The sequence below is a fragment of the Salvia miltiorrhiza genome, chromosome 2, assembly GCF_028751815.1.
Source record: "Salvia miltiorrhiza cultivar Shanhuang (shh) chromosome 2, IMPLAD_Smil_shh, whole genome shotgun sequence".
In the NCBI taxonomy this organism is placed as follows: Eukaryota; Viridiplantae; Streptophyta; class Magnoliopsida; order Lamiales; family Lamiaceae; genus Salvia; species Salvia miltiorrhiza.
This window is the reverse complement of record NC_080388.1, coordinates 14536694-14608782: the sequence shown is the minus strand read 5'-3', so window position 1 is coordinate 14608782 and position 72089 is coordinate 14536694. Positions and strand designations below refer to the sequence as shown.

The window sequence follows — 72089 nt, the reverse complement described above, 5'->3', positions numbered from 1 at the left end:
TTTTTTCTCTTTCTTTTTTTTTTCTTTCTTTTTTCTTTCTTTTTATTTATGGACTTTTTTCTATAGTGGGATAAAATTTCCCATTTTTGCAATTTGTATTAGTCCTGCCCATAAGGTCCACCACACTATCTTCCCTTCTTTTGCCCTTAAGTTCAGTCTGACCGGGATGGCTCAATTCTGGGCAAATTATAAGTGAATTCGAATGAATTATTAAGCTCAAAGGGGCTGCAAGTGATAGATGTAGGGTCGGTTGATTTGGCTCTATGGACTAAAGAAAGAAATGCCTAAATCATTTAACACACCTAGACTATGTACACAGGGTTCGACTAAGAATCAAGGCAAGTTCTAGCATTACCCTAAATCAAGATGTCAATATTCACACAATGAAAGAAAGAACTGTTATGGGCATACAACAGCAATTATAAAAGCTCAAATCCTCACATGGTATGCCCAAATCCCGATCCATTGTCCTCAACTACATACGACATAAAGTTCGTAGATTCCTACTTACAAAATTGAACTCTTAAATCATCAAAACTGGAGTAACCTTGATCATACAACATGCTTGACACAAGACTCTAAAACATCAAAAAGAGATTGGGTCTTCCCTCCCACTCACACACTTTGCCTTAAGGTGTGAGAACAAAGATTACCCAGTGCAACAACAACAAAGGCCTTGGCCCCCCCCACACACACACTTTGCTTTGAGCAAAGTAGGTGTGTGGAGGGGGTCAAGGAAAACAACAAATACAAACAAAGCAAAACGAGAAAAGGTAAACAAAAAAAAACACAGAAAATGGCCTTTGCTTTGGGTTCCTGCACCAAGTGTGTTACCTTTTGGGCAAAACACCGGTGCAGGCAGAAGGTTACCCTTCCCGCAGCTTTGGCCAGACGGATTCAACAAACAAACAGAACAAACACACAAAAACACAACAAAAACAAAACAAAACAAAAAACTAACAACCTAGGGAGGGTGAAATTCAAGGGGCAGGTGCAGGCGGGTACCTGAACCCTTGGTGCTTGAAGAAGGCCAGAAGGGCCTTTTGGGTTGCTGCCAGTGCAACCTGGGTCTCCACGATCATGGACTCAATCCTGTCCAGCTGACTTCCCTCTTCCTCTGACTCTGACTCGTCCACCTTCTCTTTTCCTTTGCCCACAGCAGGGCTTTGGCCTTCGGCCGCTGAAACTTCCCTCTCGTCTGGGTTGGTATATTTGGGCACACCACGGTCCATCCTGACATCCTTCATGCGGAACAGGGCTTCGATGTTCAGCTTCTCCGCCTCAATCTTAGTGTTCCCCTCCTCGATCTCAATCTCATTCACCTGGGCAAATACGGTGGTGAACTGGATGCAGGAGAGCCTCTAATTAGGCTTGCTGATGATAGAGTCGATGTGCTCGATCATAAAAGCTCCAAAATTGAGCTTCACCCCGCTATGCATTGCCCAAAGGATGTAGAGATCCTTTTTGGACATAGCATTCCCGCTGTCAATTTTGCCAAAGAGGGAGTACGAGAGGATGCGGTGGCAAACCCTCAGGGCTGAGTCGCGAATCCTATGCCCTTTGACCTTTTGGGTCCTGAACTGTCCTCCATCGCCGATCTCTGCCCACATGACATCCCACTCCTGTGCAGTGAAGGTGGGAATTCCTCTATTTGCGTCCTTGTACTCCTTCTTCTGCAGGTCCTTCAGCTTCACCATTCCCAGATTGAGGTTGAGCTCATTCACGGACATATCCCTGGTTTCTCCCTTCATGGAGAAGCTCATGCCCAGAGGCCCGCAGGTTGGGTTGATGTCCACTTGCATCGAGTCAAACACTTCCCTGACCACCTCCTCATATGCGTGCCCCGGTCACTTTAGAAATGCCTTCCAGCCAATATTTTTGAAGTATTCCTTCACTTTGTCCATTATGCCCAAAGGCTCCAGTGCGTCCATATCCGGGATCTTGGGCACAGCGATTCCTTTCGCTGTCTTCTTCCTGCTCCTCGGTGCTGATGTCGGCTCTCCCTTGATCATTCGGATCGGGGTCGGGGCCATCACTTTCTTTCTTCTTTTCGCCGGAGTTTCCTCTTGCTCTTCGCTGGACTCCCCCTGCTCCTCCTGCATCACTGAACCCGAGGGTTCATTTATCTCATTGGATGATCCTTCGGCCGACGTGGCCGATTTCTCGGCCGCCGGCTTCTTCCTCTTTGGAGCGGTGGGGGTCTGCTTCTTCTTAGATAGCTCTTCCTCGCCTTTCTTCGCCACTTTCGGTGTGGCCTTGCCTTCTCCTTCGGCTGCATGCTGGTCGCCGGTGCCGAGTGTGGGGACGTCTATCTCCGCCGTGAGTTGCTCGATGACATTTTCATCCACCGGCGAGGGGCTCTCGGCTTGCGGCAGAGTTTTAGATGAAGGGGTTGGTGTGGTTTCCATCGGGAATGGTTTCCGACGTGGGGTTTTCTTCGAAGCTTTGGATTTCGACAGTGTGGGGCTTTCTCTGGTGAGATCGATCTCCGTGCCTTGGGGTATGCCTCGGAGTTTATTTTTGGGTCTGGTGGAGACCATGTTGGTTGGGTGGTGGTTTTGTATGCTAAGGGCCGAGAAAGGGGGTGGTGATTATGGGAAGTTGGATGGTTAGGGTAGTGACGTCGTGGGTAGAGGTTTTAGGGTTTTGGGGGATAGGGCTGACAACTGTCACTTGATGTAACGTGCATCAGGCGGTTTCAGCCGCATTTTGCTTGAGACCCCCCTTCTGCCCTGGGATTAATACTCCTCCATTTGACTGCTTGTGCCCATAACTGCCTTTCCTATCTCTGCAAAGACAAATTCAAATCCCCGCGAAGGCGGGAAACTCAAACTCGCCCATTGCTGTGGGCATAACCTCGTTCCTAGGCAAGCAAAAAAAAAGAAAAACGAAACAAACTAAAAGAAATAAACAAAATGGAAACACCAGGTTACCTCCTGGCCAGTGCTCTATTTATCGTCCCGAGCATGACGTGATACCTTTCAATCAACCCAGGATGTTTGTGGCTGGGTCGAGATCCAATTCTTTTCTAGCGTCGGGTTTATGCCCATAATAGGCTTTCAACCTTTGTCCATTCACCTTGAACACTCCTCTAGACTTTGGATTCTTGATCTCGACGGCCCTATTCGGGAATTGGGTTTGCACTTCAAATGGGCTGGTCCATTTGGTACTCAGCTTGCCTTGTGCAAATTTGAACCGTGTTTGGTACAGGAGAACCTTTTGCCCAAAGCTGAATTGCTTGTTTGTGATCAAGGCATCGTGGCTTTTCTTCATCCTTTCCTTGTAGAGAACAGCATTGTCGTATGCCTCCCTTCTGATTTCTTCGAGCTCTTGGATCTCTAGTTTCCTTGTTTGCCCTGCCTTATCCCAGTAATAATTCACTTTATTCACTGCCCAGAAGGCCTTGTGCTCCAATTCCACCGGTAGATCACCTCTTGCCATACACCATTCGATATGGTGACATCCCGAATGGAGTTTTGTATGCAGTTCGATATGCCCATAAGTCATCTTCCAACTTAAGACTCCAGTCCTTCCCTGTAGGGCCAACGGTCTTTCGCAAAATCATTTTGATGATGCGATTTGAGAGTTCGGCCTGTCCATTGGCTTGTGGGTGGTAGGCTGTTGAGACCCGATGTTGGACACCATATTTTTTTAACAGGTTCTCGACCGAAAAATTGCAGAAGTGAGATCCTTGGTCGCTGATGATTGCTCTGGGCACACCAAACCTGTAAAAAATGTTAGTCTTCAAAAAATTCACCACTACCTTTGAGTCATTTGTTGGGGATGCTTTTGCCTCCACCCACTTGGAGACATAATCCACCAAAAGTAGGATGTACAAGTTTCATCTCGAACTGGGAAGGGGTCCCATGAAGTCCATCCCCCAACTGTCAAATATCTCCACGGGCATAATGGGCATCATGGGCATTTCATTCATCCTGGTTATGTTCCCTTCTCGTTGGCATTGTGGGCAGTTCTTGCAGATCGTGTAGCTGTCCTTAAAAATTGTCGGCCAATAAAATCCACATTCTAAAACTTTGGCTGCAGTCCTCTTATGCCCAAAATGTCCCCCACACTCCTTTGAATGACAGAATTGTAGGATGCTTCCTTGCTCTTCTTGTGGGATACATCTCCGTAACACTTGGTCCCCGCATTGTTTCCACATATACGGTTCGTCCCAAATGTATTCCCTGCTGTCCTTGGCCAACTTCTTCTTCTGGGCATAAGTGTATCCAGGTGGCACATATCCAGAACATAGGTAATTGCATAAGTCTGCATACCATGGGTCTTCCCTTCTTCCTTGGGCATAGAACAGTTGTTCATCCGGGAACATCTCCTTGATTGGTTCCCCCTCTTCCTTCCTTACGATCCTGCTTAGATGATCGGCCACTTGGTTCTGTGCTCCAGCCTTGTCCTTTATTTCTACATCGAATTCTCATAGAAGTAGGACCCATCGGATCAACCTGGGCTTGGACTCCTTTTTGGCTAAAAGGTACTTCAGGGCCTCATGATCGGTGTAGACTGTGGTCTTCCCCCCGAGCAGGTAAGACCTGAATTTTTCAAAGGCGAACACCACCGCCAACATCTCCTTTTCAGTTGTGGAATAATTGATTTGGGCTCCATTCAGTATCTTTGAGGCATAGTAGATGATGTGACTTTCCTTTCCCCGCTTTTGCCCAAGAACTGCCCCTATGGCATATCCACTGGCGTCGCACATTACCTCAAAAGGCATTCCCCAGTCAGGGGGTTGTATTATGGGTGTGGAGATAAGATTGTTCTTCAAAATCCGGAAAGCCTCCTTGCAATCCTCATCAAAATTCCACTCCACTTCATTCTGTAGCAATCTTGTCATGGGTTGAGCGATTTTTGCAAAGTCCTTTACAAACCTCCTGTAGAATCCAGCATGCCCAAGGAATCCTCGTAACTGCTTGATGTTCGTTGGGTATGGTAGCTTGGCTATGATTTCAATCTTTGCTTTGTCCACTTCTATTCATCTGCCTGAGATCACATGTCCGAGCACAATCCCTTCTTTGACCATAAAGTGGCATTTCTCATAGTTCAACACCAAACTCTTGTCAACGCACCTTTTGAGTATCTTCTCCAGATTGGCTAGGCATGAGTCAAAGGTTTGCCCATAAACCGTGAAATCATCCATGAATACCTCGATGCAGTTCTCAAGGAGGTCTGAGAATATGCTCATCATGCATCTTTGGAATGTGCCCGGGGCATTGCATAGCCCAAATGGCATCCTCCGATAGGCAAACGTTCCGAAGGGACAAGTGAATGTCGTTTTGCCCTGGTCCTCCTCTGCAACCCAAATCTGCATATACCCCGAGTATCCATCCAGAAATCAAAAATATTAATTTCCCGCAAGTCTTTCCAGCATCTCATCGATGAAAGGCAAAGGGAAGTGATCCTTCCTTGTCTTCTGGTTGAGTTTGCGGTAATCAATACACACCCTCCAGCCGGTTTGTAATCTTGTAGCAATCAACTCCCGGAATTCATTTTCCACCACTTATATGCCCGACTTCTTGGGCACAACGTGTACTGGACTTACCCACCTGCTATCGGACACGGGGTATATTATGCCCAAATCCAATAGTTTGAGTATGTCTTTCATCACAACTTCCTTCATGGCTGGATTTAGCTTCCTCTGGGGGTCCCGGACTGGAACTGCGTCTTCTTCCAGTAATATGTGGTGCATGCATACTGTAGGGCTTATGCCCTTAATATCGGCCAGGGTCCATCCAATTGCTTCCTTGTACTTCCCCAAAGTCTCCTTGACTTTGTTCTCGTCCTCGAGTGTTAACTCTGAATTGATGATTACGGGCACAAGTCGGTCTTCCTCCTTCAGGGTAGGGATTTTCAGAGCCTCAGTGTGGTTGACCCCTTCGCTCCATGCATTTAGTATCTTCACCGCCTCTTGCAATGATTCCTCTGGCAGGTCCTCCTCGGTTATGCCATTCTGGATTATTGCATCATATAGCTCATTGAATGCTGTTCTGGGCAAAACCTCCTCAACAACCTTCTCGATCATGTCGACACTTTTCACCATCTCTGTGTCAACTAGATGTTTCATGGCATTGTATATGTCGAAAGTCACTGTCTCCCCTTCGAACTGACATGTTAGCTTGCCCGTATCACAATCAATGCGAGTCCTGGCAGTCTTTAGAAATGGTCTGCCCAAAAGCATAACCGGATCCCGTGCTTTTGACTTCCCCATGTCGAGAATGTAGAAGTCTGCTGAAAAGATGAGTTCCTCTACTTTGACCAAAACGTCTTCCAATATTCTCTCTGGGTAGACATTTGACCGATCTGCCAATTGGATTACCACTCGGGTAGGTTTCAGTGGTCCTATCTCCAGTTCCTGGTACACGGATAAGGGCATAACGTTGATGGATGCTCCTAAGTCGAGCATTGCCTTCTCCACCTTCATGGTTCCTATTACACATGGGATGTAGAACATGCCAGGATCCCCACATTTTATGGGCATATCTCTTTGTAAGACCGCAGATACGGACTCGCCCACTTGAAATTTTGCATCATCAGTGTATTTGACCTTCCGAGTGCAGAGTTCCTTGAGAAATTTCGCGCATCTGGGCATAGAGCGTAGCGCGACCAAAAGGGGCATATTGACCTCCACCTTTTTGAAGATTTTCACCAGTTCGGTTAGTTCTTCCTTCTCTTGTTCCTTGGCCATTCTGCCTGGGAAAGGGATTATGGGCTCAGTCTGGCTTGATTTCTCTTTTCCCTTCCCTGTTGACTTTCGCTTGACCTCTCTTTCTTGGGCAAGTTCTTCCTCATCCGCCGATCCCATTCCGACTTCCTCGTTGATCTCTAGCTCTTCTTGGCTTTTCTTGTTTACAACCTCGGGTAACTCTTTTCCTCCTCTGAGTGTCATAGCATTCACCTTCTTCACCTCCACTTAGGAAGGGAGTTCCCCTTGTTTGCTTTCAAGTCTGGCGACTGCTTGGGCAAGATGTGATAGTTGAGAGTTCACATTCTGCATTCCTCCTCGCGTCTCCATTATGAACTTCTCGGTCTCTTGTTGGAATTTCACTTGTTGTTGGGCCATTTGATGCACAAGCCCTGATAGGGAGGATCCTCTTGCCTGTTGAGGCTGTTGCGAGTATTGTGGTGGATTACTCGTTTGCCCTTGGTTTGGCCCCAAAAAGTTATTGTTGCCGTACCTAAGGTTCTCGTGTTGTCTCCACCCCTGATTGTTATACTGCTGCCTGTAAGGCTCAAAGGGTTTCTGGTGTTGCCCACCGCTATTTCCTCCTGGCTGTTGCCCGATAGCATTAAGCTCTTGCTCTTCGAAAAGTTGTGGACATTCATCGGTTGCATGCGAATTTGCCATGCAAAGTTGGCATGTCTTCACAGGCTTCCTAATGTTGGGAATCCCTTGGTTGGGTGTTCCTTGGTTCGTTATGAATTTCTCGTACATGTTGCACAGCTTGTCCAACTTGTCATCTTGGGCAGAAGGAGTTTGCACCGGAGTAGTTCTAACTATAGTCCCTTCCTCATCTCTCGATTCCTCGACCATATCGGCTATGAGTTTGAAAGCCTCCGCTGCGGGCTTGTTTAGGATTGATCATCCGCATGCAGCGTGTGACCATTGTCGATCTTGCCTTCGGAGTCCTCCCACGAAATACCGAATAAGGTCATGATCCGGTATTTGGTGTTGTGGGCATTTGGCCAACATTTGCTTGAACCTTCCCCAATACTCATAGAGGATTTCTCCTGATCCCATCTTTATGTTATTTATCTGAGTCCTCAAGTTCTGGATTCGGGCGGCCGAAAAGTATTTTTCCAAAAACTTGCTTTGCAACTCCTGCCAGGTCTGAATGCTTCATTCGGGCAAATCATACAATCACTCCCTCACTCCTTCTAACAGTAAGAACGGAAAAGTGAAGAGTCGGATGTACTCGCCAAGGGCTTGACTGGCGGTGCGCACTGTTCCACATGCTATCTCAAAGTCTTGGAGATGCCTTTGAGGGTCCTCTCCGGGCATATCACTGTACTTGGGCAAAATTTGGATGAGAGTATGCTTCAGCTCCCAATTTCCAGTGATCTCCGGTAGTACTATGGCTGATGGCTGGAGGTTCAAGTTGTTCGGAAACATCATGTCTCGGAGGGTCTTGTTGGCGTTTTCATTCTGTGGTTCCGGAATTTCTGCCATCTCTCTCTCTGCTTCTAACTGCCTCTCTCTTGCCTGTGCTTCTTGTTCTGCCCTGCGTCTGTTGCTGTTGTTCAGTCGGACAAGTCGCTCAATCTCCGCGTTGAACAAAAGACCTTCGTTACCTGCACTCCTGGTACGACGAAGCAACATACATTAAGGCAAAACTCACACTAAAATTACAAAAGAAATTACTAGCGCTCTCAGTTCCCCGACAACGGCACCAATTTGACGAAGCTGTCATTTGAGCTTTGTGCAAATAAAATATCTTGTGCCCACAACTAGACTAGCTAGTGGTAAGTCCAGAGTCGAATCCACAGGGAACTGAGCAGTAACTTCTTTCGCAAGGGTGTCACTAAAAAGGTTTTGTCTCCTGCAGTGTTCTGACCACAACGTGTTTATGGGCAGAACGGGGTTTCCAACTAAAACTGAAATAACAAGGTAGATAAATCAAATAACAAAACAATTCTGACTTGGGTTCGAATCACTAAATATGAACTGGACACTCGATCATTGGTGCAAAGATAATTACTATACTCACATACCAGTGGTTATAGGCATAAGAATTGTTGCGCCCCTATTGTCACTCGTCACGCACGCAAAAACCCCTTGCCCAATCTATCATTTCAGTGTATGATCCCTTAGAAGGGTCAGCTAATGGAAATCAACTACCCCGGACAACATCCACGCTCTCTGCGATGGCCTATCGCTAGTTGTGCTTTGCCCAGAATGCTTTAAGAACTAGATAGACCCACTTGACTCTTACGCCGATATTTCACAGCAGTCTCGGCTTCAACACTCGTTGTACTATTTTGGAGGTCGATGACGTTTCGCCTTATGCCCAAATTATTACTTGTGACCAAAACTCCCTAGTTAACTAGTGATCAATTAATTAACCAAGTTGTTACAGCCTTATTGGAATCAAACCTAGTGTATCAGGAATATGCTTGTATAGTTGTTATGCCCAAATTAGACCTCTCGAGTTAAGTGTTCATGCTTAGATCATCTTGCCCAAATCAGAATATAAAACTTAGCCGAACATAAACTAAATAACACAAGCAAAAGATATAAAGGAAGACATAATTGAAATTGAAAGTGCTTAAAGGAAAATATAAGTACCTACGGCCAAAAGTGTCGTGCAAAACATGTACGAAAAAGTACTAGATTATGCCCACAGCCCAGGCTAGCTTCCACTTCACAAATACTTGCTCAACAGGTCGGTTTTTCAGCACCCTTGGCTTTAGAAGCTCTTCGGGTATTTATAGGAGTGATTAGGGCAACGTAAGGCCCAGCCCATGATATTGCGGCCGGATCCATGCAAGCATGGAGATGCTTATCCCTTTCAGACCTAATCTTCATGAAGATTTGTTTCCTTTTGGATAAGGCGGTGGTTTGGCCTCATCGGTCTCTTTTGGATAGCTGCCGCCTTCGGCCCATATCGAACTCCCACTTGCAGTCCTCCCTCGCCCGCCTGTTGTGCCTCCGTCTTCTTCCCTTGCCTTCCTCCTCTTACCTGCCAGCTCTCGTGCGGTACTTATGGGCATAAGGGACGATTTTGCCTCCATTCCCCTTGCTTCCGGCGCATACCTCTTTCACGAGAGGTGACAGCACTTTCGACCCCTGGAGCACCTCTTGCCCACAAGCTGGTCCTGCCACAGAACTACGCCCTCCCAGGCGACCAAACAACACAAACAAAAGGAAAAAAGACTCGATATAGACCTAAAACAGACACAAAAACAGAGCACAAACTTGGGCTCATCAGTGTTCATCAACCAATTTCTCTTATCATGAAGCCCGGCTACATGAGTGAGAGCCGGGTTCGGCAGGGGAAAGTGATCGCCTTCGTCTTGCCAGAACTTGAAAGGCGGCTGGGCTCGCTTGATAAATCGGCTAGACACCATGCGGTGGCCATGAAGTAAGATGTCACCCGATAGTCGCTCCCAAGTATCAACTGCTAGGCAAACGTACAAGGCGAGAGGTGTAAGCATCCCTCCAATGACTATCGTCCTTGCATGACTGTTTGCTGCTCTCTGAATCTGCTTGAGGAGAGTCTCAGTGATATCAACCTGTGTGCTCATCAACATCGCCCAAATAATGAAGTGCTCCAAATCTCTCAGATGGCTATTCTCCTTTCTAGCCAATACCGTGTGGGCAATAATGCGATGTGTCATTCTTATCACTGGATTTCAAATGTCCACCGCACTGGAGGATCCTGACTCAAAAGCTTTAGTACCTGGCAACACTAACTCTCGCCAGAATCTACCGGCATGGAACTCTGCTCCCACATACTTGATGGTGTAGCCCCTGGTGGACAACCAAGTGCTCTCCTGTAAGTGGAGATTGGAATGTCGACCTCCCACACATTATTGAGCTGGAAATACAACTTGTCGTCCTCAAACTTGAGGGTGCTCATCATCTCGAGCGTCACCCTATCATATGTAGGCCAGCCACCGATGAAGATCCGGGTCCATCCAATGTTGCTAAACATCTGCCGCACATCATCATATATATGCCCATCTCCCTGAGAAGATCATGGTCGGCATATTGAGTGGGCTCAAGCGGGCATGACCCGAGCACATTGAAGCTAGGGCTATCCACCTCATCTATCAAAACAACCCCATGGAACTCGGGGTCCTTATGTGTGAGCTCGGCCGGGGTGTGGGAGCTCGAGGCGTCGACACGTTGTCTTTTGGGCGGCATTGTACTTGTGATTAATTCAAATTAGCGGCGCCAAAAAGTTGATGTCCTATTTTTCTAGCAACCAAACTGCAACTAACACGGTGCAATTGTAATACTAAATAGCAAGTAAGAATATCGTCTCCTCGGGGATTGAAATATCAAAATCACTCTAGCTATCTCCTAAACAAACTAAAATAGTAGACATGCAACAGAAAATAGAGGTTGAATTACTCAACCTAAAATGCAAACAAAAGAATAGACAATGTAAATATCTAAATCAAATAAAGAAAGACAACTGATCCTAGGGGTAGTAAGTTCATTAACTAAATCTACACAATTAATCTATTAATCCTATGTACCAGTGTAATCCAGTTATGATGAGAGATCACTTAATTAATCAATTACTCTCGCTAGCGCAGCAACGATCGGAGATTAGTATATTTTCTATCTCCGCTAGGTCTCAAGAAAATCTACTAACTCCAAAAAGCGCATAAGAATAGCTCTATATGATCCACCTATCTCCGCTAGGTCTCAAGGTTAAGATCATATCATACATTCCTGAATCCGCTAAACAGTTATCTCCGCTAGGTCTCAAACCGAATAGCTATACATGCAAACTATTGATCAGATAATTCAAGCACCAGGAATATGAATCATAAACTGGAAGGCACATAAGTATTAACAAATTAACTACATAAATTTAATCAACTATTTACAAACCCTAGAATCAGCTAAACGAAACTAGCCAGACATAATGAAAGATAACATAAACTAGTACTAGAGATAATGTGTGGAACCCTAGATAGGTCAAAAGAATGCCTATTTATAGTCTTAGGGTAAAAACAAAGTTTGAAAATGAAAATAACTCAAAAACCCAAAAAAATCCATTAAAACATCTCGGATCGGCGGTCAACACGGCGCCCGCCGAGTTGACCGCGGAGTTTTTTCTTCATTTGTCACCAAACTCGGCGACCGCCGAGTTCCAGAAATCATGTGTAAAATATGTCCATGAAGTTCAGCGACCGGAATGGCACCCGCCGATTTGGTCGCCGAAATTGGCCTTCAAAACCACAAACTCGGCGGTCAACGGCTGTTTGATCGCTGATTCTTCCTCTTTTCGTCTCTAGCTCAGAATCTTCGTCTTTTCTTGATTTTCGGGCTTGATTCTCTCATATCTCTTCACTTAGACATATTCCTTACTAACCATGCCCCAAGGAACACTCATTCCTGCATCAAAACAGCCAAAACTACACCCGATCGTGAAATCATGAATTAATATGCAATGAACTCCAAACGACAATGAAACGGGCATAAAATCGATTTGAAACGCAGAAAATAAACCATATGAACTATGCAAAATGAGTGTTTATCAGAAATCATCCCTGGTTGAATGAATCAGGGTAAATACTCTCGATCGAAAATCATAGGAAAAATACTCCCAGCTGAAAATCTAAGGGTAAATCATCCTTGTATAACGGCTGAAATGGGCGCCCAAGACTCAAAGCAAGGACTACTCAGAAGGAAAGTACAAGCGATTCTAATCCCGGTCCAAATAGCCCTGACATATTCGCAACAACACTACGCGAATGCGCCCAATAAGCTCGAACGAGCCCTGCCCTGCGCGAACGCGCCCAACAAGCTCAAATGAACCCTAGACTGACCGAAGCCTACAAAGTTTTGTTCCAATCGAAACCAACGAGGGTCACCGAAAGCCGAATGGGTCCTAATGCATATTTTTCCAGGAGCAAAAGCCAAGAACCGGAAATCTGCGAACACGATAAGTTCCTACAGGCATCGCCACTACTAGAATAACGCTCATAGATAACGGATTTTTTCCGTTATCTATGAGCTAAAAAACCGTTGTGTATAGTGATGTTGTCTATGATACGTATCATAGACAACGGTTTAAAATCGTTATGTATAGTAGCATAGATAACGGTACGATGCGTCATACATAACAGTACGCATCCGTTATCTATAAAGGTTATACATAACGGTTTTTCACCGTTATGTATTAACATTTTTCCGTTATGTATTATAATTTTTTTTAATCATAGTTAACAATTTTTTGCACTTTTTATAATGGTTTTAACCGTTATCTTTGATAGAATACATAACGGTTTTTTGCACTTTTTATAACGATTTTTTGCACTTTTTATAACGATTTTTACAATTTTTATAACGATTTTAACCGTTATCTTTGATTAGAATACATAACGATTTTTTACACCTTTTATAACAGTTTTTTGCACTTTTTATAATTGTAGTATATTTTTAAATTTTGCAATTTTTATAAAACGACAAAATGATAAAATCAACAATAACAATATTATATATCATCCAAAATATTCATACATTATTATACAAATGAACCAAATATCAAGTATACATCATCATTGCATACTCCGATTCAAAATTGAAAATACCAACTACCTTATAGCTAAAACAAAAATCTATCATACAATGTTTCTAGCACCAAGTCCTCAAGAACTAGTTAATCAACCTGCTATGATTCTCTGGTTGTCTTTTGTCCTCAAGCCATCCCAAGCTACCATAAATTCATTACGCATTCTTCTAGTTACCTCATGCTCAAAAGCATCGCCACTGGCGCCAAGTATGCTGTCAACCTACACTCGGCACATGGCGAAAGTTGATGAGACTATAGTTGACAGTTGACAGTAGAGACAAGTTAGAAAAGTTGATCGAATATAAAAGTTAAGCTGAAACTTAAGCAACCACAACATGAGCATAAACCAAACTTTATCTCACAAATAATACAGAAATCATATTCATGGGACAGCCACAATAACACCAAAATCATCAAGTAGAAAACTCAAACCAGAGGTGCTTATTCCACAAAGAACCTCCCAAGGTTCATTGAAGATAAGAGATACAACTAGCACTCACACATTCAACAAACTTCAAATCATTTACAATTGATCTAGTATCACTCTCTCACAAAGGGGAAAGAAATTAAGAAAAGCATGTAGCATATTAATATATTAAAATCATACTTTCTACAAATTATTTATTTACTAGTCGATTGAAAATTCAGTAAAGCACATATCAACCATTCAGTAACTACTTGTTTGTAGCAGCTCAAACATATAGGAAGAAGCTCTTTGGGACTAATTGTTGCTCAACATATTGTTAATGATCAAGAGTTGGCAGTACATGATGTTCAGAATGTAACATCAAGCCGACTTCAAATCCAACTTAACAGAAAGCAGAATATTATCAATTGAAAAGAGACCAAAATAGCAGATTAATGAAAAAGACTATTACCTCAAGAATCCAGAAGGACCTGGGAGGCATCTACAACAAGTAAGAGGTCCTTTACAGGCAGTAAGAGAGCTCCTTTACAGGCGGTAAACTCCACACTTACCTCCATTCGCTCACAACTACAACATCGAGGAGTGCCATCGTGCTCATGCTTAGGGCAGTACTTCTGGGACCAGAAAGGATGCGCCCTATATTTAATAAGACCAGCTGCATTTGTTGGAATATGTGTATATGAAAGCGATAAACATTATATATATCGTAAAGAATTATACAACCTTTCCAATTTGAAAAAATAAATAAATAGAAAATGATCTACAGTTTTTGAAGATACAGAGGCATTAGTAAAAACAGTCTAAATATACAGAATATTTCAATATAAAAAATGAACCATTCAAAATATCCCTCTCTCACGGGTCCAGCTGTTCTCATATGCCTGGAATTGTCTATATGATATTAGGAATAATTAAAAACAATCTAACTATTCTTCGCTGGCCAAGGAAGAATTTCCTCATGCACCAACAAATTTTCAGATGGATAATTTCTTATTATTCCTAAAAGCTAGAGCATCTTTTTAATGGTGCCATCTAAAAGGGATTCTAAAATTAGGACTTAATAACCAAAAAACAGTATAACCATTACTTATGCATTTAGTCATCTTTCTCGTGCCTACAAGTCCCAACCACCACACCCTATCACCTTCATTACACAAGCAAGATGAAAGATATTTCAGAATTTTTTTTGTCTGATAATTATTCATGAATTCAAATATATACAAGAGAATGTCATTGCCAACCATTCAACAGGCACAAGTAATGATAGACAGACATCATTACATTCAGTAGAAAAAATCTAGGCCAATGCTAGAACCACAGGATGCCAAGAAACCATCAATGAATCCTAAAATTGAGCACACTGGCAATATTTCTTCACATATTACACACAGTACAGCAGCATCAAGAAAAATTGGAACAAAAAAGAAAGAAATAGGAAGCGGTAAAATCAGAATTCACAAGAGAACACCTGGTAAGGCAATCGCCAAGCTTCAGATTTAGAAAAACACATGTCATCCAGAGCATCGCTCCGGCATCACCTGACTTGGTGTTCTGGCTGCATTCGGATCTGGACTCCATTTCACCGTAGTCACGTTTTGGGTCGACCCGATTAGGGTTCCTACTTATGGCGTCGGAGGCTCTGCTGTTCAACCAGGGACAGGAGGTCCCGGCGAAGGCGGCGTCGCTGCCAGAAATTGAAGCTAGGGCGCGGTGGCGGCAAGGAGCCGCTGTTGTCGGCGGAGTGTGGAAAGAAGAGGGGGCTTTGGGCTGGGCTCGGCGGCGGCGGCCTTCCCGCCGTGCGGTCGACAGGAATCGACGGGGAGATGGCTGTAGATTATAGATCTAGGATTTTCAGGCGCGGTGTGGTGTGCGTGCGTGCTCTATGGTTGAGTCAGAGAGAGAGGGGATTGAGAGGGAGACGAGGGAAATGCGACGAGCTTGGTGGCTATCGTTGCTGCGGCCGCAGAGGACAGAGGGAAGGCGTGCTTCTATGGCCGGAGTTGAGAGAGAGAGAAAGCTGGGGAGATGAAGGACGAGAGAGAGAGAATAGGGGGTAAAGGGAGGAATTTAGGGTTTTATTTTTATAATATTATTAAATTTAAAAATAAATATAATACATAACAGTTTTGAGATGTTCATATATAACGGTTAAAACAACTGTTATAAAAAGACGCTCATACATAATGGTTGGCTTAACGGTTTGGTAATACCGTTATGTATGCAACTAATAGATAACGCTCATACATAATGGATTACCTCATACCGTTGCCTATCTCTATGTATAACACTACATAGATAACGGACTTTTGCAAAACCGTTATCTTTTCTGAAAAATGCGCTCATACATAACGGTTTTTTAAAAAAACCGTTATGTATGGAGTGTTATGTATGTGTAATTTTGTAGTAGTGCGCTAAAACTCGAATGAGTTCCATCAACTCGAATGAGCCTTTTCAGACTCCAACAAGTCTGTCAAGGAGTTCCCTACATCTCTGACCGTGCCAACGCGAGTCTTATTACAACCTAACATGTTTGTCTATGCTCTCTACAACTTGAAATGTCATTCATGATTAAAGGTGAAGTCTTGCATCTTGAAAACAAAGTCAGCCTTAAAAATACCCGATCATGCTTGCACAAGCTCAATTTTACAGGTTCGATTTCGCCTTCATTGGCTCACCTAAACCTTAACAGGTTCGATTTCACCTCCATTGGCTCACGTAAACCTTAACAGGTTCGATTTCGCCTTCATTGGCTCGCCTAAACCTTAACAGGTATGATTTTGCCTTCATCGGCCCGCCAAAACCCTTATTGGTTTACGCAGGCATTCACAGGTTTGATTACGTATTTGCAGGCTCGATTACGCCCCTACAGGTTTGCTTTCATCTTTGTTGGCACATCTAAACCTTAAGTAGGTTTATTTATGACTCTACAGGTTTGACTCTGTCTTGCCAAGATTGTCCAGACCTTTACAAATTCACCAATGATTTTCCCTCAACAGGCCTGCCTATGCTTAATTTCCAAGCATATCGGTGACTCTAACAGCCCTGTCAGTACATTCAGAACACATTTACATCTTTCACAGGTTTGTTCAAGATGTCACAGGCTTGATCACACATTCGCAAGCTTGCTTACGCCTTCTCACGGCATTAATAGAAAGTCAAAAACAAGCCAACACCTGGACTAAGTTGCGACAGAGTTGTGCAGCCCTGACAACGTAGCATTAGCAGCTCAGTTACAACGATGCGGCTTAGCCATACAATCCCAATGCTTCAGCCCAAAAACGTGATGCGACTTTGTCGAGAAGACCATTTTGAGGAACAAGGTCGCAACCCTACAAAATTATTCTAGACGAAGATTAAAGCTTTCCAGAAGTATTTAACCCTGCAATTTCGACAATACACCTTATTGGAGTACCTTCCATCCGGGAAAAATGTAGACATCAAGAAAAAGAGGCAACAATGCTGCTATGTTGAATTCAGCTCTACCACTTGAAGTTCTTTAGTCTAACCAAAACACCATTTGCCTCGTTTTGACCAGACTAGGGGGGAGAAGCTGATGAGGAAAATAATATGCATCCGTTGAAGACCGGGAGATTAAGGCTTGAATTCAACGAGAACAACCCTATTTCTACCCTACAGCCGAATAACCCTGTTTAAGCCATGTAGCTGAACAACCCTAATTTTTTGGGATTTGGAGCTATCTTGAAGACTATCAAATTCTAGATAAAGAAGGAGATTATCATGGAAATGAGGATAAATACGAAGAATTATTGTCCTATTATAAGTCTGAATAGAGTCATTTTCTTACTAGGTTTCTTAGTATTTTACTTATAAATAGAGGCATATATTCTCATTATTGATTCATTCGGGCATGACCGAAACTGATCGATCGAGCTATGTACGATGTAATCTCTCCCCGAAAGTCAGTGAAAAATACCCTGAAACCCCGTGGACGTAGATCTTTGTGATCAAACCACGTAAATCTCGTGTTTTTTACTGTTTTCCGTTATAGCTGTTATTTTTTGACGCAACACTAAGATATAGAAGAAAAGAGAAAAGGTGTTATGTTTTGTATTGCGTAACCTTACAATGGGAGGGGAGACTACTACTTATAGAGAGATACAAGAGGGGTAAAGAAGTCATTTCAAATTCTCGTACGATCTCTAGGTTAGTTAGAGAAAAGACTTTGTTTAGGTAGCCGTCGGATATGTCAGTAGTTTGTCGACTTGTGTCTGTTATGCAGCGCTGACATGCTCCAGTGCAGTCATTTCGGCAGGGCTGACCGCTCACTTAGTAGAAAAACCATTGAAAGCTCGCAGAAGCCTTCCCTGGATTACAGCTCTTCGGGGAATGCTGTTTAAGGTGATTATCCTCTGATCGGGTTCAGCTTTGACCATGGCTATTTGCTACGCTTTAGACACACGCGTACTTTACTCCTCATCAACTACTCTCCCCCAGTCTGATTGAGTATTCTCCGTTTATACTCAATCAATGTCTTGTTACTGCATTGCTTGGCAGCGCCGATATCATCCCGAACTCAGGGCATTAAATGCTCATCAGTTTTATGGGCCCCATAGGTCCAATAGTCAACCTTTCCAGTAGGAGGCGCCCTTTCGCCTTCAACCGCCTTTGAATTCTCCACGTGTCAGCCTCAGAAAACCTCGACCATCGCACCACCTCTACGTATATAAATACTCTTCATTTGAATCTTCCACTTCCTGCCTCCACCATCGCCCGATATTCTCTGTAAATTTTATGCTCCCGCCGTTTGTCCAACGAATCATCGGAGTTTACCAGAATTTGTTTACTTCTTCCTCGTCTTTGCGATCCGACCTAGGTACTTTCTCTGTCCCCTATCCCTTTGATTTCTAGGTGTAAGAATCGATCATCATTCTTTGTTAGATTTTAGCTTGTTAGAGGATGTCTTTGCATTCGGTACCCATGTCGATTATGAGGTAAAATAAATAAATAAATTAGAGAAAAGATTAAAAGGACCCATCCCTGGTCTAATGTTCAGACTTCCTGATCTAAAGTCCTTGGAAGGCCCCTCGAACCTCCGGGAGAACGGTATCACCCTATGGCCTCAATAGGTGGTAGCGGGTCTACGTCTCCCTCATCCTCCTTTCTTGGTCGAGGTCTGTAACTATTTCCACATTCCATTTTACCAGTTAGCCCCTTTAGCCCTGAGGAGAGCTTTTTCCTTTCACATCCTACTTAGATATCACGGCTGCTCTAATACAGGTCTGCTTTTTTGCCAGACCCAGATCCTTAAGAAGACCAATACCCATTACAGTTTTTCCACCCATACTAAGTATAAGACTATTTTTTTTGACCAACCTACCTTCTTGTGATAAGAATTGTATAAATAAATATTATTTTGTGAACACCGTGAAAGGAACTTGGCGTGCTTACGCTGGTGTCACTGAGGTGATATGGCACCCGGAAAGGCACAACAAGACCTTCGAGCCGCTCGGTCCCCTCTCTAGTGATGACCAAACCATTTTGGATAAGTTAAATTCTGCCCACCTTGCTAGGAAATTTGAGTGCAAGAAATTGATAGAGGGTCATTCAGCCTTGGCTGCTACTTCTGTTGTCCAGGGAATATACTACATGTATTGAATCTTGAGTGTCATTTATGAAGATATGAACTGGATGGACGACTGCGACATACTCCTCCCTGCACCGGAGGGAGATGACGGTGTTGGGGCTTATGACAGAGTTGTTGGTGATGACAACGAGGAAGAAAACCTCTCCTCTGCCTATGCTGACACCTCCAAAACTGTCAGCGACAGTCAAGATTTTGGGGGATCTACAGAGATTCCTCATTCCATTAATGTCCCAGTAGGCGAAAACGTCTCGTATGCTGGAATCACAGATACTCTCTTCTCTCCCGGTCCACATCGGGCCGCACCTGTTCTAGAGAGTGTTCCCGAGAGGACAGTGGTCCCTGCTGGCCTTATCGATGAAGATGAATAAGATGTAGACGAAGAGATAGAGGTGATCGATGTGGTGCCTATCTCCACCATCCGTCCTACTAACCTTGATGTAGAGGAGGGCCGTAAGTGGAAGAGGAGTACCACGACCCAGAAGAAGGTGGAAGAGCTGGCCCGCAGAAGAACATTAACAAAGCTCGGCAAATCCATTACTGAGGGTTCAGCTTTACCAGAGAGCAACCCTGATATACAAGAAGGGCGCGCGGAGAGGACTACCCTGATCATCTGCCCTGTTAGGAGCTTGGAGGGTCGTGAGTTTTATGAGCAGCTGAAAGCTCGGGTCCATCCTAACGACCTGGCTGCGGCTCGACAAGCCTCTGGGGAGAGCTTAGTCATATCTCTTGGCAAGCTATATATGACGGTACGTTTTACTAGACCTTATTTTACTCCTATTAACTATCATTGTCTGATTGTTCCTAACTGTTTCTCAGGATAAAGCTCAGAGGATAGAAACCATGCGTCGGGTCGAGGAGTTCGACAAGTTGGCCCATGACTTGAACGAGTCCCGCGCTGCATTGGTGACTAATGAGCAAGAGACAGCCAAGGCAGCGGCTCGTCTCAATGCGATAGAGATGAACTGGCTCGTGCCAAGGCTCGCTTGGCAGAGCTGGAGATAGAAAAGAATTCCCTCGAATTGGCCTAGAAAGAAACCAAGAGGGAAAACCATGAACAATAGTACCGATTCAAGGTTCGTTATTCCGGGGAGTATCAGGAATCTAAGAAGAGGTAGATGGAAGTACGTATCGGGGCCCATAGGGAGGGATATATCTTCGGGGCCCGGGATCAGAGATTGGAGTTCTTCTTGTCCCCCCATGGTCATCAATTTTTCAAAATTCTGTTTGAGGGGACTCTGGAAGCTCACCCGACTTTATGCGCAGATTCACTCATGCAATAGCCTATCTGATTCGCTGAGATTGGGAGGAAAGGGGCAGAGATGGTGGGTGCTACCCCAGAACAAGTGGCAAAGCTGGACCTGCGGGCACTAATGCGGTCAATTGACAACAATACACTATACAACAAACCGGGCATTGATGCCAAGGCCCCGGGCAGCCCTGACTGGTGGTACCCGGCTCTGGATCTAGCGATCCAGTAGTTCATTGTTGGATTCTGTGCTGAGCCTGTTCCTGAGCAGGCCCTCTACAGCAACCCTTTCCTCAAAGTTCTACAGGAGTTTGTGCAGGAGCTAACCAAAAGTGATACCCCCTCGTTCTTTTGCAGAGTTCGGGCTATACCCTCCTCAACCTCTATCTCTCGAGCTTGCCAACCCTCCATCTTCTCGAGAAGGCATTCTCGAGCGTCTGGTAGCGTTGTACAAGGACGAAGTCTACTTCGCGCGCTCAATGGTTGGGGATATATCTAAGGATCCAGATTCCTTCCCTGATGTTGATGCTGCCGAGAGCCTGCCCATGTTCAATGAAGTTCCTTCTTCTGACATACCCTCCTCATCTGCAGCCAAGGCCGTCCAGGAAGTTCCTCAGAATGTGGAAATGAAGGATTAAGTTGTTTGATTTTATGTTAAGCCATTCTCCTTCTAGTTTTACGATGTAATTTCTCATACTTTGGTACTGAAAATTTCCGTGATTTGCACATCCCTTTTTCTGATTTGTTATTCTCTTATGCTTCATATTTCAGCTTTGATTTAGTTTACAAACTATGTTGGCATTCATAATTTACTAGAGTCTTCCCTGATTTTTGAGCTATGCTCTAAGAAGCTTAAGCTTAATCTATGTCAATTCTTCTCAAACGTAATGCTCGCGGCTAAAGCAGCTCTGGGAGCTCGCAACTTAGGCAGCTTTAAAACATAGTGCTCGTGGCTAAGGCAGCTCTGGGAGCTCGCGACTTAGGCATCTTTAAAACTTAATGCTCGCAACTAAGGCAGCTTTGGGAGCTCGCGACTTAGGCAGCTTTAAAACATAGTGCTCGCGACTAAGGTAGCTTTGGGAGCTCGCGACTTAGGCAGCTCTAAAACTTAATGCTCGCGACTAAGGCAGCTCTGGGAGCTCGCGACTTAGGTAGCTCTAAAACTTAATGCTCGTGACTAAGGCAGCTCTAAAACTTAATGCTCGTGACTAAGGCAGCTCTGGGAGCTCGCGACTTAGGCAGCTCTAAAACTTAATGCTCGTGACTAAGGCAGCTCTAAAATTTTAAATTTTTTATCCCTAAAAAATAGGATATAGAAAGTGGCGGGGGTATACACCCCCTACTCCCCCTCCCCCTAGTGTCGTGCGCGTACTTTAGAAGTCAAGCACGATTGTACCCAGCTCTGTACAATTCTCTGATTATAGGTTCTTGAGAAACCCTTGTTGACATGCTGCGAAATACCTAAATAAACTGATGATAGAAGACCCAATAAACGAATTATAATGTAGCCTTATCACTTTTCTCATGAAGTCTGTTAGAGATAAAAAAAAAAAATATGTTGCATAAAATAAAAGTAGAGACGGGTAATTACCCTAAAACCAAGAATTCCATTTTATTAAAGAAATCTTGGTCCCAAACCTCATTAAAACCTCTGTGGGAAAAAAGAGTATTTGGTCTACATGGATATGTCTGAAGAAAATCTCAAGCATAAAACTTTTTCAAGGTGTTGATGTTCCAAGGCCGAGTGAGTGGCCTCCCTTCGCTGTCAAACAAATGATATGCTCCCCCTCCCAGCACCTCTGTCACCACGAAGGGGTCTTTCCAGGTAGGATCAAACTTCTTTGCTGGATGCAACGCGTCTGCCCGTTTTAGTACTAGATCTCCCTTGACAAATTTTCATACTGTTACTTTCTTATCAAACCCTGCCTTGATCAGGTTTTTATACTTCGCAGCTTTGAGTACCGCCATGTCCCTATGTAGTTCAATAAGGTCCAAATCTGAACGGCGAAGCTCGTCATTTCTGATAGGATCATAGTGTAATATCCTATGTGAGGCCAAGCGCACCTCTGCCGGTATGGCAGAGTTGGACCCATACACTAATGTAAATGGTGCTTTTCCCTTGGCCGTCTTTGGACTGGTGCGATGGGCCTAAAGGACGCCATCCAGCTCTTCTGCCCATCTGCCCTTACTCTTTTCCAGTCGCTTTTTTCAGCCATTCACAAATGATACGATTGGTAAGCTCCACCTGTCCATTTGTTGGTGGGTAGGCCACAAATACAAATCTGTGGACAATGTCCATTCGGTGACAAAACTCCTCTATCATTTTCCCTGTTAACTGTGACCCGTTATCAGAGACAAGCACCATTGGCGATCCATATCTGCAATATATGTTTCGCCACAAAAACCTCTTGATAGTACACTCATCAATTTTGAATACGACTTCGCTTCCACCCATTTGGAAAAGTAATCTACCGCCACAATGAGAAAGCACTCCCCCCAGGAGTAGTAGGGAGCTTTCCTACGATGTCGATTCCCCACTTGTCAAAGGGGCAGGTAGCATACATAGTTCCCATGGTTTCCCCCGGCGTATTAATGCGAGCATCATACATCTGACATACCATACATTTTTTAACGAAGTCTTTGGCGTCCTCTCCCATTGTCGGCTAGTAAAACCCAGCCCTGACAATCTTCCTCTTCAAGTCTTTATAACCAGCATGGTTCCCACAACAGCCCTGATGAATTTTACTGATAGCAAATTGTGCCCCCTTTGGAGATAAACATTTCAATAATGGGCGAGTGAGGGATCTTTTGTTCAATTGCTCATTGATCAAGCGAAATCTGCCATAAAGGCAGCGCTGTGAGACCACGGGGTCTAATCGTTCCCCTGTCTTAAGAAAGTGTATGATTAGGGTCCGCCAGTCCTCTCTGATCTCCACACTGAGTACCTGTTGTTTTCCTTCTTGGTTAGGCTTGAAGAGAAAAGTTACAGCGTCATTTCAGTTATGTTCAACAGCACTGGCCATGCGTGCCAATAGATCAGTTCTGGAATTGTGCTCCCGTGGGACCTGCTCAATATGGCAGTCCTGAAATTTCGTCATCAGCTCAAGGGCGTGGACATGATACGCGGCTATTCCTTCTTCCCGGACATCATATTCCCCCAATAGTTGTTGGACCACCAGCTGAGAATCAGATTTCACGTGAACAGATTCAGCTCCCAGTTCTGCTAAGATGGTTAGTGCCTTGATCACAGCTTCATATTCCACTTCGTTATTAGATAGTCGTTGCTCGTACTTGATAGCAAATTGCAAGCTGTCATCCATTGATGTTTGAATGTGAATGCCAACACCACATCCTTCCTTGGTTACTGACCCGTCTACCGCTGCCAACCAAGGTTTTTGTTTTTTAGACCCAGTGGTTTCTTGTACAAAATCTGCTAAGGCCTGCGCCTTGATCGTTGTCCTTGATTCGAAGTCCACATCATACTCACTTAATTTGATTGCCCATTTCACCATCCGTCCTGACAAATCTGGGCATCCCAAGGTCTATTTGAAGGGCAGAGACGTTCGTACCATGACTTTGCGTGTTAAGAAATAAGGCCGTAATTTCCAGGCTGTGACTAGGATTATCAATGTTGCAGCTCGATCTCGGTATAATTCAGTTCTGCCCCTTGCATAATTTTGCTCACAAAGTAAATTGGTTGTTTTTGTCCCCTCTCTTCCCTGATTAAGATTGATCCCAAAGATTCTGTACCCACAACAATATATAGATACAAGATTTCTCCCGCGTTTGGCTTGGTAAGTATATGCAACTCTGCCAAGTATTTCTTTAGTTGCTCAAAAGCATGCTGACAAACGTTGGTCTATTCAAACTTTTTTCATTGCCGTAAAATTTTGAAGAAAGGGAGACTCTTGTCTGCAGAACGGGAGACGAATCTTCCCAGCGATGTGATTCTCCCGTTGAGGGCCTGCATTTCTTTGATGTTGCACGGAGGTGTCATATCCAGTATTGCTTGCACTTTGTCTTTATTCACCTCTAAACCGTGAGGAGTTACTTGATATCCCAAGAATTTTTCAGTCCTGACCCCGAAAGTGCACTTCTTAGGATTCAGCATTAGTCAGTGCTGGCGAATAACAATGAATACTTGATCTAGATCACCGGGGTGAGAGGTGGCAGCTCTGCTCTGAACCATCATGTCGTCCACGTAAACATACATGATTCGCCCGATCTAATTTTTGAAAATGGTGTCCATCATGCTCTGATACGTAGCTCCCGCATTTTTTAGCCCAAAAGGCATCCTAGCCCAACCAAAAACACCACAACAAACGGCGAAGGTAGTTTTTGCGATGTCCCCCGGGTGCATGCTAATCTAGTGGTAGCCTTGGAAGGCATCCATCATGGAAAGTAACTCACACCCAGTGGTGGAATCGACCAGTTGTCTATCCAGGGTAACAGGTAACAGTCCTTAGGACAAGCTGAGTTTAAATCCTGGTAATCCACACACATCCGCCATGTCTTCTCTTTCTTCTCTACCATCACTGCGTTGGACAACCATATAGGGTACTTGACTTCTACTAGATGTCCTGCCTCTAGGAGAGCTTGCACTTGCTCCCTAATAGTTGCATCATTCTCTGGCCCGAAGTGTCTGGTCCTCTATATAACCAATTTGATTGTAGGATCCACATTCAAGCGATGCTCAACTAATGTCTTGTCTATCCCTTTCAGGTCTGCCGTGGAGAAACCAGACACATCCACATTCCGACGTAGGCACTCTATCATTTCTTTTTCTAGAGCTAGATCCATCTCGGTGCCAATTCGAGTAGTGAAAACTATCTGCCCGGGAAAAAGTTCCACCAACATGCAATGGTCATTGGTTGTCAGTAGGGGCTGCTTGTCCGAATTTCTTTTGGCTTCCTCAATCTCTGCTTTCTCTGCTATGTTCCCCGAGATGCCCTCGGTTCTGGCATTCTTCCCCAGTGCACCGCTCTGCTCATTTTGGGTTCGTTTGTGACCAACTTGGAATGTTAAACTTCTGACGTAGCATTCTTTAGAGACGACTTGATTCCCGCTAATCTCTCCTACCTTGCCTTCCTCCAGAGGAAACTTCATTCTTTAAGTGGTACATGGATACTACGGCCTGGAAGGCGTTCAGCACTGGCCTCCCTATTATAATGTTATAGCTTGGCTTTGGGAAGTCAACCACCAAGAACCAAAGAATTCTGGTCCGCGAAGTCCCTGCTTGTCCCCAGGTCATCGACAATTCTATCGATCCAAGCAAGGTGATGGATTCTCCAATAAAGTCATACAGAGGGCTGCCCGGTGGTTTCAGAGTAGCGTTCTGTAATAGATCTAGGCTATTACTCGTATTTTTCTGTAATTCTAATGGGATTTGAAGGAATTTTGGATAAATCGATAGAACAGTGAAGTAGATAGGAATAGGAGGAAAGAGAAAAGAGAGAGAGAAGATAATTTCATTGCTTAGGTTTTCCCATTTCATGCACGTACACTTTATATGCTAAGGTTTAAAGGTGGTGGGACCCTTGGGCTAAAGTTGCTAAATACAATAACATAAGTACTGAAAAACAAATAAAGATAAATGGTAACAATTGTGCCACATGTCACCAGATCTTGCATTTGGACCATTGACCTCTTAGCCACTTTTGATGTTCCCCATTTCAGCCAAATTCTTCCCACACGAACCAGTACTCTCTCTGCCTTGTTCAGTCAAACTCGAGTCTTCTTCTTCCCTCTTCTCAATCTTCTCCGACCCTCCAACCTTCGCCGCTGCCGCCGTTTCTCTCTTCGGCATCACAGCTTTCCCAACTTCCATTCCCTTTCCTTTAATCTCGGAGTTTCCTAAGTTCATGACAATACCTCCCGGATTTTCAGATCCTTGACCGCAAGGATCGTCAACTTCGAATTTCCGGCGGAGAACCTTCAGATCCACCCATTCCGCCCCATCTGCTCCCCCTTCGGTCCACTGGACAAGGCCTTGCTGAATCTCCTTCCCGTCACGAGTGATAGAACGATAATCAAGAACTGAAAAAGGTACCGCCTTGAAGTGACCGTCGACATCGACTGCCGGAAGCTCAGTAGAAGGTATGATATTCTTACCCAAACATTTCTTAAGCAAAGATACATGGAACACTGGATGAATCTTTGAAGAATCTGGCAATTGAAGTTTGTATGCCACTTCACCAATTTTCTCTTGAACCTTGTAGGGTCCGTAATACTTGGCAGCGAGTTTCAGGTTCTTCCTCAGGACCACAGAATTCTGTCTGTACGGCTGCAGCTTAAGGTAAACAAGATCCCCAACTTTAAAGCTCCTTTCGATGCGGTGCTTGTTAGCATATAATCTCATTCTTTCCTGGGCCAAGGTCAAATTTTTTTTCAACATATGGACCATATCCTGCCTTTGAGTAACCCATTCATTCACTTCTTGATTAGGAGAACTTAGATAAGCTCCTAATCCAGTGTGCGGAGGTGGAATTCCATATAGAGCTTGATAAGGTGAACACTTCAAACTGTTGTGGAAGCTAGTATTGTACCAATACTCTGCTAAAGATAGCCACTTTACCCATTGTTTAGGAGTAGCTCCAGCCATACACCGCAAATAACCTTCCAAACATTGGTTGACCCTTTCTGACTGCCCGTCCGACTGTGGATGATATGCAGTGGTCATGTCTAGCCTAGTTCCCATGGCTTTAAAGAGTTCTCTCCAAAACTGGCTGGTGAATACCTTATCCCTATCAGACACGATACTGACAGGTGGCCCATGAAGCTTATAGACATTGTCTAAGAACAATTTGGCTACGGTCTGAGCAGTGAAGGGATGAGATAAAGCCAGAAAATGGGCATATTTACTGAGCCTATCAATCACCACCATAATCACGTCCTTTCCACAAGATTTAGGCAACCCCTCTATAAAATCCATTGTAATATGAGTCCAAAACTTGTCAGGTATAGGCAGTGGTTGCAATAACCCCGGATAAGGTACATGCTCCGATTTGTTTCTCTGGCAGACATCACACTGCTGCACTAGTTCTTCAACATCCTTCTTCATATGTGGCCAGAAAAAGAAAGATTTCAGCCTAGCATAAGTACCCCACACTCCTGAATGCCCACCAAAAGATGTATTATGCACCTCTTCCAGAATAGTTTGCCGAAGACCATTGCCTGAACCTACAACCACCCTTCCTTTATATTGAATAATTCCAGATACTACTGTGTAGTCTGCATAAGAAGTAGGATCAATAGGTTTAGAAAGTAGTACTTGTGAAAAATAAGCATCACCATCGTAGCTTTGTTTCACCCTTTGCATCCACAAAGGGGTGACTGTAGTGAGTGACTGACAATCCTCCCCATCTGTGGGATATCTTGATAAGGCATCAGCAGCCTTGTTCTCAGCCCCCTTTTTATACTGTATCTCATAATCCAGCCCTAATAACTTTGTTATCCATTTCTGTTGCACAGGGTTCATGACCTTCTGATCCAGAAGATGCTTGAGAGCTTGTTGATCCGTTTTAATGAAGAACTTGTGCCCTTGTAAGTAAGATTTCCACCTTTGCACAGCTATGATTACAGCTAAAAACTCCCTTTCATAAACTGATAGTAACTGGTTCTTAGGGCAGAGGGCCTTACTCATAAATGCTATAGGTTTGTCATTCTGCATTAACACAGCTCCCACCCCAACACCACTTGCATCAGTCTCTACTGTGAAGGGTTGGTTAAAATCTGGGAGAATCAAAACTGGAGCAGACACCATGGCATTTTTCAATTCTTCAAATGCCTTAGTAGCTTCCTCACCCCACTTGAAATTGTCCTTTCTCAATAACTCAGTAAGGGGTCTGCTGATCAGCCCATAGTGTTTGATGAACTTTCTATAGTAGCCAGTCAACCCCAAGAAACCCCTCAATTGCTTAATGTTCTTAGGAGTTGGCCATTCCTTCATACAAGCTACCTTTTGAGGATCAGTAGCCACACCATCTTTGGATATAATATGCCCCAAATATTCAATGCTCTGCACCCCAAACTGGCATTTGCTCATCTTAGCAAATAGAGTGTTGGCCCTTAAAACATCCAGTACTGCCCTCAAGTGAATTAAGTGGTCATCCCAGCTCTTACTATACACCAATATATCATCAAAGAATACTAGCACACTTTTTCTTAAATAAGGCTGAAAAACCTGATTCATCAGGGATTGGAATGTGGCAGGAGCATTGCACAATCCAAAAGGCATCACCAAGAATTCATAGTGTCCATGGTGAGTTCTAAAGGCTGTCAAATACCTGTCTTCCTCCTTCATAAGTATTTGAAAATAGCCTGACCTCAAATCCAGTTTAGAAAAATAACTTGCACCATATAGCTCATCCAACAGTTCATCAATTAGAGGAATAGGGTAGTCATGCTTGACTGTGAGAGAATTAAGATACATGTAATCTATGCACATTCGCCAAGAACCATCCTTCTTTTTAACTAGAATTGCTGGGGAGGCAAAAGGGCTCCTGCTATATTGAATTGTACCAGCTTCCAACAATTCCTTAACAATTTTCTCTATTTCATCTTTATTCTTGTGTGTAGTTCTGTAGGGATATTGGTGCTTAGGCTCACTTCCAGCTTTAAGCACAATCTGATGCTCAATTTCCCTGACAGGTGGCAGGCCCTGAGGCTCTTCAAACACATCCTTGTACTCTTCCAACAAGGCTGGAATAGCTGAATTAGTGACAATGGATACATCACTCTGCTGAGATTGAATCAGGTACAGCTCAGCTACCTCATCTAAATGGTGATGGATTAGATGAAGCAACCTGTGAACAGCAATCATTTGAAACTGAGTCTGGTCAGTTATGGCCCTCAACTTGACCCTCTTTCCCCCAGTAAATACAGTAAAAGTCATATTCTCATAATCCAAACTAATAGGGGTGGAAAACTTCAACCAGTCGCCCCCTAGAATCATATCATACCCTTCATTCTTCAATATCCTAGGTGAGAAGGTGAACTGGTGGCCTTGGATAGTCCAAGTGAAGTCCTGAACTCTCCACTTACTTATCAGTTTATGCCCAGTAGCCCCCTTGACCATAATTGGTTTGTCCTTCTCCAGTGGAATATTCAATTCTGTTGCCAACCCTTCTCTTAAGAAGCTGAGGGTGCTTCCAGTGTCTAAAAGTATCTTCAACTCTCTTCCCCCAAACTCCCCAATTACCCTCATCGTAGTGGAGTTAGGATTTCCTAGCAGTGATTCCATTGCCATGTAAACCTCATCCAACTGTCCCCCATCCTCACAGATCTGTTCAGCCTCTTCCTCATCTTGTTGGAGATGAGCCAACTCTTGCTCTTCATCCATGGCCATGTAGAACACCCTGTGCTTGCATTTATGACCAAAGACATATTTCTCATCACAATTATAACACAGCCCCTTCTCTCTTCTTGCAGCCATTTCAGCACCAGTCAAAAGCTTGATGGGGGTCTTGGCACTGTTAAGTGCATTTGGTTTGTGGGTCAAGGGAATATCAGGCCTTCTGGGGTTATGAACTGGATTTGGGGAGGGCTTTGGAGGTGGTCGAACTCTCTTAGAAAGGGCTTCTAAGGTAAACAACTGTTGTTTCCCTGTTTCAATAGCCTCATGTAATGTTTTAGGTTTAAACAATAACATGAGTCCCTGCATTTCCTCTGATAAACCACTTATAAAACTTGCCACAAAATATTCTTCAGAATAATTCATGCTGTTACTGAGTAGTAAGCAAGCTCTAAGTTCTTCAAACTTCTCAACATACTCCTCATAATTGCCAGCCTGTTTGAGATTTTTGAATTCCATAACCATTTTTCCCTCATTTAAGTCATCAAATTTCAAAGCTACTTCCTCCATAAACTGCTGCCAATTGATAGTAAACAAGTTTTCACAACCAAAGTTCTGCAGCCAGTGTAATGCCTTTCCTTCAAAATTATGCACAGCCAACTGCACCATATTTTCATCACTCATAGCAGCAGATAATTTAAAATAGGTGTTGCATTTAATAATCCAAGCCCTAGGATTAGTGCCATCAAATTTAGGAAAATCAATCCTATGGTTTGAATATCCAGAGTTTGAACCAGACTGTTGAGAATAGTCAGTCTTAAATCCAGGGGTGAAAGGAGAAACTCTAGAGCTGGAATTACCTTCCTTCCTTGCAGTGAATGGGGACGGACCCAATAGAGATGAGCTCGTGTTTTCCTTGCCCTTACCAGATCCCATCATAAGTAGCTTAAGCTCCTCCACAGATTTTGTTAACTGATCATATTTTGTATCAATTTTCTGATCCAAATTCTTGAATTGCTCCTTGATCTGATTTTCTAACATAGATCTGTTTCTTGCTTCAGCAATTAGCTGCTGCTCCAACTTTTTGTGTGACTCCTGCAACTCCTTAACTCGTGTGCCATCAGCCATTTCCACTCGGATCTTTGCCAGACGGAAGCAAAAGAACCCAAGCTCTGAGATACCAATGTAATAGATCTAGGCTATTACTCGTATTTTTCTGTAATTCTAATGGGATTTGAAGGAATTTTGGATAAATCGATAGAACAGTGAAGTAGATAGGAATAGGAGGAAAGAGAAAAGAGAGAGAGAAGATAATTTCATTGCTTAGGTTTTCCCATTTCATGCACGTACACTTTATATGCTAAGGTTTAAAGGTGGTGGGACCCTTGGGCTAAAGTTGCTAAATACAATAACATAAGTACTGAAAAACAAATAAAGATAAATGGTAACAATTGTGCCACATGTCACCAGATCTTGCATTTGGACCATTGACCTCTTAGCCACTTTTGATGTTCCCCATTTCAGCCAAATTCTTCCCACACGAACCAGTACTCTCTCTGCCTTGTTCAGTCAAACTCGAGTCTTCTTCTTCCCTCTTCTCAATCTTCTCCGACCCTCCAACCTTCGCCGCTGCCGCCGTCTCTCTCTTCGGCATCACAGCTTTCCCAACTTCCATTCCCTCTCCTTTAATCTCGGAGTTTCCTAAGTTCATGACACGTTCAAACCATAGCCGTTAGGCATTCCTTGTAAATGATGTTAACCGCGCTCCTAGTATCCACAAAGATCCGATGAACTGTACAATTAGCCACGTCAGCTGAGAAAACTAATGCGTCATCGTATGGATGAATGAGACCTTCGTGGTCCTTCGGGCCAAATGTGATGTTAGGTTCCCTTGCAGCATTGCGCACTGTCATGACTTGTCGTGGATAGGTCCCAGCTTTGGCTGAGCGAATAATTTGTTTCCTTGCTCTGTTGGAAAGGGAGCCATCTTCTTCCTCAATAATCATATGGACCGTTTGTTTTTCTCCTCCAAGTGGCATGAGAGCTCCCTGTCCTACCCCCATGTTTCTCTGATTCCCGTCAGCTCTAACATTATGATTATTCCCCTGCTGCTGAGGGGGTGGCGCTTGCTTGATAAATCGATCCAATCTCCCTTGTTGAATTAATATCTCCAATTGGTGACGGAGGTGTTCGTAATACTCTGTGATATCTCCAATTGGTGACGGAGGTGTTCGTAATACTCTGTGGGATGCCCGTATTGGTTATGATATTCGCATAAGAAATTATTGGGCCCTGGCTTCGGTGCCCCCACTATGCATTCCCTTGGAGCTCGGAACCAAGGTTTATCCTTGATAAAATTGAAAACTTCTTCCTGAGGTTTGTTCATTGGTGTATGATCGGTGACCGATTCACATTATTCACAGCTCTGGGTCCTTGCTCATGTCATGTAGGTTGAGGGACCGCTTGCATCTCTCTTTGCATCACCCTAGGAGGTAATACTCGGAACGGTGCCCGCACTTAATACCGGTTATCGGCCTGTCCTGACTGGGCCTCTACTTTCTTTGGTTTTTTACTCTCATACTCCGTCCTTCGAGCAACTCTTTTTTTTTTTGATCGGGCAAAGTCATGTTAGATGTTAGTAGTTAGTTCTCCATCCACTCCAAGAACCACCTTATATCTCCATTCACCAAAATCCACCTTATATCTCCCCAATCTCCAATTCGCTCCCAAGAGGGATCGAACCCGGGTCACTTCACTTAAGTGAGGACCCGGTGGCCAGTGGGCTAAGCCCCCTGGTTCCTTCGAGCAACTCTTGCCTCTTCCAGTTGTATATACCCCGGTAGACGAACCATAATATCATTGAAGTCCTTTGGTGGTTTGACTTGCAAATTGTAAAAAAAGGCATCGAGTCTTAACCCCCTACCAAAAGCGTAGCCTTTGATTTGTGATTCAGCTCTGGGTACTTCCAGAGATGCTTTGTTGAAGCGCACGGCGAATTCCTTCAATGTTTCGTTCTGTCCCTGCCGCATGTCCACTAAAGACGTAGTCGTTTTTACCGTTCGTCTGGAGCTTGCGAATTGGCACATGAATAAGTCATGAAGGAGATCGAATAATTGAATTGAGCCGAGTTCCAGGGTTCGGAAGCATTGATGCGCCATCCCTGTCAACGTAGCTGAGAAAATCCTGCACTTGATCCCGTCGATGTATTGGTGGAGCATCACCATGGTTTCAAATCTGGCCATGTGCACCTCTGGATCCTCCGAGCCATCATAATCCATAGTAATGGACTTATAATGTCGAGGCAGCGGGTCAGCTAGGATGCCATTCGAGAACGAACTTGAGCGCAGCCTGGAGACAATTTCAGGATTGGCTGGACGATGCTGGCTTTCTCATTTTCCCTCCCGTGGGAATTGTTGGGTAGTATTTTTTCGCTTGCTGCCCTCAGCATAGCTAATATGCCTCTCATTTTCCCTCTCACGTGGACAGGAAGCAGCCCTGCTCCTCTCCTTGTGATGTCTAGATTGTTGGATTTGTATACTGAAAGCAAGAACATTTTATGCTTGTATACAATGATTCCTTTGTTCACTGTTTATCTCCTATCTGATTGTGTTCATGATTGCATATGTATGTTCTTTATCTCTATATAAGTAGATTATATGGTGTGTTGTAGATCACAGAAGATCGTATAATTGGAATAATCTTAAGAGATATAAAATAATCACAGCCGAAATAACTCTAGGACAAGTTATTGGTTTAGGCTGCGGTATAGATGGAAGTAGTTTGTCTTGACTACTTATCTATACTGGTACGTCATTACGTATTGATAGGACCACAGTGGGATGTATTCTTCTATGTGACTTAAGTGAAGAATCAAGATCTCGGTAACTTATAAGATCTTAATACTAATAAGATTTCAGATATATATGTTGATTCGTTTATCACTTTGATTTACTATGAGTGAGAGTTATATAGTAACTTGAGTACTCTGTATCTTGGGTGATAGCGGTTAACATATGATATTTGATTATCTGTATTAGTACTCGTATCCGATAGAGGATAATGACATCCCCTTAAGGAGCTCAATAATGTTTATTGCGTTAAACCCTGCAGGTTGATTAAGTTCAGGCGCAATAATAAGGTTTGAGTGGTACTGCTTAAGGATTACAAAGAGATTAATTAATTTAAGCTGTCAGAGCTCTAATTAATTAATGGATGTTGAATATTTTAAATACGAGGATTTAATAAGTCTAAATACAAGCCCCGACTCAACACCGGCAATAAAGGGGTAAGTCAATATTGGTTCTCTAGTGGAATGAACTGATATTTATAAATTAATTATGGTCTGGGCTGACCATGGATAAATTAATTTATTTGAGGCCCATCTTTATTCCTTGTATCTGGTCCCTGGACTGGCCCAATGTCTCCTAGCCCAAGAAGGGCTAGAAATCGCCCAACACTCATTACTGGCGCCCCCTCTCTCTGTATTTTCTTCTTTAAATACAGCTGTCAACTCTCAGGAAATACACACTGATAAAATTAGGGTTTTGAGAGCTGTGGGAGGCGCAGGAAACGTGTAGGAGATTTGTAGCTTGGGACTTTCATAGTTCGTTGTCCATCCAACGGTGAAAGCTGAGCGGGATACAGTTCAGAAGATCAGAACTGGAGTCTTTCGATACGATCATCAACGACCTCTGCATCCGCTTCTCAAGTAAGTAATTCCTAACACCTATGTGCAGCTGTTAAATTCATAGGAGCATGTTTAAGATTAATCGTTGTATGATAAATTAATAATAATCCAAGAAACGATCATCGGGCAAACGGAACGTTAATTCAATTTAATATTCCTTCATAGATTCCTTATGTGGTCTTTTCTTCTTTGAGGCAGCTCTACTCTTCTCCCTTTCTTTTTCCCCAATCACTTCCTCCAACTCTTGAAGGTGTCACTGGATGACAAAAACCCTCTTTTGTAGCAGTGCTGGATCTTTCGGCTCTTTCGTCTTTTCACGACGATTTATGATAGTCCTGGTTTGACTAGATATCTCCTCAACGTCTTCGATGAAGTCCATGTCGCCCGGGTACAAGGGCCCTGGAAGGCGCGAGTTCCCTGCTCTGTTTCCCCTGGTTGCTTTAGCTCCTTCTTGGGCATTAACAATAGTGCTTTTTAGCCGAGCTGGAGGATTGTCAGCTGGCATAATCTCCGAAGTGGTACGAGATGGCTGTGACAGCCCTGTAATCCCCAGTTCTGCAGTTACCGACATGCCCAGACTCAAAGGAGTGAAGGGGACTCCCATCATTTATCTCATGCACGCGTAATTAAGCAAAGATAACATCTGCTCAGTCATGGTGACATTTATCAGCCTTGTTCCCTGTGAGATTGGTCCTTGTGCAACAGAAGTGGCATTCGGCCCTGAGATTACCGGCCTGGCAGGACGAGTAGGTGTGGTATCACCAACGTAGAGTCCCTCGTTGGTTAGAGTGGCAGCAGTGGGGGGATCTCTCCCTTCCCTGGTGAATTCCCACATCAGATTTTTGGTGACGTTGGTATTTTCCATGACCTGTTCAGAAATTACCAGAGCTCCATAAATATCATTAAGTAATCAACTCAAGGCCAAAGAGTTTCACAAGGAAATCCAATGAGAAGACCAGCTCTGAGAATTCCCATAATAATAACGCAGCCATGAAAATTCGAGAAAACCTAGAAGAATAACCAGACCTCGACCGCAAATAAAGCGATGAGATACTGGGTTACTTGTTAACAAGATAAGAACATGAAAAAAGCATGTACTATCACACTAAATCCACTCGCAGTTATTCATGTTAATAAGCATGCATATAACCTGTAAATATACCCCAACACAAGTGAAGAAACGTAATCAAGTAGGGTTATAGTAACAAAATCACAACAGCAAAAGCACAATAATAATCCCAGCATTTTCACGTAAATAAATAATCTAGTAGCCATGTGTGCTCTTCTACCCGAGATCACATAACAAAGATTTGTGACTTTGCTAAATAATCTAAGGGAGCAGTGTCAACCAGAGACCCTTCTCACGTCATAGACTCGATCCGAATTTCTCACAGACGATGCCAGTTGATAAGTTCATTAATTGCATTGTAGTGTTAGAAGAGGGGTGTTTCACCTGTTGGTAACGATCGTTGGAAAGCTTAAGCTAAGACATAGAAGAAAAGAGAAAAGGTGTTATGTTTTGTATTGCGTAACCTTACAATAAGAGATGAGACTACTATTTATAGAGAGATACAAGAGGGGTCAAGAAGTCATTCCAGATTCTCATACGATCACTAGGTTAGTTAGAGAAAAGGCTTCGTTTAGGTAGCCGTCAGATATGTCAGTAGCTTGTCGACTTTTGTCTGTCATGCAGCGCTGACATGCTCCAGTGCAGTCAGTCCGGCAGCGCTGACCGCTCACTTAGTAGAAAAATCATTGAAAGCTGGCATAAGCTTTCCCTGGATGGCAGCTCTTCGGGGAATGTTGTTTTAGGTGATTCTCCTTTGATCGGGTTCAACTCTGACCATGGCTATTTGCTGCGCTTTAGACACACGCATTACTCCTCATCACTCTCTCTCAAATCATTCCTAACATTGCCTTTGAATAATCCATTCTTCAAACAATCCCAGAGTCTGGCACTCTAGACTCAGATATTCAACTCACCCATACCCTCCAACCTTCGGAGGTTTTACATAGAGATATTGCACTCTTTAAGCAATCTCTCCTTGAGCGAGCTCATTCTTACATTAAGGCCAAATTTTCAGGCCTTGAGGATTTTCATGAGGCATACCACGATGTAGTCCGCCTTCTCTACCATTCCTATCTCAAAACTGCTCCCTGGATGTAGATCCATGACCTATATGTCGTGGACTCTGTGATCAGTTTAGCCTCCGAAGAGGTAGAGTTGTATAATAAATTCGATATATCCAACATGTGGGATGTCATACATGATTTTGAGAAGGTAGTACGAGATTACCTTAAGTTTAAGGGTCTTATGATTCGCAGGGACTTAACCGGACAAGACGTTGATCCCTTTGGCACCAAGGATCATGCCGAGGCTGACATGCAGATAGATGACCCAATCCTTAAAACTCAAGAAACTAAAGTCCCTGTAATTCAGACCCAGGAAACTAAAACTTAGGAACCAGAGCAACAAACTGAGGCTGCTGCGACTGAAAAGTAGGCCACCAAGGACCATATAGAAGAGAACGTGGCTAGGAAGCCATAGACTGAAGACATTCCATCTTCAGTCCAGCAGCCACTCTTTCATATTCTTGAAGGTATTGCTGAGTCAATACATACTGATGCGTCGAGGTCTCCTTTACCAACGGAGAAGGACCTCGAGGATGCTATGAGAACAATGAGCGCCACTGCTAAGGCGGCAGCAAATGCCTTTATCATTTCTCCTCGGCTCACTGAGGTCCATGAATCGGAAGCTAAGGTACCGACCAACGAAGGAATAGAGGCTGCAACCCAAGAACCGGCCACTAAAGCCGTAAGGCTGGAAACTGATGCTCCGGTTGCTGAAGCCCAAGAGGCTGATCCAACAGTTGAAGTACAACACGAAGAGGCTCCTGAAGAAGGAGATTCACCTGCTGCTGAGGAATAAGAAGAAGATGACGTCGAAGAGATCGACATTGAATCACTTGCTGAAACAAATTCGGATCCCGATCTCAAAGAAGAACTTGAGTACTTAAAGCTACAACCTAGAGGCCCCATCACTCTAACTATCACAGGAACTGCTGAGAACAAAATGGAACAACTTGGAAGGCTGGTTGAAATGCAGCAGAATGAGATGCAAGATCTCAAACACAGAGTGAGTGGTAGCCATCTTTATGCCCTGGAACATGTGCGCAAACTTAATGCTCTGGAGCAGCAAGTGAAGGACATGCATGAAGATCAGGTCCTCAACAGGACCACCTTCAACAAAAGCTTCAACGTACTGAAGTCAACATTTTTCGACCACGCATAAAAAATAGCTCCCTCAATTGTTGGCTTTGTAGCTCTAAAGAAGAAAATTGAGATTTTCGAATTGGAGCGCCAACTGTCTGATGCTCATGCGAAACAAATGTACTACAATATACTGGATCAAATCAAAGATCTTCGCGCTGACATCATCTCCAAGCTTGACATCCAGACCATGATCAACGTAGTTTTTATGCCTTCAAAGAGAAAGTGGAGTCACTCCCTGATGATGCCAAAAAGGAGGAATGATACATGGAAAAAGGTCTAGAGTTCTCATTCGTGTTAATCGTTGATGCACCTCATAATCCAGAAGGCAAAGGGAAAGCAATCCAACCATATCAATCTGTATCCAATGAACACCAGACTGCTTCTACAAAGAGGCCACACACTGATGCAGAGGGTCCCCAGCCGAGGAAGAAACTGAAACTCGACCGCTCTGCTCCTGCTGTCTCTCCTCGATCAACTCTAGCTCAAGCACTGAACCTGGTAGCCGCCCAGGAACTGAAGTCCTTCGAGAAGGCGAGTCTACTGAGGTCCCACGCCATTGAGATACAAGAATTGAGGACTCCGTTCTTATTTTAAATCTGAGTTCTCATTTGAACCTCTCTCTATATATATGTATATATTTATATATATTTGAAAATAATTATATTGTATATAGTGAAGAACATAATTAAAAATTAAAAATATTATTTTTAAATTATTTTTCAGTGAATAATTTCTTTAATAATATGTATTTAATAATTTATTAATATTAGTAATTAATAATTCCGTGAATTTTCCATTTAGAAAGTATATATTCAAAAGTGATCAATGATCTACTCTTGTGAGGGGCCTACCAAGCGCGAGCCTTCCACTGGTGGTGGTGCTGATTTGGTTCTGAGCGAAGACTGAAGATACACTAGAGAAGGAATCCGTCTACCAAAAGGAAGAAAACATAGATTTATAGGAAAAAAAGAGACAATAGGAATACTGTGGGCGGCTTGGAGTGAGAAATTCTTCCGATTAATTGTAACCCTAGCTCGTCTTCGCGTGTTCCGGTCACAGCCTTTGATAATTGCATCAAATCTCGACAATTAGGGTTTCTCTGCGCCTCTCAAGATGGTCGGTGCTTTATTTTTCAATCTATTTGGTGGATGTTACCGTTTATTGCTCAATTTATGTTAAAGCTTCAAAATCTTCAGCTTGATATGCTTATTACATCACTTCTTTGTATTTCAACCACTATATAAGCCGTAATTTGTGTTCAAAGTGTTATTGATGCTAACTGTATTGATTTGGTCCAGTTAAAATTAACCAACTTGCTAGCTTTTATTTTGGTTTGTGCACTATTGCTTGCTGAAAGGTTATTTCTTGACAGAACAAGCTGGGCAGAGGGCAGCGGGACAAAGTACAACAGTTCATGTCTATTACTGGGGCGAGGTACCTGAATTACTCGATTTTGGACTTGAATTCTTGTCCAACTCTTTTCTTTGATGAATTTTGTGTTTGTTACATATGCTCTTCTTCATGCAGATTTCCCATTGTGCTTACGTGGTTCATTTTATTTTATTTTGTTTATTTGTTTGGGCCTTGGGGAGTGCTAGGGTACTTTGTAGTTTCGATGAGGTTTTGTGCCGTTCTGGACCTTTATGATTTAAATTAAGGCTAACTATTTATCAAATTGTACCACTATAGAGGTGGATTTCTTTTTTTGCTTTATGCAAATATAACATATCTTTCTTTACTGATTATTTACTTTAGTTATTGGTGCATTAGTATTGGAATATCCATCTCATGTTTGGGATAAATCATTTACAAAAAATATTCTCTATCCTTTGATACCATCTTGGGAGAAGTGTAATTTAATTTACATCCCCTTTCTTATGTGGCAATGACTAGATGGTAGGACCCGACCAAACTTTAACTAAATTCATCCTTTGGTTTTGACTTCTTGGTCCTTGTAGTGTTGTATTCTATGTACTTTAATTTGTATATAACAATCCTGCAGTTTGACTAATATATTTTTATTCAGTGAAAAAGTTGCTGTCCAAGCATTGAAGGCTAGTGATTGGCAATTTGAAGGAGCGTTCGACATATTCTATAGCCATTCCCACGTAAAGTCTGTTGCTGACACTAGGCATTTAGAGGAGCTTTACAATAGATACAAAGGTAATCTATTACTTTATTATATTGTATCACTGCATTTTGTTTTCATTATTTGTGTCCAACATCTTCATTTTTCAAGCTGTCTCTTGATGATGAAATATAATTTGGACAAGGTCCTTTTAGCCCCTATAGTATTTCATGGGGTGCACGTATACTGTTTTAACTTTCTAAATTGGCTCATCTAGCCCTTGATTGGACTGTCGCTGTTAACATCTCTTCACTAAGTGTTACTATTTCCATTAGCTAATACACATGAACATACATTTTCATAATCACTCGGATCTTCTCACACACTTGCACACACTTTTGCTGACAGTTTTGAGTAGCAATTTAAAAAATTCAAGAATAATATAAAAAGCTTAAATTAGCTCCATTTCTATCTCCTTTATCTGATCTTGTTCTAACACAGGAGGGTTTATCTTTTCTCTCTCATTCTTCCTTAAAATGTATGAGACATGCAGTTTTCATTTTCTTTTTAGATTGTCCCTCTCCTCACAACTCAAAAGAAATCTTTGTCTCACACCTCAACCCCGGCTGGAGTTTTGCGCGGTGTAAAGGAAACCATGCTTCCAAAAACATACACAACTGAATTAGGCCTCTTTGAATCGAGGCATTGCACGCAATCATGTTTGTCCTTTCCTGATTTCTCTTGGTTATTTTTTTTCAGCTTCATTGATTTTTCGTACGAAAAGGGGGCCTAAATGCCATTCTTTATCCAACTAACATTTTTGTAGTAATCAGGATAGATGGATTTAGAACTTGTTAAAGATTTCTTCATAACTTCTCTTATATGCTCCATGAATCTGCACCTGCAACTTTGTGTAATCGTTTTCATCTTTCTGTCTTGAAAACTATGACACTTGTGTCCTAACAAACTCCACTTTTTGTGGAAGATTCAGTACAACAATGGTCTCAGAATCAAATGACAGTTTGTGCAAGGTTCTTGACAAATGCAACTGCGTCAAACCAGGCAGCCGTTTTGTAGAAACTAGTTGGTTTCTTGCCTGTAATAGTTGGAGATAACTTAGGCACGTTGAAATCAATGTCATTTGGCTTAATGTTAAAGGCTGCATGAGACAAAAAATAGCATAAGCGTCGAAATAGTATAAGGGCTAAGTGGACCTTGTCTTAATTGAAACAGCAAATGCAGAACTCCATGCCTTTACATTATTTGTATGTTTTATCAAGAGGCAGTGGTTACTCTTGATTTTGTGAATATATTATCAACGAGAATACATATTTGTCTTTCTATTTCCCCCTCCCCTGTTTATGCGCTGATCCTCTGGGAAAATGCTACCGTATTTCCAACTGGAATCTTGAGGTAGAACTTTGGAGCTAGTATGCCATATTATATGGCAATAAGTTCCTAGTAATTGTTGAAATGGATGTTTTAAGGTGTGTGGAGATTGTTGTTGTTGTTATGATTATCAATCAAGTCCTGTGTTGGGCATTGAAGTATTCATATAATCTCCATTGGGGCAAGCAACACTGCCAGTCGACTTAGCATGATCATGTAGCCATGTCATGCCGATGCGGACAATTGGTATCAAAGCCATGATCCCAAACCTCTAGCCGTGCCATACTACTCAGACTTGGACATGATTATCCATGTCATATAGTTTATACCCAAGAATCCCCGGTTCATAACCTAAGAGCGCACATTTATGAGCATGATAGACCGTGGCATCTGTTTTCTTTTCTTTTTCTTTTTAATTGAGTCAGTTATTTATTCTTAGTTCTTCTTGTCAAATAGTTTGGGCTAAAGGCCTATAACGTGTGCATGGGCTTTTAGGGTTAGGGTTTCCTTTTTACCTATTTAATAGGCTTATTATGTGGAATCATAGTATTGTTTAGGACAGCTATTGCTGTAGGCCTCGGTGAGGAGTTTTCTTTTAATTTCTATCATTTATAATATTACCGTTCAGTTCTCGTTCCTTCTCCACCTTTACTCTATCAATTGGTCCGATCTGCCATGGTTGCTACGACGCGCAGCACCGAGTCTCGACTGGATTATTTAGAGAAGGTGGTGTTAGAGTTGCAGACATCGCTGACCTCCCTTACCAAAGCAGTCGACGCTAACCGTTCTGCCATGGAAACTCAACTTGCAGCCATCTTGGCCGCCGTGTCTTCCACTGGAAAACAACCCTTCGTTCCAGATGATCCCGGCGACTCTTCCACTGGGAAACAGCCGTTCGTTCCCGACAACACCAACCAACCCCACCACTATTTCGATTCAAAAATCTGACTTACCCGGGTTCGATGGATCTGATCCCGTGGGCTGGATTGCTCGAGCCAACCAATATTTTCTCGTCCATCGCATTCCCCCGGCCATGAAGCTGCAGCTTGCTATTATCGGCATGTCTGGCGCAGCTATTTCCTGGTTACAACTACTCCTGCGTCGTAACCCCAACCCGGCATGGCCACAATTCACCCAAGCCTTATTGGCGCGTTTCGGCGATGCCTCCACGCTCAACACCTACGAGGCCTTGTTTCTATTACATCAAACAGGATCTCTGGAAGATTACATCGCTGCTTTCGAAAGCCGCGTGGCCCAGCTGCCTCCCCTTTCGGATGACCAGTGCTTAGGATATTTCCTCGGTGGTCTCCAGCGTTCGGTGCGAGAGCAGATACAGGACAACGCTCTCACTGACTACACCTCTGCGGTCAGCGCAGCGCGCCGTGCTGCCCGTCCTAGTACCCCTACCGTGTTTTCCCACCGTGTTACCCCTCTCACAGCCGGCCAACCAACAGCCACAGCTACCTACTCTTCCGACTCCACGGTTTCTGCCGCCTCACTACCTTTAAGCAAGGCCAAAAACTTTCGCCAACTGCTGCAATCAGAGATTCAAAAACATCTTGCCGCTGGTACCTGCTTCCGTTGCGGTTTGACTTTTGGACCCCTTCACCGCTGCCCGCCTAAGACGTTGAACGTCCTTGTGTGTGATGAACTGGGGGAGCCCGAGTTCGATGCACTACACCAGCATGCGCTTGTTGAGGCATCCAATTATCGGTCCCTACTTCAGCCTTGAGGACAAGGCTGTTGTGCCGGGGGAGGCTATTGATAGACCGTGGCATCTGTTTTCTTTTCTTTTTCTTTTTAATTGAGTCAGTTATTTATTCTTAGTTCTTGTCAAATAGTTTGGGCTAAAGGCCTATAACGTGTGCATGGGCTTTTAGGGTTAGGGTTTCATTTTTACCTATTTAATAGGCTTATCATAGTTAGAGTCGTTTATGTGGAATCATAGTATTGTTTAGGACAGCTATTGCTGTAGGCCTCGGTGAGGAGTTTTCTTTTAATTTCTATCATTTATAATATTACCGTTCAGTTCTCGTTCCTTCTCCACCTTTACTCTATCAGAGCATGGCCACAAACTTGGCGTTATTGGCCACATCAAAGAAGGGGTAGGCAAAGGTCCATAATTCCAAGGGAAGGCAGGACTGAAACACCATAATCTGTACAACTGGAAGGACATGTCCGTGTATCATTTCGACTACACCTTTTGCTGAGGTGTATGAACACAAGGGTGGTTATGGAGGACTCCCTCACACCGCAAGGATGATTGACATTCCATTACAGAAACTCTACCATATAATCTATATGTACAGTTCATGCCTAGTACCAAATTGTGTTTGAACCATTCGAACAAATTGTTTAAGAATATGTAATGTTTGATCCTTGTGACCATTAAAAATACTTGTATCCCTCAACAAAAGTCATCTACCGAAGTGAGAAAATAGGGAGTGTCTATCAGGCTATGAGCATCACAAGGTCCCCATATCTCAACCTTGGTTTTAAAAGGCACGCCTAGGCGCGGCACTCAGGCGTGGTGCACCATTAGGGCTTTTTTTAGTCACAGGTGAGCTCACCTACGTAAGGCGGGCCTAGGCTCAGAAGCGCGGAGGCGCGCGCCTTCGGACCATCTAGGGTTTTGAATTTTTAAAAGATTTAAAACCCTCTTTTAGAACAGAACACACGTTGCACAGCCCTAAACCTTCCCTTCCTCCCCCCACCCCCGCGCTGCTTGCCGCCAGCAGCCCGCTGGGATTGCCGCTCAGTCTTCACTCTTCAATTTTTTTTTTCTCTTTTTTCAGCTGCCTCATATTAACTTTATTTTGATGAACTCTTTAATTTCTCCAATTGTTTTTCAACCTCTTTTTAATTAACTCTTTAATTAACTTCATATTAATTTCAGCTGAATCAGCTCTCTTACTTAAGAATTTAACTCAAAAAATAAAGTGTGATAAATTCTTATATATTACTTTATTTATATTTCAGATTTTTAGTTATAATGGCTTCCGATAGTTCAAATGTAGCATTAACGGAGTTCCTTTTCTAATAGTTATAACTATAATGGTCCCTCCAAGTATGTATGAGCTAAGAGTTCCACTTCTAAAGAAGGAAGTGGATGCCACTAACACCCAAATGTTGGAGTACAAGAAAGAATGTACAATAAAGGGTTGTTCTATTTTATCCGATGGATGGCGAGATTCTCAACATCTACTAAATTCAAATTACATTTAGACGGAAAAGAACCGTTGGGGAAAGGTTTTTAATATGATTTGGCCTTGCGGCATATGCCTGGGAAAGAGAAGAATTTGTTGAAGTTAATAAGAAATATTGTCAGATTGTTATACTGAAGGTGACTCCATGCCCTAGTGCTGTGTTTTGTACTTCGATGTGTTGAGCCCATGGTTAATGCTAGTTTACTATCTAAGCATTCAGCACTCCTTATCTTGGAGTAATCAGTAGATATTGTGCAATATCTGCATCCAAATTGATTCCATACCTCGGTGGTTTGTAACCAAGGTTTAAAGGATCTGGTCCATCTGGAAGCTTGCAAAATTTCCTTGCTACTTATGTTTCGAAAGTTATGAAAATATCATAAGCTAGAACATAAAAATTGGGTTTACGAAATAAAATTCTGGCCATCCGCTGAAATTTAACATATATTGATATACCGACCACCAATATTTTCTCAAAATCAGATACCAATATTTCCACATAGTCAGATGTTTTTGAGCCTTGCTTGTTATGCGATATAATGAGCCAAGGTAAATGCAAATAGATTGTTTCTGCACCTCCCCCCCTTCCCCCCCCACCCCTCACCAAAGAAAAAGAAAAAGAAATGGAGTTCATAATGACAGTTTATTTTGATTGCAAATGTTCCATTGCTGTTCAGTTGGTTGTCTGAACATTTTTTCCTTCTAGATCCTTGCCTGTCAAATATATTACAACAAGTTGTCTTATTTTTCAGATCCCTATGCTGATATGATTTTGGTTGATGGAATTACCCTCCTATGCAATGACCTTCAGGTAGATTTAGCAATTACCTCATGGGCACACCTGCCCGTTATTTTATAATGTTTGGAGAAGAAGATCCTTATGCATTATTGACATTGCTTACATTATATGGAATTTGTCAAAACCCCCTTTACCTGTATTTTTCTATATCTTTAACCGAGTGTAGATACACCAGTAACATGCAAAATGCTTTTCTTTTGCTAGGTTGATCCCCAAGATATTGTCATGGTAAGTTACAGCTGAACTTAAGCATCTACATTTCTTTAATTTCTTAATTTTGTAGATTGCTTAGGTTAGGATCCTTTTTGTGAAGCAAACTACTCCATCTTTTATCTAATGACTGAAACATTAGTTGGTTGCTTTTGGTTTTGTTCTTCTTTGTCCATCATTAGTACCAATTAGCCCTCCTCCCTCCCCACCTCCAAAAGAACAATGAAACTCATTTTTTAACAAAGTAAACACCAAATTGCTTGGTCAGTCCTTCGATGATAATATTAAACAGTAAAAATGTTTTTCCATCAGAGACATATGTCTACTGATATGGTTGATGGGTTGTGAGTGTTAGCTACTATTATTGTATTATAATTCCTTCTGGTCTATTTTTTATGCACAGGATATTATTCTGAGCGTATAATTTCTAATATATTAATATTGGAGGGTTTCAAATATCAGGGTTAGGGTAGTTGTATAGGATATGTTTAGTGACACCAGAAGTTCCTTCTTCCTTTGTGTGTGCGCGTGTGTGTGTCTGGGGATGGGGGTTGTATGCATGCATGTATTTCTTGGGGGTGGGGGTTGTATGCATGTATTTCTTCCAAGTTCCTTTTACTTTTGTGTCCTTTTCCATTGATTATGTGGGTGCATGGGTGCTTTTCTATGAATTGTCGGCGAAGGATATCAGTATTCTGTAGTGACAATCACCAAAAATAATCTGGAGCTGATACATGCTGATTAATATTCTCAGTTGAGTGAGTTCTTATCAAGTAAAATTTCGAAATCTTAGGTGTGGGGATTTACACATATCTCAATGACTTGGTTGCATTCCCATAAGTTAATAAGACATTGGTTGACTTGGAAAGCATTCATTAAGGTAAGCCGATCAGGTGGCCAGATACTATTAATATAAGTGTTATTGTAGTATTCTTCCATTAGTTAATGGGACTGGTAATGAAAATTCTGGCTGGTTATGTAACCAAAAAGATATGCACATAAGCGTTTGGTAAAAAATGTCAGTTTTATATCAGGATCAGATTTTTTCCTATTTATATTTCAATATGCTATACCATATAGTTGGTGGTCTCATGGCATATGAAGGCTGCTACCATGTGTGAATTTTCAAAGCAAGAGTTCATCACTGGATTACAGTCTCTGGGGTGAGTATAGTTAAAGTCTTTCCAAAGCTTCTTATATTTATCTATTTTCCTTTCCCTGATTGAACATTGTGTGCTGATGGTCTTTCACAGGATTGATTCGCTGGAGAAGTTTAGAGAAAGGATACCATTTATGCGTTCTGAACTGAAAGATGAACGTATGTATTGTTGTCTTATCACTAGTCTAGAAAATTATATGTTTATCCAATTCACTGTTTCTTTTGATGGCTTCATAAAATCCTTTTTCTCATTAATATTGAATGCTATATGTTTTATGCCACGACTTGTTCTCTAATCTTTAAAAAGCAAAATTACGGCAAAAATAAATTTCACAATGTAGAACGTGTTTTCATGCTAAAAGATTGAAGAAATGATTGATTTTGATTTTAAAAAAAGTTTAATATCAGTACTTCGTCTATCGGCTTTTCTGTTGCTAAACAATTATAATTAATTTTGCCAGAAAAATTCCGGGAGATCTATAACTATGCTTTTGGATGGGCAAAAGAGAAGGTAGCTTTCTGTACTCAATTGAGATAATTTTTTTACTTAACTAATCTTGATCATATTGGATGAGAACTACTCCCTCCGTCCCCCAAACATCTTCCTAAGGGAGGGTGGCACGGGTTTTAATAGAAGTTAGTCGTGTATTTGATGAGTGGAGAATGGGTCCCACAAAAAGTGAAGATTGTAAGAGTAATAGTGAGTGTAATTATTTCCAAAAATAGGTTAGGAAGATGTTTTGGAGACGAACCAAAATAGAAAGAGAGGAAGATGTTTGAGGGACGGAGGGAGTAATATTTAGGCAGCCTCAGAAGCCATATCACTGAAATTGTAATTGATTCTGGAGGAAATCTGCATAACAATGTGAGAATTTATTTGAAGATTAAATAAAGCATACCAAACTGCACCATCAAGCATGGAAAAAACGGCAAAGAGTGTATTAATCCCTTCACCACTTAAAGAGTTTAAAGGATTCAACACTTGAATAGATAGAAGGCATGTGAAGATATGCTATTGCACAGACTTTAACAACTTTAGTCAGACTTAGTTTGAACCACAATGATCCTTCCGGTTTACATTCTTTGGTTGCTATTTTTAAATGTCAAAACAAGCATATGCTTGTGCATATATTGACCTGAAGCTACTATACATTAATAGGTGCCATTAGGATTTTATTTGCTTTAGATTGTTTAATTCTTTTTTGTGTTAGTTCAAGTCTTATATATCACTAGAATGGATTATCTTCCAGAATTAATACTACTGGTGTAAAAATGCTTGAACAGTTTGAGAGACAATCCCTATTTATTCTTCTCCACGTTCTTCTCTCTTGACTCGTTTCTTGTTTGATAGTTGCAGGATTCATTCGGTGCTATTTGTTGTAGCACTGTCTTCCTTCCTTATGTTCTCTTTTTTCTTCTCTTTATTATAGAAGAATTTGTATGTGGTGTCATTACCTAAGTCAGCCCCCGCCTTCCAACAGCATAAGCACCGAAATGTTAATCAATTAATATTGCATTCAGCTCACTGGAAGGAAGATCTTCATGTTATCTTGAACTTGAAGTACTTATTCTAGTTCATAATGAAACCAAGTTCTGTTTCTTCGTGAAGATATCCAGCCAATGTTTTAAAAAACTAAATCGGGAACTGAGGCGTTTTCTTATAGCACCATGAGGCGTAGGAACCGATTCGAATCGAGGCGTAGGAACCGATTCAAGCCGTAAGCCTTTAAGAAAAATTATAGGTTCATAAATATAATAGGTTCATAACAAAATAACTAATACCATAGAGTCAAAAGCTATAGTAGAATACCAACTTAACAGTCATAAAGCTGTAGTTTCTGCAACCCTTAGTCTTACTCTTACGTGTATTAGGCTATTAGTATTAGGTATTAATTAAAATGTAGGGCTTTACTATAAATTGTGCCTAAATTAATAAAGCCTATGAGTAATTAGGTTAAAATTGACAAAGCCCATGAGTAATTAGGTTAAAATTGATAAAACCCATTTAAATTGGGCTGAAAATTCAGATTATAACTGAGGCTTAAGCCTCAAAAGAACTGATTCCTAGGCACCGCCTCAGTTAATTGAGGCGCACGATTCTGCTAATTCAACAGAGGCGCCGCCTCAGATGCGGTTTTCCACCGAATGGAACTAAGGCGAGCCTCAGTTCCTACGCCTCAATGGTTTTTTAAAACATTGTATCCAGCTTAAAGTCATGTGTCAGATTTCTTTGTAAGTTTAATTTCCAATTTAATAACGCACTCTAAATTTTCTGTTAAATACAGGGCCAGAAGTCTTTGGCATTGGATACTGCAATTGGGATGTGGCAGTTGCTGTTTGCAGAAAAGCAATGGCCATTAGTTGATCATTGGTGCCAGTTCCTGCAGGTAGAACAATTGTATCTTGATATTGTGGAATGAGTTACTCTTTCATGCTAAGAAAAAACTGGCGTGATTTTGCTTAAAACTGAAAATAGAAGAAATTCTCGCCCAAATAAGGGTTATAGGCTGGGGCTGGAATCCTATTCCCCTTCTTATTTTTTATTTATTTTTATTGAATTTTCACATTTAAATTTTTCAGTATTTTCAGAACAATTCACAGAGTCCAATGTTTTTTTTTTTTTTTGGGTTAATTGGCTGTAAATACAAACATTATATTCAAATTCTGGTTTTCCCATACATTATGAAATTGGTGTTACAATACACAAACTTTCACCGTTTCTGGAATTTTCCCAAATTTAAATTCCGGCCAAATCAAATTTGATCTGGCACCAAAATTTTAATACGTGGCATGACATCTTCCGACTGCCCACAACTGCGAATCTCACAACACTGATGAACTCCAAATTTTCTTACTCTGCCGCATGGATGTGCCATAGGGTTTTAATGAAGCTGCATTGTTTTAGTTTCGACCCTAGTATTTTATTTTTAAGTTGCAAAACATCACTTCCTCTCACAATACTACATCATTTTGACTGCGGGAGTCATGCCACGTATTAAAATCCGGTGCCAAGTCAGATTTGATTTGACCGGAATTTAAATTCGGGGGAAATTCCAGAAATGATGAAAGTTTATGCATTTTGACACCAATTTTATAGAATATGGGAAAATCCAGAATTTGACTATAATGTTTGGATTTACAGCCAATTAACCTGATTTTTTTGTTAAAAGTGTTTTAATTTTGCTTTGATGAAGGATTTGATATTTTAGATGTATAAGTTTGGATAATGAAAATATGTTTGATTATTCCATTTTGACTTTTTGGTATTTTTGTGGTTAGTATGAAGAGAATAATGTTTAAGTAGTGGGTCCTACTGTAATGTAATGATGATATATGATTGTGATGTATGATAAAGGATTAGAAAACTGAAAGTAGAAATTGGAAAGGACTAAAACAAATGTGTTTTGAGTGTTCTTCATATTAGAAAATTGAGGAAAATGGGATAGAAATTAAAAAATATCCTTAGTTTTTTCTTATCTCATACCACTGCAGAACTTAACTAAAGTTTTTGACAGAAAGGTACATATGTTTATTAAGATTAGTGTTTCCGAAGGTCTTTCAAATTTACATTTTATATACTCCCTCCGTCCCCTAAATATATACATGAAATCTTCCGGCACAGGTTTCAATATTAGTTGTTGAGTTTATTGATTGTGGAGAAAGGGTCCCACATTGAGGGTATTGTTAAGTTGATTATGAATAAATAAGTGTAAGTTATAAGCCTCTTGAAAAGTGTAAGTTATAAGGATTAAATTGTCCAAATTATGTGTGGAGTAGCGTCCAAAAATAGAAAGTGTATATATTTGGGGATGTATCAAAAAGAAATAAATGCATAATTTTAGGGGACATGGAGTATTATATTTTCTAGCGCTATATGGGTTTTTGTCCTGGCTATGTATTGTTGACACATTGAGTGTTTATTTGCTTCTTCAGGCTCGGCATAACAAAGCAATTTCTCGCGATACCTGGTCACAACTTTTGGAATTTGCAAGGGTAACTAATGAATACAAACTCTCTCTGGCATACACCCTCATGCATATCATCCTATTTCTCGCCCTGTTTTATTATGTTACATTTGTGCTGATTGAGTCATTGCTGGCCTAATTCTAATTTAGATTTTGACCAATCATGCAGTCACTATTTGCATTTCCACATGCAAGTTTTATAAGAAAATGATCTAAAATTCGAAACTTGGTACATACATGCTCTTCATTTTGCTTCATAGAATCTGTACTTTGTGATCTAATTACTGGGTAAATTCTATTGGGTTAATCATAATGTGTCCCCAACTTTCAGTGTTTGACAAAAAATGCCTATGTTTTCACTTCAAAACCCTCAACAATCGAAAAAGTTTGATTTATGTTCTGCCAGAATTTGGCAATAGAATAATTAGTCACCTAGCCGGAATCTGTATTATTTAATATAAAATTATAGAAAAACCCTAAACCCTTAATTCCACGTAAGAATCTGACTAGGTGACTCATGGGGTTAACCATATTTTTTAAGGCGGGACATAAATTGAACATTTTCCATAATTGAGGGTTTTTGAAGTGCAAAAACATAAGTTCGGGACATTGTTTTGGAAAACGCTGAAAGTTGGGGATACAAACTATGATTAATCCAATTCTATTCTACCCTTAGAGGTACAGCCCTATTCAAGATGATTTTTTAAATATCCTGTACTTGTTTAAGGTTTTTCTTAGTTTGAAATCCACAGGATATATGTCAAAACATCAGCAGCTTGGTTAGCTAAAATTTCCCTAATTACTGACTGTTCTGGATTTTTTGTTTTTTATTCTATAAATCCAGATAGTTGACCCTGCATTGTCAAACTATGATCCAGAAGGGGCTTGGCCGTATCTGATTGATGAATTTGTTGACTATTTGACTGAATATGGCATAATTCAGAAGGGCAAGTTGAGTGATTGGAGCTACAAACTTTGATTGATTGCTTAGTTGTGTATTAATTCCATTCTGAATTTCATTTTAGATTGATGATGTAAAATTGAGAAAAAAAACACAATGAACTTAATAGCAATTGTGTGTTATACTGTGGGGCTTGTTCGAAATCACACATTAATATCTTATTTTAAAATAGTTTGGTTACTGTGAATTGTTAACAAGTGCTGGAATGTATTTTGAAGAAATATTTATTCAATGGCCCTTGCTTCTAAAATATTATAATATTTTGGTTACACTGTATGCTTTTACCAAAATAGTAAGATGAGGTATATTTTGGTTACATTTTATGCTTTTACCAAGATAGTGAGATGCGATATATTTTGGTTACATTGTATGCTTTTACCAAAATAGTTAGAATTTCTCATCATCAGGACCTACATTTAGATTAAGGTTGAAGAGCTCAGCTAGTCTTTGCTTTTGGTTTTTGGTTCTCACAATATTACACTTTAACAAAACGTTTATTTTGGGTGCAAATACAGGTAGGGGATGGGTATTTCAATCAGAATGTTAGAGGAGGTTTTTGCACTTTGGTTAATCACTACATTGTGAGATCATCTCCATTAAATTTACACAATTCTAGTGTAGATTTTATACTATTGTAGGGTTATTTTATGTTCATCTTTGACGGTCAATTCTACGTTTACCTTTATAAGTGAACATAGTCTAGTATTGGATTAATACTAGTATGCCCGTCCGTGCGAACTTAAATGATATTTTAAATAAATAAAGTATAAATATTAAACAGAATCAAAATATAAATAAATGAAAAATATGGTTTAAAAATAAAATATTAATTACTTAATAAAATCCCGAATTTAAAAATGTAATTTTCAATTATGTATGAGGTGTAATGATAATTATAGTTATTAAATAATTTTAAATTATTGAAAATTAATATACACATTATTATTATAGAGTATTCCTCATAATAATAAATAAATAAAAAGGTTGTAAAATTTTAACAAAGAGAGAGAATAAAATATATTAAAATTTTAATAACCTATTCGTTTTAAATTTATTTTTGATGATTTTTATATCATATTAAAGATCTTGTTACGAAGTTAAACTTAAGATGCATATTGAATATTTCTTCATAAATCAAATTTGACGATATTTAAAAAAGAATTAAAATTATAAAAGAAAAGAGAAAAAATATAGTGAAAAAATTGATGGGAGAAGAGAGAAAAAATTAGACGGAAAAATGAGTGAATTTTTAAAATGGCCACTTTCATATTGTAAAGATAAAAAATGTCCACTAAAATAAAAAACATAAAAAATGTCCACTGTTACCAAAATACCCTTCACATTAAAAATTAAAAAAATGTCCACTTTACATCACCCCTTTAAAAAATCCCGCAATTCACAACCAGTGTGAATTCACAACCAAAATTTTTCGGTTGTGAATTCACACTGGTTGTGAATTGAGAATTCACAACCAGTCGAATTCACAACCAGAATTTTTTGTTTGTGAATTCACAACTAGTTGAATTCACAGCCAAAATTTAATTCACAACCAAAATTTAATTCACAACTAGAATTTTTTGGTTGTGAATTCACAACCAAACGAATTCACAACCAAAATTTAATTCACAACCAGATTTATGTTGGTTGTGAATTCACAATCAGTCGAATTCACAACCTGAATTTAATTCACAACTAGAATTTATTTTGGTTGTGAATTCAAGTAGTTGTGAATTCGAGTTTTTAAAGTTTGAATTCACAACTAAAACTAGAATTTATTTTGATTGTGAATTCGAGTTTTAGTTATGAATTAATAGATCTGATTGTGAATTCAAGAATATTAATTTGTGAATTCATAGATGTGGTCGTGAATTCAAAAATATTAAGCTGCTGTGAATTCATAAATTTGATTGTGAATTCAAAAATATTAAGTTATGAATTCATCGAGTTGATTTTGAATTCAAGAATATTAAGTTCTGAATTCATGGATCTAATCGTGAATTCAAGAACATTCAAGAACATTAACGAAAATGTTCCAATTAATTAACTAACCACCATTATAAAATAATTAGAAAATACTCTCAATTCACACATCATCTTCTTCCACAATTTCCCCAATTTCCAACTCTTTTCCCCAATTTCCAGTCATTGCAATTCAAGTAACTTCAAGAAAGTAAAATTGAATTGAGGTTTAGATAAACATGCATCATAGATCTTCCACAATTTCCCCAAATCAATCAGCAGACATGGTCATTTTAGCATCAGTAAGCTTTGTCCCCAAATCTGCCAAATCAAACACAAATTAAATTCAACGCGGCGCAGATCGTGTGGAGGCAGAGAGCAGCGGCGCCGCGTTCGCGCTTCTTCTTTTTTTGACCGGCGATTTTGCCTGGGGAGGAGGCTCGCCGGAAGTTTTCGTGGCTGGGGATGTCTGCTGGCGCCGCATTGTTTGGCCGGAAGGTGAGCAGAGGTGGCGCCGCTCTAAGGGAATGAAACCCTAGGCGGCGCGATAGCCGATTGTGCCCTGGAGGAAGTAGAGAGCGGGGCGGAGCTACCGTTCCACGCTGCAGGCGAGGAGGCGGAGGTCGGCGGCGTCCACGCGGGCCTCGCGGAGGAGGAAGGTGGAAGACAACAGCCGCCGTCTCTCCAGATCTGGAGCAACATTTCGAAGACAAGTCGCCGACTTTTCCCTTTCCACTTCAACCACCCCAAGGCCACCAGATCTATGCTCTCCACAAGTTGAATCCGACAACTCCAAGTTAGAATCGAGAGCGAGAGATAGACAGAGGTGTCGCGGTGGTGGTGGTTGTGCGGCGCTGCCGCTGCGATTGCCGGAGATTGAGTGGCGGCGGCGCGGCAGACGGGGGGCGAGAGGGAGAGAGAGCGTGAGAGAGAGAGAGTACAACGATAGAGAGATGGCGGAGGCGACGAGGCCGAGGTGGCGCCGCTTCGCCGGCGATCTGAGCTCGAAGGGAGGGAGGGAGGGAGAGAGAGAGAGAGAGAGAGAAGGGGGAAGGTGTACCGTGAGGGAGAATAGAGAGAGAGAGTGGAGGGAGAGAGAAGAGAATGAGAGAGAGAAAGAGAGAGTACATGTATTTAAGAGAGGGTATTTCTGTCTTTTCAACTACAAAGTGGATAGTTTTTATCATTTTTATCTTAGTGGACATTTTTTATCTTTACAATATGAAAGTGGCCAGTTTTATATATTAACTCCGGAAAAATTGGAGGGAGAAAACTCCTCTTTTATATATTATATAGATTGTATCTATTAAACGTGTATTATATTTACATTTTTGCTTAATGCTTAATAATATTTAATTACAATTAAATGTAACATGATTTAAATTACTTTTAAATAAGAGCAAAAACTTGGGTGAGACTAAGTGTATGGGTGAAACGGGCCGGGGCTGGGGTGTAGGTCGAGGTAGGTCTAGGCGCGGGTCGTGGGTTACAGTCTGGTTGAAAATTACAGATAATTCAAAGTAATTATTGTTGTGATGAAAAGTAATAATCGACGAAATGTAATATTTTGTCAAACATTACTTTTTCTCGATAATTGCTATTTTTATTCACGAGAACTTGTACTTTTTGTTTATTTGGTCAAATAGTTATTGTCAGTAAGAAAAAGTAACAATTGATATGAAGAAAGATAATGTTTCAATAGATATAATGCTAAAAAAGCAACATTAGAGATAGTAGGCGAAGAAGTATACCACTAGGCTAGCGAGTCTTATTTGTAGAAAATAAGATAGTTTTTATTTATACACTGCTACTGGAAATCGAAAATCAATTGAAAAGAAAAAATCACTGCTCATGGGAATCGAACATGTGCATTAGAGATGGTAGACGAATGAGCGTACCACTGAGCTAACGCGTGTTGTTCGTAATATTGCAGATAAGTTTTATTTATATGCTCCTGGTGTGAACCGGTCTCATGGATGAGAGATCAGTCTCACTAGATTGACTCGCAATCGCACGAGGTCGTCCTAGTGTAGTAAGCTAACCCAAGTCGTCTCACAAGGAAGGCTAAACATGGCTTTAATCGTGCTACTCACAAGATAGAGGAAAGAAAACCTAAACACTCTAATCGGAGGTTGGGTCGGGCAAACTCTCTAACCTTCTGGACATAAAATAACCAAAAAGAAAGCAAGTAACTAATTAAAAGACACTATGAAACTCATACTACCACAAATGAAAAATAATCAACCAACGAAAAGAGGCTAACGGGAAATAACTAAAATAATAAAAGTCTATTTCCTAGATGACACTAATCTAACCTAATCGCGGAAAATAATTCGATGAACGAAATGCAACTATTGTAGACAACTAAGGCATGAACATGATCACAATTGCAAACTCATAAACGCGACTAATCAACTCAACAATCTTGAACGAAAGTGAAAACTTGTAAAAGCAATTAACTAGAGAATAAATAATTGAAGAACATCAACCAATTAAAGCACACACATAAATCTCAAACATCACTAGCAAATTCATAAATAAACCAAGAACAATCCACAATTCAAGAGAATATCAATCCAAGAGTTCTTACAATCATTCAAACGAGAATTCCAACGTTGTAGTCCCAAAACAAATCACAAGATGAACAACAATCTGTGAATCCAAAGATGTTTCAATGAGTTTAAAGATCTTAAAAACTAAGGAAAATATGTAAAATTCGCCCTAGGAGGCTGCTGGAGTCGGAAGTAGTGGAGAAAACCCTAAAAATGGGTTTTATACTTGAAAAAATTGTAACTGCCAGATTAAAGCGGGCGGCGGCCGTCATACGGCGCCGCCGCCTACCCCTTTCACAGCATGTCATCAATTGAACGCAGGCGGGTGGCGTGAGGCGGCGGGTGCCGTGAGCGGCGGTGGCCAGCTCCGAAAAACTTCAAAAACACCTATTTTTCTTCCTAAAATGCACGAGAACCTGATAACCTGCAAGGACAACACCAGTGCACGAAAAACCAACGAGCAAGTATAAAATGATACTAAAAAGCACAGAGCATGCTCGAAAATGCACCCAAAACATCCATAAAACACGTCCAGAAATGAGGTAAACAACCCCCCACACTTAATCATTTGCTTGTCCTCAACCAACACCCACATCATCAAACGAAAACCACTAGTGATCCTACTCAACAACAAATCTCAAACCAATCCAAGTCCCTCAAGATCTCCACATTCCCACGAAGTGTCCAAGGTTAAAGCTTTAAAATGCAACAACAGGATAATACAACTCAATCCGATCAGCCCAGTTCTCCGCTAGGAGTGAATTTCCTAATGTAATCGCCTTTACAATCAAATCTCATTTTTTTTATTAGTCTTATTATTTTTGTTCTTAATAGATAAGCCATATTTCACGAGATTACAACTTTTGGCGGAAATCCAAAGTGTTCTCGCGTGGTTTTCCATGCTCATAATTAAACATCAGAGGAGCAAAGACCTGGAGCTATCAAGAACTCAATAACAAACCAAATTTCATCAACATTTCAACAAGAGATAAGATATCAGGCAATTACAATGAAAACACTCCCCCTAGCATCTACCAAACAAATCACATCAAGAGTTTCTCATCAGGGTGTTGCACCCCAAATGTTAAACTCATAACACTACTCAAGAATATATCAATCAAGATGGACGAGGATAACAATCAAAACCAACACAAAACCAGAATCACTAGCGAACCTTCATCAAAATCAAGGGTGTACTCAAAGACAATCAAATAATCAGCGCAAGGGGACCATTCGCCCAAACCAAACAATCCATGCAAGCATAACAAGGGAACCGGTCGTCCCAGAAAACATAATCCACGACCAATGCATCACACATGCTATGCATACCAAACACCCAAAACACACACCCCCCACATGTAAAAACACGCACTATCCTCAGGGCATAAAAACATGAATGTTAGAGAACTTCCCTGAAATGAAGTGCAGCCAATGAATCCTTGGTGGAGTGAGAGGGTGGTAACAGGAACCAACACAGTGAGCAACAAAAACAAACACCAAAACAGTAAAAAGAGACAAGGCAAACATAAATAAAGAATAAACACAATATGTACAAAGAGAAGGGAAAGAAATTGCTCATAGAGGCCCCGGAGGGGGCAGGGGTGGTGGAACTGGTCACGATGCTGCAAAGAGAAGGCATCCCACTGAGTTTGGAGAGCCTGTAGAATGGCATCATTATCAGTCAGGTGCTGATTGTAGGAAGCCATGCGAGCGTCATAAGCGGACACCTGGGCACGCAGATGCGACATCTCCCCAGATAAAGAGTTAACCTGGACATACATGTGGCCCATCTGTGTCTGCATCGGGTGGACATGGCCCTCAAGTGTGTCTAGATGACCATAGAAGTCATCTATCCGACCATAGAGCCAAGTCATGGTATCCTGGACCTCATCAAAACGCTGATAGACAGCCTGGCGAAACTGGCTAAAAGACGCATCAAAGTGAGCTTGAAACTGTGGAAAAGCGTCAGAAGGCCTAGCAGCTGGATCATACGTGAAATAAGGCGGTGGCATGGGCTCATCTGCAGCGGCTTCCTCCTCCTCATCCTCATCATCGAGCACAACGCGAGCCCGAGAAGAGCTTGCCCCAAGAGTGCGGGTCTGCAGGTAAGTACGGACAAGAGGGCGCTGGGACTGGGAGATGATGGAAGAATCAGAGGCCACAAACACCTTGAGCTCTGCACGATCGATAGGCCGGGGCTCGATGATGTGCTGAGACATCGGGACAGTTGTTGCAGGGAAAAGCGAGAAGTGCAAAGCTACAACAGTAACAATGGAGCTGAGAGAGGGCATGAAGCTATCACGCCGGACCATGAGGTCCATCTAATTCCAAATAAAAACGGTGGCGTCAATCTTCTTTTTGTGCAAAGTACACCACAACAGGTAGACCTCCGAAGAGTTAACCTTGTTCGCCTACTCCTTCCCAAATATGCAAAAGGTAAAAAAATTGTGCAAAATGCCCAGCTCAGCATCCTTGAGGAAACCACTTCGAGCGCCCTGGGCAGTCCATTTGTCGAACCCGGTGAGCTTACGCCATCCATTCCGAGCTAACCAACTCGTGGGCTTATTCTTCAGCTGTGTAGGAGGAAAATCGAAAATCTCCTTCATCACCTGGTAAGTGAGGATGATGGGCCTATCAAGAAGGCAACAATGAAGCTCCGTTTTGTCTGCTGTGAGTAACAATGTACCGATGAACTCCAAAGTCAATGACTCCAGTCTGGGATAAGATGTTTTGGCTTACGTGAGGACGCTCGGATGCTGAAGATACGACTCAACTTTTCTGTCTAGCTTCTGTAGTGGATAAAATCCGACTGACTAGAGGTCAGCGAAATCCTCGCCAGAAGAATCAACGAATTCTCTGCTTGGGACGACTTCCCTGCTTGCCGCGATTCCTCTGGCGCCTCGCCAGAGAAATCAGCGAAAGCCTCGCCAGAGGAATCAGTGAAATCCTCGCCAGAGGAATCAGCGAAGTCCTCGCCAGTGGAGTCAGCAAAATCCTCGCCAGAGGAATCTGCAAAATGATCCCTGTGCTCTGGCAGAGGCGTGATCCCTCTGCTCTGGCAGCAACATGATCCCTCTGCTCTGGCAGAGGCGTGATCCCTCTGCTCTGGCAGAAACATGATCCCTCTGCTCTGGCAGAGGCGTGATCCCTCTGCTCTGGAAGCAACATGATCCCTCTGCTCTGGCAGAGGCACGATCCTTCTGCTCTAGCAGCGACGCGATCCCTCTGCTCTGGCATAGGCGCGATCCCTCTGCTTTGGCAGCGGCATGATTCCTCTGCTCTGGCAGTGGCGCGATCCCTATGCTTTAGCAGCAGCGCCATAGTAAATATCTCAACACGAAAGTATACAAACTGGATTATAAGCTTACGAAGACCTAGTCAACATGAGTGACTAGGTCAAATGAAGGTTACGACGGGTGGACTCCGAAGAAGTCGGAACTGTTAGGGTTTCAAGGAACATTCCAACAAACCCTAACCCTAGTCACCCATCCGCAGCTTCATAGCCTATATATACTACTTCATTAACACAAAGAGGGGGACGCCGTCATTAACATTCATACTGATACTTACGATCATTCCCAATCTAAACACATTGTCTAGCACTCTTCTGCCTCCACGCTTCCAGCCTTAGGTTCTCCGGTGATCAGATCAACCGGGACGACCCAACGGCCCTCGCTCATTGCTCAATCACCTCCAACTCCGTCAACCAAATTGATTCGATTCACTATTTCATTTACTTTCAATTGCTTTCAATACGATTTTTATTACTATTGTTTACCGACTTGAGCGTCGGAGGCCCTTCCATCGACACCCCCACCGGTGCTCTTCGGAGGGCTCTAACGTTACTTGTGGTCTCAGGTTGCTAGTGCCCGTCGATCCTGACGTGACTGACGTCACTTCCGTGATTGTTGGATTCATCCCCCATAATTTGGCGCCCACCGTGGGGCCCTAGCAATCAAAAGCTACACCATGAGTGCTCCGAACGACGCTCACGACCCGAAGAACGCCTCAGACCAATAGGGTTCAATCCAATCGGAACTGCTAGCCCAGGTGGAGATGAACGCGAAGCTCAATGCTTTGATAGACCAGATGGCCCAAGAAAAGGAGAGTAGGCTGATGTTGGAGAAGCAAAACCTAGAGTTGCTAGCCCGACTGAACACTCTCACCCAGATCCAAACTCCTCCGCCAATTCGAACACACCATCTGGACCGGTTCCGAGTCCCCGTCAATTCCATGGTGGACATCGAGGACATCCCTCTCACCCCTCATGGAACTGAGATCATCCCAGACGATCCTTCATCTTCAGTAAGAAACACTGGATCTGGGGTAATTCATCCTAACACGGGTGTTACTCTTGTGACTGCAGGTGAAATACAAGTCCTAGGTCAGACATCTGGGGTACCAAAGACAACTGGAACATTCGGGATGACCGGGACAGCCGGGACAACCGTAATGGGAACCCCAACCCAGATCAACTCAATGTCAGGAGAGATGGGTCGATCTCTTCCGACAGGTCAGACCGACACTACCCAGGTGCAAATAGTACCACCAGGGCAACTGGAAGGCACGACCAGTACCCATCTGAACATGGACCCGGCACGACCAGTACCCATCGCAACACCCTGACGTGTCAGCCGGACGGAATCTCAAGGCAAATGATTATAGCTGGTCAAGATAACAATGCGTCCGATCAACCATTCCATATCAACTCAAGCAAACAAGGCACGACCAGTACCCATCTGAACATGGACCCGGCCCTGGCCGTAAGATTGGCCGAAATGGAGGCATTGATCCAGCGAATTCCTGGTGTCCCGGCACCTATCCACAAGAGCTCGGAGAACTGCTATGCCGACTCCCCCTTTGTGGATGAGATTGCCTTGGTGGAGATGCCCATCAAGTTTAACTTCCCGAGCATGCAAATGTTTGACGGCACGACGGATCCGACCTACCATATCGCTCAGTACAAGCAAAGGATGTTCACTGCCGCAATTCCTCGGGAATTGAGGCAGGCCTGCATGTGTAAGGGGTTCGGTTCTAGTCTGACAGGACCGGCCCTCCAGTGGTACACTAACCTTCCAAATTATTCTATTTCAAGTTTTGCTCAACTAACAGATATATTTGTGCAGCAATACGCTAGTAGCAGGAAACTTGAAAAGATATCGGAGGATCTCTACGCCGTGGTGCAACAGCGTGGCGAGCCTCTTCGAGACTACATCAGCCGATTCAACAAAGAGAAGGTGTCCATCACCAATTGCAACACCCAAACGGCGGTCACCGCCTTCCGGAAGGGTCTTCTGCCCGACTCAGACCTCTACAAAGATCTCACCAAATACCCTTGTAGAACAATGGAGGACGTCCTTGCCAAAGCATGGGCACAAATCAAATGGGAGGAAGATCAATACAGCCACCACCGATCTTCACCAAGAGGAAACACTAGAAGAGACTCCAGGGTAGATAGAAGGACAAATGATAGGCGGTCTGAGCCTTACCCATCTTCACGACACGAATACAGAAGGAGACAGTATGACCAACCTTACGAGACGCGACCACGTGAAAGGGCCAAGATCCCAGAGTACAACTTATCTATCTCGCCAGCCGATGCGGTCTTAGCTCTCAAGAGTCTAGGCAACAAAGTCAAATGGCCAGAAAAGATGAGGGCCCCAGCTGACCAGAGAGACAGATCCAAATGGTGTGAGTTCCATGCAGATCATGGGCATCGGACAGAGGATTGCATCGCCCTCAGATTGGAAGTGGCCCACCTACTAAATCAAGGCCACCTCACCGATTACCTGACTGAAAAGGGCAAGCTTACCCTACAACAAGGAAGGGATAAGCAAGAGAAACACAGAGACGACAACCCGCCAGACCCACCACACCATGAGAGAACTGTGAACGTGATATCCAGAGGCTCCGAAGTCAGCGGAATCACCCACTCAGCCGCCAAGAGACACGCCAGACAGGCTAGATCAAGCAAAACAGGGGCTCTGCCTTCCGGCAAAGCTGGACCAACGGATCCAACCCTAACAATCAGCTTGGCAACATCCGAATCAGACAAGCTTCTACACCCTCATCATGATGCTTTAGTTATTTCCATTTATATTGCTAACTGTTTAACAAAGCGCGTGCTAATAGACAATGGCAGCTCTGCCAATATTTTGTTTTTCAGTGCATACAGGGAGATGGGTTTGGACGAGTCCAAACTAATCAAGAAAGCGGCCGTACTCGTTGGCTTCAGTGGCGAGAGTACGACTACTGTAGGGGAGATCGATCTTCCCGTTTACGCAGAGGGAGTCAACCTTTCCACTAGGTTTCTCGTGGTAGACGCCCCATCAGCATACAACGTCATCTTAGGCCGTCCATGGATCCACGAAATGGAAGCAGTACCATCTACCTATCATCAAGTCATACGATTCCCAACCAAGTGGGGAGTTAAGGAGATCAAGGGAGAGCAGAAGGACTCCAGGGCGTGCTACCAAACTACTATGAAGGCGAAAAACCCATCCTTATAGCAATTACAGCAAGAAGCCCCGCCCCATTCAAAGCACATGGGAGAACAGGAACACCCACATCATACCTTGCGGTGCACTCAAGACAAAAGTCAACACACGGAGCTGCAGAGAAGTCGAAGCTACCAGAGCAGCGAAATCGACAAAGGCCAGAGCAGCGAAGTCGACGAGCTGCCAGAGCAGAGAAGTCGAAGTTGCCAGAGCAGTGAAATCGACAAAGGCCAGAGCAGCGAAATCGACAACGGCCAGAGCAGCGAAGTCGGCGAGCTGCCAGAGCAGAGGAGTCGAAGCAGCCAGAGCAGCGAAACCAACAAAGGCCAGCGCAGCGAAGTCACCGAGGTGCCAGAGAGAAAGTCTAAATCGGTGAGGTGCCAGAGCAGAGAAGTGGAAATCTGCAGAGCAGAGCAGAGAAATCAAACGAAGAGACCACGCAGCCTGATCGAGGAGGAGATGGTGGAGATAGATGAAATTCAAATTAATGCGAGCTTTCCAGACCACAAAGTTCGGATTGGAGCACAACTCGAACCAGAGCTCAGAGAGAAACTTATCAATTTCCTATTTGATTACTATGATTGTTTCGCTTGGTCCCACGAGGACATGACAGGGATTGACCCTAGTATTATTGTTCACAGGTTACAGGTCACCCCGGGCTACCCACCGAGGAAACAGAAACGTAGAAAGTTTGCACCAGAGAGGAACCAAGTAGTGAATGATGAAGTCACGAAGCTCCTCAAGAATGGACTCATTCGAGAAGTCCACTATCCTGAATGGCTCGCAAATGTGGTGGTGGTCAAGAAAAAGAACGACAAATGGCGGGTCTGCATCGACTTCACGGACCTCAATAAGGCATGCCCGAAAGACTCGTTCCCACTTCCACACATCGACATGCTAGTGGACGCGACAGCAGGACATGAATTGATGAGTTTCACGAACGCATACTCGGGATACCATCAAATCCGGATGCACCCTGATGATGAGGAGAAGACGGCCTTCATGACCAGCGTAGCGCTATTTTGCTACAAATATATGCCATTCGGATTGAAGAATGCAGGAGCAACATATCAACGCCTGGTCAATCGGATGTTTGCAAGCTTGCTGGGCCAAACAATAGAAGTCTACATCGATGACATGTTGGTCAAGTCCATCCGTGCAAGGGACCACATTGATCATTTGAGGGAGACATTTGAGATTCTTAGAAAATACAATATGAAGCTAAATCCTACTAAATGTTCTTTTGGTGTCATTGCAGGGAAGTTCTTAGGTTATATGGTCACCCAAAGGGGCATAGAGGCCAACCCGGCCCAAATCGACTCCATCATGAAGATCCAATCCCCAACATGCGTCAAGGACGTACAAAAATTAATAGGGAGGATAGCCGCGTTGGGCCGATTCATCTCAAAATCGTCAGAGCGGTATCATCCATTCTTCAACACTCTTAGGAAATCAAAAATCTTTGAGTGGACAGAGGAGTGTGAGGAGGCATTACAACAACTCAAGCAATACCTGACCAACCCGCCCCTTCTGGCCAAACCAAAAGACCATGAAGTCCTATTGGTTTATTTGGCCGTGTTCGAGACTGCTGTCAGTGCCGTGTTGGTCAGGGAGGACGAAGGGAGGCAAGCACCGATATACTATGTGAGCAAGTCCCTCCTAGATGCGGAGACCCGATACAGCCAACTGGAGAAACTAGCTCTCGCATTGGTCCACGCAGCAAGAAAACTTCGACCCTACTTCCAATGTCACCCGATCTCAGTGGTGACCACATACCCCCTCAAAGCCATACTCCACAAGCCGGAACTATCCGGTTGATTGACAAAGTGGGCAGTGGAGTTGAGTGAATACGACATTACATACAAACCACGGACCGCACTTAAATCTCAGGTATTAGCCGATTTTGTTGTCGACTTTGCACCTAACCTTACTATACAGGCCGACAAAGAGTTATGATGTCTGGCGGAAGAACCAGACCAAAATGGAACTTGGAAACTATATGTCGATGGATCCAGCAATGTACGAGGGAGCGGACTTGGAATCGTCCTCTCATCACCACGAGGAGACAACATCGAGCGGTCAATCCGATGTGATTTCAAAACAACCAACAATGAGGCTGAATACGAAGCCATGATAGCTGGACTCGGATTAGCTAAAGAAATTGGGGTAAAACGCATTAATGTATTTAGTGATTCTCAACTCGTAGTTAACCAGATGCAGGGTACATTTCAAGCCAAAGATGCGAAAATGACGGCTTACCTGGGTAAGACGAAAGAACTCCAATTGTGCTTTGAAGAATTTACCATCAAGCAAGTGCCGAGGGTGGAAAATGGCCACGCTGATGCCTTGGCCAACCTAGGGTCAGCAATACAGACTGCACAACTTAAGACCATAACTATCACTTGCCTTCAATATCCAGCAATACAAAGAGATGAGGCCAAGGAACACGTGACTGCAGTGTCAGTCGGACAAACATGGATGACCCCAATAATGGAATATCTCGAAAGAGATATGATCCCAGAGGATCGGAATGACACTCGTCGAATTAAAGCTCAGGCTGCACGGTTCTGCATCATCCGAGGTAAACTGTATAAACGTTTATTTACCGGTCCATATTTGAAATGCATTAACCCTGTAGAAGTAAGATACGTCTTGTCCGAATTACACGAAGGAGAATGTGGCAACCACTCGGGAGGCAGAAGCCTCGCTCACCGCGCCTTAACCAACGGTTACTACTGGCCAACAATGAAGGCAGATGCAGCTGATTACGCCAAAAAATGCGATAAGTGCCAACGATTCACCCAAATATCACATCTGCCCCCGGAACCCCTGACTGCTATCACTTCGCCATGGCCATTCATGAAATGGGGGATGGACATTGTAGGCAAATTGCCCATGGCGCCTGGACAGAAGGTATACATGTTGGCAGTGACCGATTATTTTAGCAAATGGATAGAGGCAGAGTCTTTCCACCAAGTTCGCGACAAAGAAGTCAAGGGGTTCATATGGAAGAACGTGATCTGCCGGTATGGGGTGCCCAAGGAGATCGTCACGGACAACGGGTCCCAATTTATAAGCGCAGACTTTCAAGATTTTTGCTGGTTTTGGAACATCAAACTAAGCTTCTCAACGCCAAGGTACCCCCAAGCCAACGGGCAAGCGGAATCTTCCAACAAAACAATCATGAACACCTTGAAGAAACGACTAGAGAAGGCCAAAGGCAAATGGGCAGATGAGTTACCAGGCGTGCTATGGTCCTACCGAACAACTACAAGAGCATCAACAGGGGAAACACCATTCTCCCTCGCATATGGAATGGAGGCAGTAATCCCAACAGAAAACGAAGTACCCACTGCCAGACATGAGCTCACGACAGACGACAGGAATCAAGAGGCCATGTGCCACGAGTTAGATCTCCTCGACGAGAAACGGAACAAAGCGAATATCAGACTAGCTTCCTACCAACAAAGCATCGCCAGACACTACAACAAACATATCTGCACTCTCACATTTAAGCTGGGCGATTGGGTGCTGCGAAAAGTGTTCCAGAACACCAAGGAAATAAGTGCGGGTAAATTAGCCCCGAATTGGGAAGGACCATATCTGATCACCAAAGTGGTTGGACGTGGAGCATACAAGCTGCAATCGACAGACGGACGTGAAATCAACAACAGTTGGAACGCCCTATATCTCAAGCAGTACCACGCTTAACCCTAAACTCTACAAATTTCATTTTATTTCAATAAGGTCTTCTGAGACCCATGTCATCTACTACAATTACTGACCTTTGCATGCAGGTCAGAACTACATCTGGGCTTGATCCCATTAATGGGTATGTAGGCAGCTCTAAGGAGCGCAGCCCCCCCTCCCCCTCCCCCTCCACACCTCGCCAGAGAAATGGCCCTCGCCAGAGAAATGGCCCTCATAAGAGAAATGGCCCTCGGCAGAGAAATGGTTTTCGCCAGAAAACTGGCCTTCGCCAGATAAACGACTCTCGACAGAGGAATGGCTCCACACCCAGGGGGGAAAAACTTTAAATGCAAAAGGCGCAAGCCCATTTCACCCCGCATACATTACATTTAGCCTTAAGTTAAACAACTAAGTCTAAATGGGGGAGATAAAATTTTTTATGTCAAAGGCTCACGCCCATTTCGCCCCGAACACCTTCAATTTAGCCTTAAGTTTAAACAACTAAGTCTAAATGGGGGGAAGAAAACTTCATTTAAAAAAACGCAAGCCCGTCCCACCCCGAACGTCTTGAATTTAGACTTAAGTTTAAACAACTAAGTCTAAATGGGGGGAAGAAAACTTTATTTAAAAAAACACAAGCCCGTCCCACCCCGAACGTCTTGAATTTAGACTTAGGTTTAAACAACTAAGTTTAAATGGGGGGAAGAAAACTTCATTTAAAAAGACGCAAGCCCGTCCCACCCCGAACGTCTTGAATTTAGACTTAGGTTTCAACAACTAAGCCTAAATGGGGGGAAGAACTTACTTATACAAGGCACAAGCCCGTTTCATGAACCTGAGGTAAAAACCCATCTCATCCATCAGCGCAAAGTGCGCCTCTCCCAAACTGAAAAATTTTCACTTCGCTAGAGAAATGGCTCTAACCAGAGAAATCGCACTCGCCAGAGGAATGGCTCGTGTCAGAGAAATGGCATTCGCCGGAAAGATCACCAAAAGAGCGGGGAAATCTCCCACCTAGGGGTGAACTTACTCTTATGCCTTCGATCACGCGAGGCGCATGTTTTAGCAACGATTTTACTATTTTACCCCCAGCATGGGTTTATAAATAGCCATGTACGCGTAATTTGAAACCTACGCTATCTTTGCTTACAATACTACAACAATTTACTCTCGTGCTCTCAACAATCCAGTTACTCTTTCTCACCTCTCCGATCAAACACTAGTTACAATTTGCGGTCCAACAACAATTCACCGATTGATTCTATGACTCATCCCCACCGTAACGTCCAACAAGATGAGATACATTTTGGGTCTTTGAAAGTGCCGCAGATCTAGGACGCCCATTGTTATGTCGCCATCGACCATTTAATTCCACGTTTTTCCGGCGCACCTAATTCACGCGAACTGCTGGGGATCAACGAAAAGGGCAACGCCCTACTCACTATGCGCAACCTATACAAGTTAAATTGCACTCCACATTTGAAAAAATTCCAACTATGGAGTGGGGGACAAACTGTAGTGGATAAAATCCGACTGACCAGAGGTCAGCAAAATCCTCGCCAGAAGAATCAGCGAATTCTCTGCTCGAGGCGACTTCCCTGCTCGCCGTGATTCCTCTGGCACCTCGCCAGAGGAATTAGCGAAAGCCTCGCCAGAGGAATCAGTGAAATCCTCGCCAGAGGAATCAGCGAAGTCCTCGCCAGTGGAGTCAGCAAAATCCTCGCCAGAGAAATCAGCAACATGATCCCTCTGCTCTGGCAGAGGCGTGATCCCTCTGCTCTGGCAGCAACATGATCCCTCTGCTCTGGCAGAGGCGTGATCCCTCTGCTCTGGCAGCAACATGATCCCTCTGCTCTGGCAGAGGCGTGATCCCTCTGCTCTGGCAGCAACATGATCCCTCTGCTCTGGCAGAGGCGTGATCCCTCTGCTCTGGCAGCAAAATGATCCCTCTGCTCTAGCAGCGACATGATCCCTCTGCTCGGGCAGAGGCGGGATCCCTCTGCTTTGGCAGCGACGCGATCCCTCTGCTCTGGCATGGGCGCGATCCCTCTGCTTTGGCAGCGGCATGATTCATCTGCTCTGGCAGTGGCGCGATCCCTATGCTTTAGCAGCAGCGCCATAGTAAATATCTCAACACGAAAGTATACAAACTGGATTATAAGCTTACGAAGACCTAGTCAACATGAGTGACTAGGTCAAACGAAGGTTACGACGGATGGACTCCGAAGAAGTCGAAACTGTTAGGGTTTCAAGGAATATTCCAACAAACCCTAACCCTAGTCACCCCTCCGCAGCTTCATAGCCTATATATACTACTTCATTAACACAAAGAGGGGGACGCCGTCATTAACATTCATACTGATACTTACGATCATTCCCATTCTAAACACATTGTCTAGCACTCTTCTGCCTCCACGCTTCCAGCCTTAGGTTCTCCGGTGATCAGATCAACCGGGATGACCCAACGGCCCTCGCTCATTGCTCAATCACCTCCAACTCCGTCAACCAAATCGATTCGATTCACTATTTCATTTACTTTCAATTGCTTTCAATACGATTTTTATTACTATTGTTTACTGACTTGAGCGTCGGAGGCCCTTCCATCGACACCCCCACCGGTGCTATTCGGAGGGCTCTAACGTTACTTGTGGTCTCAGGTTGCTAGTGCCCGTCGATCCTGACGTGACTGACGTCACTTCCGTGATTGTTGGATTCATCCCCCACAGCTTCAAAGTCCGCAGTAAAGGCTGACTCAACTAGGACACCTCTAGATTGACTTGCAATAGGACAAGGACACTCTAGCAGTGGTAAGCTAACCCAATGTCGTCTCTCAAGGAAGATCTTAAAGGGCAATTAATCATGTCACAACGGAAACTATAAACTAGATATTATTAAACTAAAACGTGTAAATTATAAATTTAACTAAAACGTGAATTTAAACTTGAAAACTGTAAAATTAACTAAAGATTGTAATTAAACTTAACTTGAATTTAAACTAAAGAATTATCTAGGCATGAAAGAATGAAATCATAAATAAACTAGGCATAATAAAAAGCATAAAGTAAAGGAATTAACTAGGCAAGTTGAATTTAAATAACTTTAATTAAAAGCTTCTAATCTAATGAACATAAACTAAATTGCATAATTTAAAGGAAAGCAATAAACGAAAGTAAAGCATAAACATAATTAAATTGCAGAATTTAAAGGAAAGCAAGTAAAAACAAATAACTAAACTTGATTAAGAAATACCGTAAAATGACTAGAGAAGTAATCTGTCACGTAATTACAACTCTAAACGGGAACTAATCTAAAACATGAATTGAAAGAACTATGATAAACTAACTAAGAACAGAAATCGAAACTAAGACTAGGAAAGCAATAAACCTAAGTCTTTGGCTGCCTAGCGGAAACTAAAGATTAGGGCAAATGATTGATTCTAACTAAGCACCGGAGGCATAAGGATTATCTTCTTCATTCACGTTCAAGCCTCTTTTAATACTTCCTTCAACCCTAATTATCATCACACTTGCCTTGAAAAACTGGACTCTAAAGGGAATAGAATCGTGTAAACAAAGGTAAGTCCATCAAAATCGTGCTCTGCAAGTTATCTCCACTCTGGCGAAAATCGTAGCTCTAGAAACATTAGCGAACTCTGGAAAGTCGGCTCTGCAAAGACATAGTGCAGAGCTAAAAGTCAGCTCTGTAATTAGCGCACTCTGAATATAGCAGAGCTGAAAGTTAGCTCTGCAAAGTTCAGCTCTGCATACGTTGACTCTGTCACTCTTTTAGCTCTGCTCTGTTACGTGGTTTACTCTGGCGCATAAGTCAACTCTGTCGAGTTTAGCTCTGATGCTTTAGCTCTGCTCTGACAAGTTTGTTCTGCTCTGGAGATTTTAGCTCTGAATAGGGAAGTTCAGCTCTGGAGACTTCAGCTCTGCATAGGGAAGTTCAGCTCTGCAAGTCAGCTCTGCTCTGCAGTGGGCTTTTCGGCTCTGGCGCGGGCTTTTCAGCTCTGTACACCAGAGTGTGCCTAAAAATGCCATTCTTAACCCAAAATCTCCAAAATTACACTCTTCCATCAATAAAACCTAAATCTCCTACAAAGCATAAAACAAACCAAAAAACGCATCAATTTCCAGAAGATTTAACTTAAAATATGCACATGCAAACCCCTAAAATAAGAACAATTAAGCATAAATCAAAGGCCATTGCAAAAAGCGGGGTTGTGTAATTGTCTTCTCCTTAAGTTCTTTGTATCTAGTACCTTCCCATGCTTCAAAGATGGCGAAAGGAGCGCCATAAAGGCGTCGGAGGTCCTCCTTGGTGTAGGAGGATGAGGGATGGGAGAAGAGGTGTCTCCTTCATCGGGGTCGGAGTTAGAGGCGATGACGGCTCGATGCTTATGACGGCGGGACATGGCGACGGAGGTTGGAGGTGGTGGCCGTAGGTGGGCGGTAGTCGTAGAGGGGCGGCGGTGGCCGCAGGAGGCGGCGGTGGCCGCTGAGACGCAGGCGGTGGATGGCTCGACGGCTGCGGCCGCGGAGGTGTGAGGAAGACGGGGAATCAGGAAGGTGATTGGTGGTGGAGGGTGGTGGCAGTTTGGAGGCGGTGGGGATGGTGGGTAGGTAGGTTTTGGTGAAGAGGATGGTGGTGGCGGTGGGGAAGAGGATGGTGGTGGTCGGTGGCGGATGGTGGTGATGGGTGGTAGTGGTGGTGGTTGAAGGTGGTGGTGCTTGTTGGTGGAGGTGATAATGGTGGAAAGGTAGAGAGAGAGTGTAATACCCCGCCCACTTATATTAAGTTTAGAATTTATTTTTGATTTAGATTAGGATGATTTACGCCGGAGAAAAAAAAATGATTTATTTTTTTATTCCAACAAGATCTATTTTTCAAAAGCTTCTTATAAAATTTAGTCTTTTGAGTTTTGTGCATTTCATAAAACGAATTATATGAATATGAGATTATTTTATATGTTAGCATTGATTTATATATGATTTAAATTAAAGTTTATGATAGGCTTTAATTAATTGAATGTGTTGGGCTTTGACAAATATTTATTTAGGCCTTAGTTTTAATTGAAATGATATTTTATAAATACCAAAGCCCAAGAGCTCAAACCAACATACCTTGCCATCACTGCCGAGTACAGCACGCCATGCTGCTGCTGCTTGTGCTTCAACCATACCTCTACAATTCAGCTACACTATTCCTCCAATCACAGCTGCCACCCAATAGCCACCCAGCAGCCGCCCGTAGCCGCCCTACCTACCCCATTCACGCCAATAGCAAACAACTTCAATTCAGTTTTTCTTTGCCATCCCTTGGCAGTCAGAGCAAGCCAATTTTTTTATGTTCACCTCACAGCACTTCTCCATAAATTATTGCAGCCAATTTACTTTGACATTTCTCAAACCTTCATCAAGCCTCCCCTTCACTCATTTCACAAATCCATCATCGTGAGGAATTTCCGATCTCAAGCTTTAGAGTTTCAGCAGATGACCAGAAATAACAGAAGGCTCCCCATCAATTTTGCAAAAACAGCCGGACATTTTAACCTATAATCTCAAAGGTTTACTCTTTTGTTCATAACATTTACAGATTTTGCACATGAGCATTCCAACTAAATAACATTCACACACACACACACACACATATATATATATATATATATATGTATGCATTACAAATCTGTGTCTATATGTATATACATTTGAAGCATTTGTTTTATAAAAATGGAGTCTTGAACCCTGTTTTGAAAAGAAGAAAATAGAAGAAGTAGAACTTTCAAAGCTATGTTTCTCCTTTTTGTTGTTGGTGAGTGTGTCGAGGGCTGGGAGAGAGA

The 72089-nt window shown here is 42.7% G+C and overlaps 3 protein-coding genes across 3 annotated transcripts; 2 read left to right on the top strand and 1 right to left on the bottom strand.

Annotated features, from left to right (window-relative positions):
• Positions 1 to 2985: 2985 nt before the first annotated feature.
• LOC131008030 (uncharacterized) lies at positions 2986 to 3441 on the bottom strand. The gene has a single exon (XM_057934934.1). It carries the CDS (start codon positions 3439 to 3441, stop codon positions 2986 to 2988), a length of 456 nt encoding a protein of 151 aa, XP_057790917.1.
• A 35181-nt stretch (positions 3442 to 38622) lies between these two features.
• Positions 38623 to 51799, top strand: LOC131011318 (uncharacterized). The gene is made up of 11 exons (XM_057939102.1): positions 38623 to 38908; positions 39165 to 39226; positions 39819 to 39955; positions 45208 to 45266; positions 45459 to 45482; positions 46545 to 46627; positions 46718 to 46782; positions 47085 to 47134; positions 48909 to 49010; positions 50557 to 50616; positions 51433 to 51799. The coding sequence occupies exons 1-11, from the start codon at positions 38906 to 38908 to the stop codon at positions 51565 to 51567; spliced, it is 780 nt and encodes a 259-aa protein (XP_057795085.1). The 5' UTR covers positions 38623 to 38905; the 3' UTR covers positions 51568 to 51799.
• Positions 51800 to 60805: 9006 nt separating this feature from the next.
• LOC131008029 (uncharacterized) lies at positions 60806 to 62569 on the top strand. Its single transcript, XM_057934933.1, has 2 exons — positions 60806 to 61079; positions 61173 to 62569. The coding sequence occupies exons 1-2, from the start codon at positions 60806 to 60808 to the stop codon at positions 62567 to 62569; spliced, it is 1671 nt and encodes a 556-aa protein (XP_057790916.1).
• Positions 62570 to 72089: the final 9520 nt, after the last annotated feature.

Bases quoted from the DNA above. Each gene is read 5' to 3' on its own strand.
- LOC131011318 (XM_057939102.1), top strand. The intron at 39,227-39,818 runs GTACCTGAATTA...ATTTTTATTCAG, and splicing joins ATGTCTATTACTGGGGCGAG to TGAAAAAGTTGCTGTCCAAG. The intron at 50,617-51,432 runs GTAACTAATGAA...CTATAAATCCAG, and splicing joins AACTTTTGGAATTTGCAAGG to ATAGTTGACCCTGCATTGTC.
- LOC131008029 (XM_057934933.1), top strand. From the start codon at position 60,806: ATGGACCCGGCCCTGGCCGTAAGATTGGCCGAAATGGAGGCATTGATC. The intron at 61,080-61,172 runs GTAAGGGGTTCG...CTCAACTAACAG, and splicing joins ATTGAGGCAGGCCTGCATGT to ATATATTTGTGCAGCAATAC.
- LOC131008030 (XM_057934934.1), bottom strand. From the start codon at position 3,441: ATGGCAAGAGGTGATCTACCGGTGGAATTGGAGCACAAGGCCTTCTGG.